The sequence below is a fragment of the Lissotriton vulgaris genome, chromosome 12, assembly GCF_964263255.1.
Source record: "Lissotriton vulgaris chromosome 12, aLisVul1.2, whole genome shotgun sequence".
Classification (NCBI taxonomy): Eukaryota; Metazoa; Chordata; class Amphibia; order Caudata; family Salamandridae; genus Lissotriton; species Lissotriton vulgaris.
Window position 1 is genome coordinate 690,164,640 of NC_141700.1, and position 72,089 is coordinate 690,236,728.

Genomic DNA, 72,089 nt, shown 5'->3' on the forward strand with positions numbered 1-72,089 from the left:
TAATTATTAACTATTAATGAATTGTCTGTTCATTATTAATTCATTGATTGGTAATTATGGTAATTGTGTCATTTTGTTAGGAGTGTGTTGTGGCTTTATAGGGGAATAGGGTGGGAAGTAATTTAATTATATTTTATATATTAATTGTTTTTATTTATTCATATTTATTTAATTTATATCTTGTAGCATTAATTGTGGGCGTTATTTTATTATTACCTAATTCTTAATTGGTTGTTAATTATTATTATTGTATTTGTAAATAATTATGTTAATTGTGTCATTTTTTAGGAGTGGGTAGAGGGCTTTATAGGGGAATAGGGTGGTAAGTAATTAATTTATAAATAATTAATAATGGTTTGTTAATTAATGCAAATTAATTAATTAAAATTAGAATATGGCAATTGTGTAATTAACCTTTACCACTATAAACGCCACAACTTACATCAAAAGTTAATTACTTATTTTTAAACTTAATTTTATTATTTAATATATTTAACATACGTTTTTATTTAAATAAAGAAATCGATATTTTGTACATCTATATTTGTTACAGCGATATTTTTGTTTCGATACTTTTGTACTTAACAATTTAAATATAGGATGTTGATATTTTTTACATCGATATTTTTGTATCGATATTTGTGTAAGGGGATATTTTGGGAATCGATATTCTATCAGTGAACCCATCAATTCCCCCAAATATACACTATTCACGCCTAGGTTAATCATACAGTAGTGCCCTTAGTGTACAGTTTACTACCTGATAAACCTCAACATACACTGAATTTTTGTCAGTGATAAAAGATAAAACCATAAACAAAAGTCCTAGAAAAGTGCTAATTGACTTTGAATTGCCTATAATTAACACAATTACCAACATGTACACGGATACCCAAATTCAAGGATTTTTTTTTCACTTTTCACAGGCTTATTGGCAAAAAATTAAAAAAACATCCTTAGTTGAGGATTACATATCAGACATTAAACTGCAATTTGAATTGAAGAAACTAACAGCACTTTGCTTTGTACCTCCTGACAGTGTAGATGAATAGTACACATCTATTACTGAATCTACCTATTTTCCTGCAAATGAGGACAAATTGGCATCCCTTCTAAATTACTTTGAAGACACATGGATTGGCCATCTAAGCAGGTCAGGTTGCAGGAGGAAGCCACTTTTCCATGTGAAGTTGTGGAACTGCTACTCGTCCTGCTTAGAGGGAGTAGCAAAAACAAACAATGCCATGGAGGGATGGCACAACTCCTTCAACAAATCTATTGGTAAACCACATCCTAACTTGTATAATTTCTTGGAAATTTTGAAGAAGGAGCAAAGTTTCCAAGAAATTAGAATTGCGCAATCATTAACTGGTAGTCTGAACCCACAAATTTATAAAAGAACAAAAGAAATGTCCGAGCGACTGTTGTGTGCAAGTCAACAATTATTGGTGGCTTCAGACTACCTAGATAATATTGCACACATACTACCTTACTAATCTACACTATCTCCTAAACCACCTTACTTTCCTGTTTTCACAATAAATTACCGTAATTCAATTGCCATTTTTCTAAAAATAAATCTTTACTAATATAATAAAGAGAGAGCCCAAACCTTTGAGGCGGGTAATCTCAGAAACCACAGCACCAATCACAACACCCAATACAGCGTTGGAAAGGGCAGTTGCAGCAGAAGGACATAGGCTATGCATACGCCCAACATATACATTTAAAAGGTAAAGGAACCGTGCCAGCAAAGTAGTCCCTTGTGGGAGTGTCTGTGTTGTGCTGTGGGCGTGTGCTGGGGGGGTGACAAACACTGGGGTCGTGTGGTACGTTCCGCCTTTCATGCCATGTCTCATATCGTGTGCTGTGGGCGTGTGCTGGGGGCTTGGGCGTGTGCGGGGCGCGGGATTACGGAAAATAAAAGCGAACGTTGTGCCCAATATGTCATTGTTTTTTCTTCGAAGGTTCTGTACATTCCAGCTCCGGGTGTGCTTGCCCTGTGCTCCCAGTGACGTGCACCTGCTTTACTGTATGGAGGTCAAGCATGGCGCTATTCCCAAGGGCCGGAAGGAGCGCAAACAGGGGCCATTGTGCAGGAAATGTATTCTCGCCCTAACTTCTGGTGACGCCTGAAGCGCACACTGGAGATTTTCCACTTCTGTTGCACACAGGCCTCGCGCCACGCACATCCGAACACAAGTCCCGCCTCCACGGAAATAGCAAGAAAGGTACTATCCCTCCCCCGGGAATATGTGATGATATTCTGCAAACAAAAAACCCGCATACCATCACTTTGCAATTTTTATATTACGGGACTATTACTCCGCAAAGACATCATTTTTAAAACTTTTACAACGCATATGACTTTATCACGCATGCCATTATAACGCAAATGCATGTGTGGTAAAGTCATATACATTGTAAAAGTACATTATTAACACATCAAATATATGTTTGTATATATGTGTATATATATATATATATATATATATATATATATATATATATATATATATATATATATATATATATATATATATATATATATATATATATATATATATATATTTATATATATATTCACTGAAAAAACCATAGGTTTCACACCAGTTATAGTTAGCTGGAAATTTTACTGACATAAAACCATTGAAATTCCCACGTTATAGTTAGTTGGACTCACTATAACTTGTGCGCCTGCAATGCACTGCTGATGACGTCACATATTACATCACTCATGACATGGTCAGTGACATCACTCATGACATCACTGATGACACCATCCAGTGAATGTGTGTCTTTCTGAAAAATAAATATGTTTTATATATGTATATGAAAAAGGACGATGGAAGAATAAATGTTTAAATAATTGTCTTAATGGATGTTTTTTAAAAAAAATATTGATTGGTTAACTGGCTTATTGTTAGCGAGTATTGTTTAAATATTTAAATGTTTGTATCAGTGTTTCACTTTGTGTATAACTGGCTGCATGGGTTGGTGAGTAGCTACATGTGTGTGTGTATGGGTTATTAGATGTTTTTTAGTATCAGTATGAGTGTCTGTATGGTTTGGTGGGGGTATTACTTAGCACATAGATGCATCAATGACTGACTCACTGTTTGTATGTGTTTTGAAGACAGCATATGTGCAGGACTGTATGGGTGGATGTGTGTGTATATGTGTGTGTTAGTGAGTGAATGACTGTCTCACTAGTGTCTTAATCAGTAACTACATATGTTTTAATCTAGTATATGTGAGTATTGATGTACATAAGTGAGTATATGTGAGAGTGAGAGATTGTAAGAGTTCCTATTTAAATAAGTATGTGTTTCTATAAGTGATTGTTTAAGAGAGTAAGTATGTGTAAGTTTCCTTAGAAGTAAGGTGGTAGTGTGTGTATAGCTGTATATGCAAATAAATGGATGTTCAATAGTTTATTTGCATGTTTGATTATGTGTGTGAGTAACTTTTGGATGACTGTCAGTGTGTAACAGGATGTATAGGTGTATCATTACATATGATGAGTGAGTATATGTATGAGTGACTATATAGAACTGTTGGAGAATGAGTGGATGTGTATCTAGATGGTAGAATTACTGAATTGGTTGTTGTAACTGGTATGGGTATCTCCATTTTTTTGAAAATGTTAGTTTCTATTTTTGAATATGTGTTTCAAGGGTAACATTACACTGAAAGGAGGTCTCTCACTCTGTCACAAGGATGGTGTCATCAGTGATGTCATGAGTGATGTCACTGACCATGTCATGAGTGATGTAATATGTGATGTCATCAGCAGTGCATTGCAGGCGCGCAAGTTATAGTGAGTCCAACTAACTATAACGTGGGAATTTCAATGGTTTTATGTCAGTAAAATTTCCAGCTAACTATAACTGGTGTGAAACCTATGGTTTTTTCAGCGAATTTAATAGGTTTTTTAAATGCTAATTCCTAACTATAACAGATGTGAAACCTATGGTTTTTTTCAGTGAATTTCATAGGTTTTTAAATGCTAATTCCTAACTATAACTGGTGTGAAACCTATGGTTTTTTCAGTGAATTTCATAGGTTTTTTAAATGCTAATTCCTAACTATATATAAGGCCCCAAACCTATGTTTTTTTCTTTGAATTTCAAAATGTTGTTAATAGCAAATGTCTATAGCTATGAAATGTAATATTTTTGAAAATGAATAAATCCTATATTATATTTGTATTTAAAACAATTTTTTTAATGTATATTTTTTTTTGCCCTGGAGCGCTCCCGGGGCGCGCCCCGGTGAGCGCCCCGGAAAGCATAGTCTTTTGAAGCGCCCCAGGGCGCGCTCCGGAGAGCGTCCCGTAAGTGCTATTGCCGCGAACGAAAACATCATCGTGACGTATCGCGTAGCCGCGTCCACGTGATACGCACGGCGTAAGCGCACCCGGAAGCACTCGAGCGAATACGATTGCGCAATGTAAACATCCAACGCGCTTACGCGACCCGAGGCGCGCCCTCGGGGGCGCGCCCTGGAAGCGCGTCAGGTCATGTGACCTGAAAATAACACTTTTACTTGGTGCAGAACAGTTTTGGTTTCATAATGATGAAATCCCTGGTCTTGTGACCTGAAAAAAACACTTCTCATTGGTTCAGGCCTTTTTTTTCCAAATGATGAAAGACCCCACCTTTTTTCCTTGTTCTGACTTTGTCCTTTGACTTAGGAAGACCTGTTTTGCAATCTTTGAGGTATATTTTGTACTTTGAAATGGCTACAGTAGCAGCAGCAGCTGGAGCATCTGCACCACCACCACCACCACAACCACCAAGAGGACCACCACAAGATTACATTGGTGGTCAACAAGAGGAGGAGGAGGAGGAGGAAGAGGAGGAGGGGAGGAGAAGGTGGCTGCAAGACCACAATACCCCATACCAGCCAAGACCACACATTGCATGGGAGTTTTTTTCAATCCCAGAGGGCAAGCAAAAAGTCAATGTGGCCAAGGTGACTTGCCTAATCTGTGGCATGGAACTTTCAAGGGGGAACCCTAACAAAAAATACTCTTTTGGAAACAACACCATGATTCGCCACATGCAGCGCAGGCATCCGATCAACTATTCTGCTTCAGAGATGAGGGAACTGGCCAGTAACCCTCCCCAATCTTCAAGCACCTCCTCCAAAAGAAAGCAACCCACTCCATCGGGACCAGAGGCAAGAGAGACGATCCCTTGCATTCAGCCACGGTTTGGGGATTTCCGAATAACATGTATTCATTGTGGTAAGACCATCTCCTATGGTGAACTGAGCATAAAGCTCATTGTCCTTGCTGGGGACAACCACAAATGCCCCAAAAAACCCTAATTTTTTCTTATTTTTTTTTATTGCTCCAGTTGAGCCATTTTCAATTCCCTGTTTTTTCGTTTCTCCCCATAAAAATAAAAAAATATATAAAATAGTTCATAAAAGCCAAAAAAAGTACAAAATGTTCCAAAAACACAAAAAAAATATAAAACAACAAAAAGAAGAAAAAACCCAGTTATTTTTAGAACTACCTCCAATTTATAAAAAATGGCTACATTTTTTAAAAACTCTGTCATTCTTCTTTCCCCATGGGCCGCTCCCCGGTCCGCTCCCCGGTGCGCGTACCGGGCGCTCCCCCCGCGCAAATCAAAAAAAAAAACCATTTATTTTGCACCGCGGGGCCCTTTTATAGCCCCGACATCAAACCTAGGGGGTCAGGGGGGTCTACCCTGCCCCCTTATGGTCATTTCCCCCCCTTTTTTTTTCCACCTCTTGTGTCTCTATCCTACCGAGACACAAGATGGCGGCCGGTCCGGACTGTTTTGAATGTTTACAGACACCCGAGAGCCAATCAGCTTTCAGTGCGCACCTCGCGTGTCGCGCCCGCTGCGCTCCCCGTGCGAGTACCGGGGCGCAGCCATAGATATATATATTTTTTTTAACCTAAATTACTCAAAATCCACTGGAGCACATATCTTGAGACATAGCAAAGGCACATCGGGCTACCAGTCCCTACAATTTTGCCAAGTTTGGTGGAAATCCATTCAGCCGTTCGGGCTAAAAGTGAGTTTGATCGCCCTATGGAAATTAACATGGAGAAGACACGTTTTGGGATCCCCCTTTTATCTCAGCCCCTCCTTGACGAATCCCCCCCAAACTTTCAAGGAAGGACCGGAGCTCTGCGAGGCAAATTTGAGGAAATTTTCAGGCAGATTCATCAACCGGCGTCAAAGTTATTCACAATAGAATTTTGAGATTTTGCATTGAAAAAAATCCGAACTATAACTACCTACTGGCGACCGCCAGTAGGAAATATATATATATATATACATTTTTTTAATTTAATTAAAACATTTATTCTTTTGAATTGCATTATTTATATCATTTTTATTTATTTTATTTTATTACCCGTTACAGCCTAAAAACTAATTCCACCCTTCTCCCTTTAAATACCCCTGCACCCCATAATCATAACCCACCCTTACTCCTTAAAATACCCCAACACCCTTAAACACTAAACCATCGTAACCCTATAAATATACCCTGTATCCCAAAACCCAAACCTATCCCTAAACCCTAAAAATACCCCTGTACCCCAAAACCCAAACCTAGCCCTGAACCCTATAAATACCCCTGTACCTCAACACCCAAACCTACCCCTGAACCCTAAAAATACCCCTTTACCCCAAAACCCAAACCTAGCCCTGGACCCTAAAAATACCCCTGTACCCCAAAACCCAAAAAATAACCATGTACCCCAAAATCCAAACCTACCCCTGAACCCTAAAATACCCCTGTACCCCAAAACCCAAACCTAGTCCTGAACCCTAAAAATACCCCTGTACCTCAAAGCCCAAACCTAGCCCTGAACCCTTAAAATACCCCTGTACCCCAAAATCCAAACCTATCACTGAACCCTAAAAATACCCCTGTACCCCAAAACCCATACCTATCCCTAAACCCTAAAACTACCCCTGTACCCCATAACCCAAAACTATATCTGAACCCTTAAAATACCCAAACACCCCAAAATATATACCTCAGTACCCCAAAGCATATACCCCTATACCCATACTTACCTTATCCAAACATTAAAAAAATCATGCTTTTACCATTCATGCATTTACAACAAATTTCGTTGTAAATGTATGCATGGTAAAAGCATATAAAATGTAATGCCATGCATTATAATGGCATTGCGGAGTCATGGTACTTTCATAATGAAAGTATGCGGAGTGATGGTATGCGGAAAGAAAGTTGCAGAATAAAGGGTATTTACCCTCCTCCGGTAAGTACATTGGTGGCACAGCGGCCCACATCTCCAGCAACATACTCATATTTTTTCACCACCCATTTGAAAAATGCACAGGTCTCTCTCATTGATGGCCAGCACCGACATACACTTTTAGACACACCTCCCGCCACAAGTTCTAGAATTGTTAACTTTAGAGTTGGGGAGCTACGTTCAAATCTCAGCATCAGCTCAACATCCTGTAATTCCAGGCAAATCGCTTTGTCTACCCGTGCCTACCACAAATGAATGTGTTCTTCTGTAATGTAAAATGTGCTCATGCCATGTTGTCGATTTTGCGCTATATAATATTGGAAGGAAAAATAAAGTAGGGAAACTTGAGTTCACACACTACTGAACGCGCACTCTTAAGTGCATCAGCAGTGCACTGTGAATCGGAGCATTTCACAGGCCTGTCACAGATAAGAAATGCTATCAAAACGAAATCCTACAAAACAATACACTACTGGCCGGCAGCAGTTCATACCCGGACAACGTCGGGACGGGCTGCTAGTAAATTATGAATTCAAAGTCGTGTTTCTTACCTTCAGTTGTCTTCTTTATTCAACTCTTGGACTTGGATAAATCCCACATTTCACCAGAAGTCTTGAGCAGTTCTTTAATCCAAAGGAAATAATCCATAATCTGTGATCTAAACCATGACCTGAGTTAAACTAACCAAAATGGACACAGTTTGGCAAAGCCATTTTTTTCAGCAAAAATCCTGTTGAAAACAGTACTGTGTTCACCTTCAAAAAACTCATCTCCCCCAAAAGAAAATCTTGGAAAAGAATACTTGATTGGCAAAAAAACGACAAAACAACAAATCTCTCAAACTAATTCAAATTAAAAGAACCTTGAAAAGGTAAAAACTTTTTGAACAAATAGCAAAAAAACTCCATTGTTGAAATTCTCTCTCGTCCAAAATCCAGCATAAGTTCCAAAAACCATATAGCAATGTTTTAAAAATATCCCCAAAAGTATTTCTGCAATCCATGAAGTCTTTCTCCACGTTCCTTTATGTTATCCGGAAAACTGTGACTGCACAATAATTTAGGGGCTCATTACGATGGATTAACGATCACCACCGCCCAGCTGGCTGTGGTGATTATTACGCCATCGTGATGAGAAATACCCCCTGCCATATTATGATGACGGTGGGTATCGCGGCAGACGCAAAGTCCGTCAGCCGCTTTTCTGCCAGTTGGCAACCGTTAGCAGGCCTAGCAGGCACAGCCCGCCATATTAGGATGTGGGTGATTGATGGGCCTTTCCATGGCGGCAATGCCACCATGGAAAGGATGGTGGGGATTTGCTTTGGGGGCTGGTGGGGGTGCACTGGGGGGTACCCTTGGTACCCCCTGCAGTTCCCTGCACCACGTGGCAGGCACCGCATTACCATTGTGGACGGTGCTGCAGCCAGCAGTACCGTTCGCAATGGTAAAAGGCCAGGATGCACCTGCCATGATGCGCCCATCCTAATTGGGTCGGTAGGACCGCCGCACTTCTGGTGGTTGGTACCATCACTGTGATGATGGCGGCCAGACTGATGTTTGCCCGCCATCATAATGAGCCCCCTAATTTTTCAAAAAACGTTCAAAATAATTCTATTAAACAAAACGTGTCATGAAAGCAATAATCCCGACATGGGCCAACAACTGCTACCTGTTTAGGAAAACATTCTCAAGTTAATACATACAAAATATAAAAATGCACCGACCCTAGTACTTACAACCTCCCTCCTTACAATAAACTATGCCACCCTTAATCTATATTTAATCATTTAAATTTGCCTTACCTGGAAGCAGCTCTTCCTTGCTTCTGATCCGGACCGCAGCGATCCTCGCAATGAAGAAACTTACGTACAAGCGGCAATGTCATCCATAAAAAGGAAAAAAAGGTCAATTTATCTCATTCACTTCAATGGGAAACGGTGGGAAAACCTACGAAGAAAATAAAAATTATATGTTACAATACATTTAATAATATTTCAGTTCCCAGAGTGTATCCAACCAATCGCATAGGGACATTGTGTTTTCAAATTGAGGGCGGCAAACAGCGCACTAAGTATGGCATCTGAGGAAGTTTGCAAGAACGAAACGCGTCAAGCTGAGTGTTTTAATAAATGCGCAGTTTCAGCTGGAACCCCTGTGTGTGCTCAACTTCTTGCTAACAGGGAAGGAGTGTGGTGTGTACATTTAAAAATTATGAATGTTTTATAAATAATTTTGGTGGCTAACTTCACAATGGCAACAATATGTTCAAGCTTACTCTATAGACAGATGAAATGTTTCCAAACTAACCCTGTTGGTATTTTCAGATCATTGCCTATTTTACTCAAAAGCTGGCATACAGTATCAATGGGTTACATTGTAAAATTGCCCAAGAGTATAATTTACACTGTTATTTGGGTGGCTGTGGATTATTTACTGAAAATGTGTCACTTCATCTCCTTGCTAGGCTTTCCTATTTGAAAGAGTAAGCCCAAAATATTGAACACATTATCATTTGTCTACATGGTTTACCATATGTTTTATTAACTGATGGAGGGTCTCTATTCACCTTTGGGGACATATTTACAAGGGAAGTGGTGGAGTGAGGCATTAGCCTTCCTGGCTTAACGCCTCACTCTGCCACTTCAGAAACACAGGGCTGCACCATATTTACAAGAATATAGTGCAGCACTGAGTTTCCCCCTGCGCTGGCGCTACACTTAGCAGCACAGCGCCAACGCAGGCACCCTTGCACCATAGTGAAAGGGTGTGTACGTGCAGGGAAGATGGTTTATGTGCAGGAAGGTCTCCCTTCCTGCACATAAACAATCTTTAAATGCCGTTTTGAAACTTCTATGTGTGCTGCATAACGCAGCACACACAAAAGTTGCAAAACAGCATTTACAAAAAATTATTGTTTATGTGCAGGAAGAGGGGCCTTCCTGTACAGAAACAATCATTGGCCTTTTGCTGGTTCCATGTGTGCTACCTAACGCAACACACATGAAAACAGCAAAAACAAGGAGAATTGAAACATTTCTCCTTGTTGCGCTCAAGGTAAGGCCAGGTTTTCCCTGGTCTTAATTCTGGTGCTGCCTTCTATTTACGTCTCTCTTTTAAATAGGGGGCAACGTCAGAATCAATGGGTGTTGCTGTGGAATGCTCACAGCTACACCCTTTGCCCTCCCCTTTCATGCTAAGTATAGATTGAAAGGGGATCTTATTTACAAGGCAGTGTTTACGCTGCTTTGTAAATAAGGTGAAGCCCCTGTCGCCACAGGAACGCTGTGAAAAGGGACGTCCCGGTGGCGATAGGTGCTCATAAATATACCCCTTGGTCTGCTCTTGGAAAATAATTAGATGTTGAATTCTGTCTACTAGTCACCCCACCTCCCCCTGAGATAAAGGTAAACAGAAAGATTAGCCAAGTGTTCACCAATATTTGAGGAGTCAAGCCATGCAACAAGAAGAGGATTGGAGGAAAGCTATGTGGTTACGGGAATACCACATACATAATATGCAACATTCGGTTACAGAAATGTCACATTACTTTGGTATGTATGGCCTCATCTACGAATATTGCCATTAGATATGTCCTTGCCCGCAAATGTTCATTTAATACAAGAGCATTTAATTAGCATGTGTTTTTGGTGAAGCAAAGTTGTGCTAAAACACCTTACGCCAAATACTATGTCAGTTCAGGTGAATACTGCTAAAGAATATGAAGTACATAGGATACTAGATATGAGAATTGTTTAAAACCATTTGCAATGTCTAGTAGGAGGAGGGGTTCAGTCATGAGAAGCAATCATGGGAACCCATCTCCAATCTTTATGTCCCACCGTTGATGTGAGTTCTATTTCGAGATCTAGATAAGCCAAGAGCGCCAGCTCAGAATCGGTGAACTGGGGAGGGGGCGGGGGGGGGGGGGGGGACCATGGTCATGATCTGTGGCTAGCACCGACATCTTCACTTTTGGGAGGTATGTAAATGTTACACTCTAAACTGTCAGATGAAATATGCATTCAGAGAAAGGAAATGTTGGCAATGTGCATAGAGTGTTGCCCCTGTTTGAAAGGAGGCATTGAGTTCAAATAGAATGCACTGCGCAAGATGACTGTGTACAATCAAGGAAACTACATGTCCCACAAAGCCATAGGATCTTTATGAGGAATTTGAGTGCCCTCGACCATTGGAGGTCACTGAATAAAAGTTCCTCGTAGTCCAGAGCATCAGTGCTAGGAAATTAAAATACTGTGTTGTTGCAGCCAGGCAGAATTTTGTAGCCAGAGTTGATGGAAAACCTTGATGACAGTTTGTGATCATCATTTTAGAACGAACATAAGTCAGAATTGAATACTGCAAGGTATTCTTAGGAATCAAATAGTATTTGTGGAGACTAAACTATTCCCTAATCATGGTTTTAGAGCTATCCTCGAAGGATTATAATTTTTTTATTTACTTACACAAATTGCTTTAACTACACAAAAAACAGGAAGGTTTTCATTTATATTTCTGAAGACGGACATATAGGCGAAACATAGTGATATACCTTGGGGAAATGATTGAAGTGAACTTTATAATTCCAATAAATAAGTGTTAAATTGCAGTTTAAGAGAACAACATTGAATATATATGCATATTTCGGAAAGTGTGTTGTCATTAGGCTTGAGTGAAGTTGGAATTATGCCTGGGTTGAGCGTGTTATGCTGAATTCCTTAAAAATATGCCATTACACAACTTTGCATAATTATGTGCCAGTAGTGGCATTTACAGCAAATATATCAGTTACTTTAAAATGTTACCACAAGAGCATGAGAACAACTGTTCATGAACTGCTGTACTTCACTGTACTGTTGTTTAACTGTGTCCTTGCTGAAAATTTGACCTGAGGATGCATTGTGTGCTAAAATATAGTGTGAAATGACAGGTTTGCATTTCACATAATGTATCTGAATTTTGCTGACATTTTGCATAACCATACAAAGCAAATTACACAAATCTTGCACATTCCTAGTACTCATAAGAAAGAAGGTAGTTATTTGAGAGCAGTAAGATAATTCCAAATACTTTTCAAGTTTCAATGACATATTTGTCTCAAGAATTACAGAGTCCCACCATAAGTTTGAGAGCCGAAAACACAGAGATTTACTGAATATATTGTTTATCATGTTATATTTAAAAATAACTTTTTTTAAATTTCTTGGCACAGGGCAGACATACATGTTAATTAAAAGCATTTTGTTGAATAAAGTGGCTGAGCACTTTTGTAATAATAGAAATTACACATCATATGTAAACTCTGGGAGTATTATTTCCTTCACATTAGACTTAAAAGCAATATAGGTTACTGGGTCTCCTCAAAACATTTCAAAATCACTGCTGTACATTAGATCAGTCATTATTTCTGAATTTAAATTATATTAAATTCAAACAAAATTCGTACTGTCCTTCTCGAGGAACCCTGCTTTTAAAATGGTGCTTCATTGAAAAATTGAGTTTATATTGGGTCATTTTTATACCTGGTACTTTGAAATGCAGTGAGTGAGCAACCGTACAATTTGCAACCAATCTAGAAATCACAATGTTAAAAGACTTTTCTGTCTGAGTATGTGAATTACATTTTAGACACTTGAAGAAAGAAGTCAATAGATTACACTTATCTGGTCATTTCAATAGGTGTGTATACCCGACGAGAAGTATATTAAGGTGCATAAACATTTTAATTCCCCTGCCCTTTGTACCTCAAACTTTTCAGATCTATTTTGATTTGGAGTCAGTATGGGGACCTTGCACTGACTCATAGCTATTTTAGCCATTTCACTAGGTGAAATTGCTACACAATATAAAACATTGCATAATTGACTCCCTGCAGGAATGTATCCTAAAATCTGAAATGTATGTGTACCTGCTCTTGCATCTGATCGTCTAAATCACCCCAAAACTTGAATTCCTCCAAGGCCAATGGGTGAATCATCAGGTCTAGATGAGCCCAAGCCTAAATCATGTCCTCTTGTCAAAGTTTCACCAAGACATTAACTCAGATCTATGACTAAACACATCCACTTCCGCGCAGGCTTTTTACTTTGCAAATTCTGATAGTGCTAGTTTTAATTGCTTGCAAACAGGTCACAATTTCATATTATTATTTACTATTTACCTCTTCCTCCCTTATTTCCAACCTCAGTTCTGTTGGTTGTGATGCTGCCTTGTACCTAAATCACTTATTTGTGACAACAATATGCAACTATTCCTGCTGACAAACATGTTAATGGATGATTTATCACACTCATTCTGACCCCTAAGAGGTAAGGGCTCTTCTAGAACTCTGTTCTTCCTCATTGTTTGGACACAGCCAGTAGGGGATCTCTATCTATCATTTATCAGTGACTTTTAACCAATGATCCTTGCCTTTAGAGAGACAATCTGTGGTTTAAAAATATCATACATGATTAAAAAACGCTTTCACACTGAGGGCCATAAGGGTTGATTAGAAACTGACAATTTTTCCACTTTTAGTAGAATCATCTTCTGCTTTCTAAACTTTGCCATTCATCTGTGACCTCATTTAAAGTATAAAAAGTTAGCTTGCTGTAGACTACAAGTATAACGTTTTATCAACTCTCTTCTCTGGGTTCATTAGGTCATTGAGAGGCTTGGTGTGGAGACGAATAGTGGTCTGATAATGGATTGGCTTTGAAATTTGCTATTAAACGGAACATCAATCTGTACAACTCTATGGGACCATGGTCTGGTGAGGCCTGATGCCCACATAAAATAAAATAATATGCCTCTATTTTCCGCAGCCCGTCACCCCCCATGTTGTTACAATGCATACTATTACCCCACAAGTCATAGCATCGCCTTGCGGAGGGGAGCGCTGGATGTTGGAATAGTATAATTCACTATTCCAACTCCAGTCTGTGCGGACAGTAGGGAAGGTGTTCGATTTTACATCCAACACCTTTTCCCTCTCCGAAAGTTGTTGTTACGACTTGCGGCAAATGGTATGCATTGTTACAATGGGGACGTTGTAATGACCGCGTTGTAAGAACATGCAGGGTGATGGTTTTGTGGTCAGGGTTGTTTACCGAAATAAGAATCCCAGACAACCTGGCAAGTGATGCTCGTTCAGCTAAAACACTGGTTGTTTCCCACAAAATTTTACTTACATCACTACACCCTTGTAAGTAGGCGAACTAACGCATCCATGTACCTAAGGGTATTCCACAAGTTCTCTTCTGTAAGGACGAGGGACACAAATGCATCTCTTGCAACAATGCCAACCAGGATAACACAACTGTTCAGGAAAATAATCAGAAGGCCAAAGAAGAGGACATATGTGCTTGATAAAATGCCACAGTTGGTCTATAGCATCACAGAAGGTGCATTTACCACCCAGTAAAAAAAAGCAGGATCATAGTAGTAACTAACAACCACCATTGCATGCAAAGGGGTGGGAAAGTGGCAAGAGCAAGACGTTAAAATGCTAGACTTCACTAAAACAGAGATAATTATCGTAGCACTTGCTCTTCAGATAAAGGTGCAGCAGAATCGCCACACTGCAGACAAACAGTGCCCCAATTAAATATATAAAGTAATCGCAAATGGTACTTTGAGTTAGGAGACACTTCCTAAACATTTAGCCTGCAGAGTTGGAAAGGTTGATTAAAGTTACAAGGTAAGGATAGAAACTCTGGATCACACTTAGGCACAACTATTTTGTAACAAAACGTATAATGAAACTGATGTTATAATTACAATTTCAATGGTTTAGTATAAGTTATTGAGCTTCTGAATATAATGAGCCAGCAAATCTTCATGGGGTTGCAGTCAACATCAGAGTACAAGTCAGGTGTAAACTGCCTCTGATGCAAGACTGTGCTGCAGAATCTCTTGGCGGTGCAACCTGCTGGAAGTTGCATTGTCAATTTGCTTGCAATTTTGGATTATGTACACAAGAGACTGTGGTACACATAGTGCTGTGTAGGCATTACAGGCATGTGTCCAGCTAGTGTACCCCTAGAGCACTAGGGTATTACAGAAGGAGCCACAGACACTTGTGTGGCCCGACTCCAAGAATGACAGTGCTGGTGCACATGTAGTGCCAAAGCTATCTTCAGATGGTGTTCCCTCATTTGCATGGGGGCGTGGCCCATGTAAATACTGGGAATCAAATTTGTCTCTGCACCCACACTGTAATATAATTGCGGGCGCACACGCAAACAATGCCTTTAGGAGGAACACTGAAAGAGTGCCTCAGAAAGATGGCATGTTGTATGTGTGTCCCTAATGGCAGACCTCTGCCATTTGGATCCCCCCAGATAGTTGCATGTGGTTAGGTGTGGTTAATCATTGCACCCACTTGCAGGAGGATCCCTAGCCCCTCTTAGAATTGAAGGTGAGTTGCCACCTGCACAGACAAACACAGAGCAACTTTGAAGCAGTTGCTCCGTAATTCACTGAAAGCACTGCCCGTGGGCTACATGAGTTTTCAGTAGCCCTGAGGGCAGTGCATTTATTGCAGTAGGGTGCACTGCTCCTGTTTGCGCTTTACACACCTGCTTAATGGTGGGCCGGGTCCAAAACAGGGACAGATTGGGCCTAGAACGGATGAAATCATACTTTCTTTAACTTGTAATATCCAATTCCAAGTTGTAAACATGACAACCGTATGCACATTGTGCACAGGCTAATTACTGAGCCTCCCAGCTTTAACTAGTTAGTATGGAATTTGGTCTCAAGTTATGTGTTCCATGTAACTGGTTTTCTCTCACTGTAGCAAATGCTGTGGCCAGTGGTGCTGTATTACGAAGTATTTACACAGATGACAGGAGTGCAACTTCTGTTATACTTCATGGACGTGGTATCTAGCTACACAACTAGGGTGATAATTGCTGCTATGCAAATTAGTAATCATTTAGGGACTGATTAGAAATTTGCTGTTGATGGTACCACCGTCACAGCGGTGTCAGATTTCTCGCCCACCTAACTGGCAGTCTGTCGGACGAATTACGATGTTGGCGGGTTGCTGGAGGGAAGACCACTGGAGTACTGCTGATGCCGCCAGCCATTCACAGACAGTCACTACCACGATAGGGGGAAAGCAGCTGTCAGAGGACAGTACAGACAAGGTTACTGCCATCCGGATTATGAGATGCCTTTCCATTGAACCAACCGTGGCAGTGAGACCTCCTGCTTCAAGTCAGTGGAATCAAAGGAAATGGGGTGCAAACCCACCTGTTTCCTTTTTTCCCCTTCAGTCTTCCACATGGATCCCTTCATCCAGGGCCCTCCTATCCTATCCTACACAGCAGCAACTTGACCCCAGAGAAAATTACACTGTTGGCACCAAAATCCAGGGGAAGCCGTTTCACACTTGTCACCCATTTGACTGGACTGGGCACATATGTTCCGCACCCCACCAATAGCACAGGGCACATACAAGGAATTTTTACACATGTGTCAAAAATATGTGTACAATTAACATTTGTCAAAATGTACACACCTGAATTGACACATATGGAAAAATATTCCCCGCTGTCAGAAACACCACCGCTAGGCTAGTGGAAACATCGTAATCGCCGGATGACTCGGCGGTGCACTTGTAACTGCCGCCGTGGCGGTATGACGTTATACTGCCAAACTCAGAATCAAGCCCTCAGTAATTAGTTAGCCTGAACTGAACTCTTCACTGGAAAAATAATCTAGAAGTAATAGAACTGTACTGACCCATCAAAAATAAGTCCATCCATCGAAGGGCATATTTACTGTTCTTTATCAGGCATTTTTTAAGTTAATTGGCCCCGTTTGGATGTGAAGGGACCCTGTTCATCTTGGATGCCTAATATGGGAAGGACACATCTATTGCTCACAATGTTTGAAGGACTGCAGAAATAAAAATATTCTCTCTCTGCCAGCGGCAGGCAGCTCAGGTAAGCACGTGGGGCGGGGCAGGGTGTGGCAGAAGCAGACAGATGGCAGAATAGGTATTGTTTATTTATTTAATTATACCTATTCCGTCATCTGTCGAGTTTCCTCCCACCCACCTGCTCCAGCCCCCGCACCGCCCCACTAAGTTTACCTGTGCCGGCCGCCGCTGCTCTCTGCCTTTTCCCACTGGCAGACGGGGAACATTAAGGATAAGGGTGTGGACAGAATGTAGTTTGCCAATATCTCCAATGAAAATTGCATTTAACAGCTATTTTTTCCTCGCAAAGAATGTCATGCAAAATAGAGTTGGAGACTGGCCAGAGTAAAAAAGTCTCTCATTCAAGGTTTTACTGTTGCTGTTTGACATTTTCTGTATGAAATTCTCACCCCCGGGTAAATCTTAAATTAATTGTGTCACTCAATCAATCAGGATTTGTAAAGCACGGCTACCCACCCGTGAGGGTCTCAAGGGGCTGGGTAATGCGAAATATCACACACTTTTCACATTCTACAGCCATAAGTAAATATGTAACTTACCCTGCTATTACACCCCCCTGGAATTAGAATAGTAATTTTTACCCGTACACTATCCAGCACTTACCCTACGATTACCCCCCTGGAGTTAGAATAGTAATTTTTACCCCTACACTATCCAACACTTACCCTACTATTACACACCCAAGGAGTTACAATTATACATGTAAATGTATTTTTAAAAAAATTAAAATTAATTAAAACTATTTAGAAATATGTTCTATAAGCCTAGTTTAGAGGTGTTGTTTTACACTCCTGGGTGTAGGGTTTGGTGAGTAAAAGCTATCACATCACTTTTTCCTTAGAGTTACTACTTAAGTAGAACAGAAGACCAGCTTATATTACTTTGCTGTTTTTGTTTTTATCTGGATAGATTTTGGTTTCATGCAGAGCTTTGACTTAAGTTCCTTGCCATTGTTTCAGTTTATAAGGGAAGAATGTTAGATATTGCGGAACAGCATGTTCAATTTTCCATTTAAAGGATAATTATAATGCTTGCACATTTAAAATAATTACACCGTCTACATTAACATAAACTATCGCGAACAGCTTAATTGAAAAATAAAATAATTACCACTGCCTGCCTGAAGGAAAGTCACTACAGAGTGCATGCAATGAGAAAAAAGAGAAAAGTATGGGTTTTATTATTTTGATGCATGAAACATTGAACTTTGAAATACATTTCAGATTTTGGACCTCACAAACCTATCTTGATTATAAGTAAACTTCTGCAGTAGGGATTGAAGGTGTATATATTTGTACAATTGTTTTGAACAGGGTCAATCAAAGCAGAGCAGTGGCAAACCTCAGGATTATGGTTTTCTGAGGTATGTATTGGGGTGGGGTGTTAACATCCTATGCGAAGGATTTCTGATTGAGCCAGTCTTCACCATTTTATTTAACATTTAATAATAACAATGAGCAACAGGTTGCACGCAAGTACAAGTTTATGCCTGTTACTTCACTTGTTTTTCAATTCTCTTTCACTTGTGATGTATCAGTTTTCTCTAAGTCAGGCTGTTCAATTTCTGCTTAGTGCTGAGCTTCTGGAGTTTTTTACTACCGAAATTAGTATGTGACAAAGATAATGGGTAAAACAAAAGCACATTTTTGTACTCTATTTTACCACCGGCCTATGGAATGAGGTAAATCGTAGTGTAAAAACTGTGCATATACTTTTTGCCCTGAATTTTGTGCGATGTACAACATCAAACACAAACATTATTGGCATTCGTTTTTCACCTTGCACTAACGTCCACGGATAGCAGACGTTTAAATCCATTTGGTTGCCTTGCTGCAATATTTGAAATGTTATTATTTTTAATGGTGATTGTGCCATCATGTTGGATTTTTCACTGGACTGTCTGTAGTGATTTCATTTGTGTTGTTTGTGATTGTTGCCAGTAATGAATGAATTAATGCCTTTATTGTATAAAATGTATCACAATATTCATAAAAATAATACATTGAATACATGGAAAATCAAACATATATCCACAAATATTCCATAAGAGCAGCATTTCAATCAAACTTCCTTAAGACAAAGGTAATCGTAATCTATAAATGTAGTTAATTTCCCAATAAATTGACAATATTTTGTGGAAAAACAATAGGCATCAGCCTCTTTGCAGATTTACAATTTATTACATTGAGGGAATTTTTTAGATATTTCTTTCATATACCTAGTAAACTAGGACATACACAAATATGGTGGTCAATCAGCTCCTCTTTATAGTTACAAAAGCAGCAGGCTTCTGAATGTAAACAGCTAGGGGTCAATTACGACCGCCTGCCATCGTATCAGTAAATGGGACTGCCCACTATCCACAGGGATCATCGCTATGCCCAACTCTTTTTAATTTGTATGTAGCGCCTTTGGCAGGAATTATTAGGACTTGCGGTTTCCTTCCAGTATCGTTTGCAGATGACACCCAAATTGTGGTTTCAATCACAAATGACACCTCAGATACAGCAGATAAATTCAATAACTGTATGCTGCAGGTTAGCCAATGGATGCAGAGAAACTGCCTGAAACTAAATGGTGACAAAAGTGAAGTCATGATACTAGGAGCAAGTAATGAAGTCTGGTCTCCAGAATGGTGGCCTGCTAATCTCAGCAATTGCCCATCCCTTGTCAACAAAGTGAAAAATCTGGGTATGACGCTAGACAACAGACTAACGTTTGATTCCCAAACTAACAAACTAGTATCCACCACGTTGTACATCCTGAAAATGATCAGGAAACTACTGCCTTACATCCCCATCGACTCCCGCAAAACTGTGGTCACAACGCTGGCCCTGTCGAGGCTGGATTATGGGAATGGCTTATATGCTGGAATGCAAGCCCAGCACCTAGCCAAACTACAACGCCTGCAAAATTCAGCAGCAAGGCTGTTACTGGACATCCCCAGGTCTGAACACATTTCACATCACCTGGACACCTTACATTGGCTTCCCATGGTAAAACGAATTAAATTCACATCTGTGTGTCTAGCCAACAAAGCCCTTCATGGCTCTGGATCGCTGTTCCTGAGAACACGTCTCAAATTATACAAGCCACCAAGGAACTGCGCTCCAGTCAGGTGAAACTGATCCATATCCCCCGCTTCAGACAGGCTAGGTGGGGAGGAAGAAGCTTCCTGCTACATGCAGCCAAAGATTGGAACCAGCTCCCAATTGCAATCAAAAACAGCACCTCCCTGTTTCCTTTCAGGAAATTGGTAAAAACATGGCTGTTCAGTTCCAGTTAGCCAGTCTTCTCAATGCTGCACCAGTCTTCTGTATCTCCAGCGCCAAGACGCCCACAGTCATATGCGCACTTTACAAAACCATAAATCAAATCAAATCATCTGTGCCACGGTCCCTCAAATCCAATTAGGATGCGCCCACCAAACTGGCGAGCGCATCCTGAATTTTTTACATTGCTGCAGGCCGTGCCTTCAGCAGCACCCGCCACAATGTAAAAAAGGCATTTGTGCATTTGCATGCACAACGTGGTAGGCACTGTGCGGTGCCTACCACGTTGTGCATGCAAATTCAGGGGGTACCATACGTACACCCCATGTGCACCCTCACCCCCAAACACTCTAGGGCCCACAACGGACCCCCAATTCAGGCACCACATGCCTTTCCATGGCTGCAACGCTGCCATGGAAAGGCACTACTCAGCCTGAATTGTAATATGGATGGATGCAAGACACCGCCGCCATATCCAGCCACTTTTCCGACGGACGGTCTTTCCATAGTAATATGGCGGGGGAAATGGGAGGCGGTGGAAAATAATGGCGGGCAGATCGCCACCGCCATATGGGGGGTGGCGATCCACCTGCCATTATAATGGATCGCTAAGTGTTCCAAGACCTCTCAATTTGAGCTATTGGTAACAACAGAAAATGAAGGGGCGATTTACTAAAATGTTACCCCATGTTCAGGTCACAAAAGTGATTTTCCGGTTTACTTTCCAGCCATAAAGTTGTTTAGAGCTTGAAATAACATGAAAGTTGTGCAAAGCTGTGCATAGCTCTGGTTTGCATTACTTATCTCCAAGGGGGCGTGCCTTTGGGTGGAGCATGAGCATTCCCATGCAACCAGCTAAGGTTTCTGATGCGAAATCCACCTATTAAATAAGGTAGACACGGTTAAGTGTCAGAAAACTTTTGAAATAGGTGCAAGGAAGGAGAAATGCTTTCCTTTGTACTCCCTTTTCTGATTTTGTATGTGTGCTGCACTGTACAGCACACATGCAAAGAGGAAAAATAGTTTGTCAGTCTATGCATAGTATTTTGTACTGAAGGGTACCCTTCCATTACAAAACCTATGCTACACTCACAGAGATACCTTTGCATTATGGTGCAAAGGTTTCTCTGTGATGCACGGCAGCTGATTTCAGCGAAAGTGCTAGGGAGAGGGGAGGAGAGAGACACATTTCAGTCAATATGGTGCTCGCCTCCTCTCTCCTTTTCACGCAGTGCTGCATAGTATTAGCGGCTGCTTCACTGAGCTGCGTGAAAAAGTAGAAAATCTGCCCACAATCTCATGTATTTTAGTCTGCATCCTAGATTCAAATTAGAGGCTAAACCTTTTTGTTTTATTCTATAGTACAACTCAATTATATAATGAGCATATCGATATTTCTGTATTGTCAACATGTCTGCAGCTCTTTCTTTCCCCCAGAGAGTTGGTCTAATTAACCTCTTCCCAATCGGGGCAATTCTATGAGATCTGCAGACAGCGGTAATTGCTTTCCATAATTATTTTATTAAGAGATGCCAAGTTCAGCCCAAGACACAAATCTTGATGGTTTGTTAACTCATTGTAAAAAATCTCAATAAACCTTTATTTTCTATCACACAGTTGCAGAAGTAATTGAAAATTGCTTCTGAGCGATAAAGAATTAATGAAATCAAGGATAATTTCAACCACATTTATCGATGGGGAATCAATAAATAAAGATTCAATAAAGATCTGAACTATTTTAAATAAATGGAATCCAGATTGTTAATGGATTTTTCAGGAAGTACTAATGCTGCATACAGTAAGGTAGGTACTAGTTGTGTTTTCAGCACCTTTAGAGATTGACAGGTCGCTTGTCCTCCATCAACTCTGGTGAATTTTTTGACTGAAAGTGACATTGTCTGGCCTTAGTTTTTAATTTGGAAAGTTGACTTATCCTCCTTAATCTGTTATTGACTAATAAGCCCAAATAATGATATGTCCATATTTCTTCCAGAATACCGCCATCGATTTTTAGTTTAATATGGTTCTGGACTTTCCCAAAAATCGTAACCTTTGTTTTACTGGGATTGACTTTTTCTTTTTTAAAACAAATTTTTATTGACAGATTGCACATATAGCGCAGCACCCCGCACTCCGGAGTTAACTGCCAATCAAATACACAGCATCAAAAAATTGGCAATCTATGCATCATTTTGAGTCCAAAAGTAGTATCAAACTTAACAATTCTACACCCCCCCATCCCTCAATCCCCCGTCCCCCAACTCCCCCCACCCTGATTCCACCCATCCCGGTCGCACGATATCGTCTCACATTTCATATAAACCAGTCTCTGTTCTGATAATGTACATACACCTTTCATCTTGGCCCCCTTATGCCACTTCCAGAGCAACCTCCCATTCCACAGAGGCTCCAGCCACAAGCCCCGATAGTCCGCCCATCGCTTCCATATCCTATAATGCTTTCGTGGGCATCCTCGGGTCACAAAGATTGGCTGTTCTTGCCCCATACAAAAGTCAAGCCCCTTCTTCCACACAGGGAGCTCGGGATCCTTCCATGCTTTGGCTACGGCTCTTTTGGCCAAGGTTAGGCCTAGCAACAGTAAATGCCTCTTATACATGTTACCCGCAACCCCTTCCAGCACATGCAGTAGACCTAATTGTGGTGTGCGAGGGAGTTCCCACCCTAGGACCTCGGATATACAATCCCAGACCCCATTCCAGAACCTAGCCAGTGAACTACAAGTCCACACCATGTGGATCAACATCCCCACCTCCCTGCCACAACGGAGGCAGTCTGGGGATGCAATGAGGCCTGCCCGCCACAATCTCTCTCTTGTAAAGAAGACCCTGTGCAGGTATTTGAATTGGATAAGCCGCAAGCGTATCGCTATGGTAGCGCCTCTAGGGGCCGCCAGCGCCTCCCGCCAGTCCTCCTCCTCCAGTGCACCCACATCCCTGTCCCAGGACTCCCGGAGCTTCAGCAACGTCGTGGAGCAGTGTGTGACTAATGTCTGATATATGCGCGATATCTTTTTATCCCCTAGGTCCCCCATAAAGACCTTGGCCTCTAACAGACTAAATTCTGGGAGGGAATCAAGACCTTCCAGACTTGGTGTAATGGCATGGCGGAATTGCAGATATTTAAAGAATCGGGACCGGGGCATATCATACTCTTTGCGCAAATCCTGGAAGGATTTAAGTGTCGTATCTGACATTACATTTCCTAGTGTCGAAATTCCAATATCATCCCAGCCCCTGAAACCTTGGAGAGATGCCAGAGCAGGTAGGTGTCCATTATGCGACAGTGGGGTCTCTTCAGTCAACGTGCCCTACCATCCCATATGACGTAGTGCCTGCCTCCAAATCAGAAACACTACCTGGGTGGCCGGTGGCAACCTCTTCTGCAACTGCGCTGCGTACAAAACCATATGTAGAGTGTTAGAGCCCATAAGATGTCGTTCCGGGGCGTATGCCGGGTCCCTCCTATCCCCATTCATTCAGGACCAGGAGATGGGAGGCTTGGTAGTAGGAAAAGATATCGGAGGTCGCCAAACCACCACAGTATGTTGACAAAAAACAAGCGCGCAGTGCCACCTGCACCTCTCCTCCTGCCCAAAGAAACTGCCCCAACGCCAAATCAACTTGCCGGAACCAATGGGGTGAGATCGGGTATGGGTGGTTCTGTAACTGATAGAGCAATCTAGGAAGGGTCACCATTTTAAAGATGGCCGACCTGCCATAGATAGTAAGGGGCATTAGGGACCATGTCTTCATCTCCGTCGGAACCCGATCCCAACTGGCACCAGGTTGCGCTCCCAGGAGATCGTAGGAACCTCAGAGATAAACACTCCCAGGTACTTAATCCCCCCAACCGCTACCTGTAGCGTGGATGCCCAGTCCCCCACCCCAGAATGCTCCCCCAGCACGCACAGTGTCAACTTACAAGGATTCATGTATAACCCGGAGGTTTCGCCAAATATCTGCATAATCTCAAGTAGAGGCGGCCCGACCTGTTAAGATTTGTGAGAAAAAACAAGACATCATCAGCATAGAGTGCAATTCAATCGATGGGCCCGATCCCATTCGAAACCACTGAGCTGCGCATCTATGCTCACCCAAGCCGCCAACGGTTCCATGGCCAGGGCGAACAGGTACGGCAATAGGGGGCAGCCCTGCCTAGTGCCACGCCTAATAGTAAATTTAGAGGAAATGGCCCCTGCCACCCTTACCGAGGCCGTCAGGTCCGTTTACAAGATTTGCAAGTATGACAGGAAGCGAGGCCCTAAGTTAAGCCGTGGCAGAAGCGTGAACAGGTAGACCCAACTCAATGAATCGAATGCCCTGTCCATATCCGCTAGGAGGAGTGCTGCTCGCTCCCCGTATCTCGAACTGCCGCCACCGCCACATGGGCCCTGCGAATATTGTGTCTAGTCGCCCTATTAGGCATGAACTTTGCCTGATCCGGGTGGACCAGCCCCGCAATGTGGGGTAGGAGACGGTTAGCCAGCGTCTTGGCCAAAATCTTAGCCTCTACGTTCAGGAGAGATATGGACCGGTATAATGCATGTTGATCCGCTGCCTCAGCATGTTTCCAATCCGCGGGGAGGCTTCCTTGTTCCTTAGCTTCTTCTAGCGCCGCTCTATATTGCGCACCTAACTGTAGATGGTATTTCTTGTAGAACTCACTAGGGAACCCATTGGGTCCTGGAGCCTTCCCAGTATTAAGTTCTCACAGGGCCCCTCCCAACTCTTCCTCCGTCAACGGGAGCTCGAGGCGCTCACGCACCTCATTTGTCACCGCACGAGGTGGCAAATCAGTGATAAATTTGTCTACCATGTCTGCCAAGAGGCACTCGTTCGGGGCATACTGATCTGCGTAATATGTCGCAAAGCTTTCAGCCAGCTCCCTCGGGTCTGTGATCAGGTCCCCAGCAGCATCCAGGATCCCTGGTAGGGTCTGCACCTGGAACGTGTCCTGGCAAAGTCGATGTAACATCGTTCCCGACTTATCCCCCCATTGATAAATCATGCTGCGCGTCGCTAGCCAAACCTGACGCGCCTCATCCAAGAGCAGGGATGCATAGGATTGCTGTGCCAAAAGAAGTTGCCCCACCACCTGGCTCTCGCCATCTACACTACAGCGGCGCTCCAGAGCTTCAATGTCTGCTGCGGCCTGGATTAAGTCAGCTCTTCGCTGCAGGCGTGCAGCCGCACACCACGCAATGTCCACTCCCCGTAGAATGGGCTTCAGGGCCTCCCACACCGTCCCGGCATCCGTGACATATCAAACATTCTCCACCAAGAAGTGTGCTATGGCATATGTATTTCTGATAGTCCTCGTTTTGAAGGTGCCATGTAGAGAGGCGCCATTGAAATGGCTGACAACCTCTATCTAAAGTGAATTCAATGGTGACGTGGGATGGGATTGACTTTTAAGTCATTTTTTATTTTATATTTTTTTTTAAGTATGTAATTATGATTGAAGTCTTGATGGGGCGGTCAATGAACATGAAATAATATAATCTGCAAATGCCAAATAACTGATTGGTATAGCTCCTAACTTGGGGGCCAATCCCTTTGGAGAATTTAAATATCCTCAAAGTACAGCAAAAAAAGAAATGGCTATAAAATTTATCCCTGTTTCAGTTCGCTGGTTGTAGATATCTTTAGTGACAAGGCATTTTTGTCAGCTTAAACCGTAGCCAAGTTTTATCATAGGGAGATATTAAAAAACATAAGATGGTGGGACTGATCCCATAATTACACAATTTTTCCCAGAGTTTTTGTCAATTAACTTTATCTAATGCCGATGAACAATCGATATAACATGCATATTTATTAAGGTTTCTTTTTAAGCTTTTGTCAACCAATAATTATACAGCAATGATATTATTAAGGGTCGAGCATCCTTGCCTAAATCCAGATTGCTCCATACGAATTAGGTTAAAATCAGACACCCATTGTAATAGGCTTTCACATAAAAATCTTGCAAACTATTTTCCTTCAGTGTCCAGCAAACCAACAAGACAGTAATTACTTGAGTACTGTTTTGAACCCTTTTAATGCAGTGGGTGTATAATTGACTGTCACCAGGAAGGGGGAAAATTTCACGATTCCAAAATCTTCATAAACAAAACATGAAGTAACTCACCCCCAAGCAGAAGGTTTGCTTTAATCACCTTAATGAGTATCCCATTCGGAACCGCAGCTTTCGATGGATGAGATTTTTTCATTAACACCTTTATTTCTTCGAAAGAAATCCAAAGGTCCGGGTTTTGATACTTTGGGCCTAAAGAAAGATGACCTGCCCACCCATATTGATTATCTATGTCTATTTCTCATAAGGTATATAGAAATAGATTGCCAGTTTTATAGACTTGGTACCCCATCCAACTAAGGTCTAAAATATTCTCAAGTACGGGATCTGAGTGGTGAAATTTTGTCCATGTTAAATCCTGAGATTGCTTACCTATTTCCTAAATTTCCAGTCAAAACTGCCTCTCTTCTTTTTTATCACTAGGTCTCTCAAGATGCTTCTCTGTTGCTTTAATATTTCTCTTAATAATTTCCGATGATTTATTTTTGCTAAAATTGGAGCAATCCATGCTCTCCTGGTTGTATTAGTAGAAATGAAATCAAATATATTGTTCTCCCATTCATTAATCCAGTGAATAGATGGTGTTAAAAAATAAACATTTATAAAGCTTTGTTTATTTAATTATATTAGTCTGTGTTTAAAACAAGCATTCCACTTAATTGATGTTAGGCTGGAGGAATTACTAATACCATCTAAATACCTAACATATACCCTTCTGATAATGATAATTAAACTCCAAAGTTATCTGTTGTAGATTGTGATCCCTTTCTTTTCTTGGGATAATCTGATAGTTTTGACACAGAGAAAAGGAGCTGCAGTCTAGAAGAGTAAAATCAATAATACTTTGTGGGGGATATTCATAAGGATTTATCTCCGATTTATCTCCACCTTAACGCATCAAAAGTGGAGATAGATTTAACACCCCATTCACAAGCTGGTGCAAACTGCAGACATTGCCTATATTCCAGCGATAACTGCCCCAAAATATATCTCCACGGTGGACACCACCAACTAACCCGAATGAGATGCAGAGTAGGCGTTCCAGTGCAAAAATACACGAAAAAAACAAAACACCACTTTCACAACGAACTGCCAGATCAGCGATGCGAACCAAAAACAGGCAATGAGCTGCGGTAGCAGCAGGGAATTAACACCTGCCTTTTGCTGGTGTAAAGCAGGACAACTACCTGCAGCATAAAAGGGAGCCCAGCCTAGAACCACACCTGAAGACCCAGAGATGTCATGGAGACAATGATCATGCAACACTGATACCCCTACACTATAGCTGGATTACCTCACATATCAGGGACAAACAACTGCACACATGTACCCCTGTGCCCACTACACACACTGCACATAACTACCACAACAGAAAGCACATGCCTACCATGAATGTGCTGGCAATAGTGGAATGCCCGGGACTCCTCAACAATGTCATGGCCAACTCTCCAGGCAGAGTGCATGATGCTCACATCTCCCAACAGTCCATCATCACCCAGTGCTCACAAGATGGCACACATGGAAATGCAGTGCCCGTTGGTAAGTCAAAAATAAACACACCACACACCTCCAGCCCACAGTCATGCAACTCACAACACTGCCAATGGGCACACAGCACATGCCAACTGAGTAGATACAACAACAGCAACCCATTGGGAATCTGGCCTTGCCATGCCCACAACTCAGCCACGACATGGCACCACAGACACACAATAGCAGGATATGAAGAGGGGCATGGAGCAGGCATGTGCGAGAGCGGCAAGTGACTAATGAATGTGAACCTACCTAATGCCAGGTTTGGCGTGGAGGTGCCGAACAGACCACAGAGTGCAAACCACGGAAATGGCCAGATCAACTGCTGGTGCATGGAGTGTAGTGGCCAGTGGATGCTACCATGTCTCCACAGGCTGCGGGGCAGAATGCTGAAATGTCCATATTACGTCCCCCCCCCTGCATGCACGCGCATTGTGGGTTGGACCTGCGTGAGCCAGGCCCGCGTAGGGGTGTGAAAAAAAAGCCCTTGCACTGGTGGTGGTTCTCAATCGGAATGGACAATGCGTCTGCCAGGGCGGTGCCTCTCAGCCCGCCAAAAGTCCTGCGCTGAGAGCAGTGGGCATGCATCCCTGTGTGCCTGCTGCACCCCGGGACACTGGTGCCCAGACCCAGCATGCCTGCCCCAGGGCACCAACGAGGCTCTGCTCACCTGCCTACACTGGCGTGTGTCAAAGAGGGCCCACCACTTGCCGGTGAAAGCTGCAAGCATAGTACTGCGACCTCTGCAGCCTCCGCAGACCATAGCTGCCCCCCTCCATGCTGGCCCAAATGACTCCTTTCTCATTTACATACTCCTCCGGCGTTCTCTTTGGCCCAGTAGGTCCCACGTGTGGAACGGTGCTCTGAGTCCTGAATTGCAGTGACCCCAAATCCGTGGCAGCGGCCGCAGTACCAGACTCCCTTTGATCAGTGAGAATAATTCCATATGGCAGGACTGCGACACGTGGTGCCACTAACCCTGCTCAACGCAAGCCGGTGACACGTGATGCCACTAACCCTGTTCAATGCAAGCAGGCGACACGTGGATAAGGGCTCAGGCCTACCCTTCGGATCAGTAGGTCCCAAATCTAGCACTTAGTTTCAAATCATGAATGGCAGAGTCCACACCAGTGAACGCACAGAGAGGAGTAAGAGGAAGATGCAGCTCCGTCTGGACGAAAGCTGGATCAGAGTCACAGAGGTGATTGAACACTATCAACAACTGACCTGGTGCCATCAAACCTGTTCACCGCAAGTCTGCGTCCCATGGTGCCACTGAACCTGAACTACGCAGGCCGGTGGGGCCATCCAACCTAAGCCGGCGACACTCGGTGAATGGCTCGTGCTTACCGCTGCCTCAGGCCTACACTGTGGTCCAGCAGGTCACACATGTGGAACTGTGTCTTGGGTAAGATGTGGAGGAGTCTACATCATTGGACACGCCTCATCGAAGGCAGCATCCCCTAACAGCACTGGTGCCACTAACCTTGGTGGCATCTGAGTCCATGACCTGGTGGGTTCCTGTATCTTCATTTGGCTGTACCTGACTTGGTGTCCGACATGTGTCTGTTCCATTCATCTCCACCATAGTGACTGTTTCAGCGTGGTCCTGCCCTCTGCATCATGCCCTGGGGGTACAGCTTCCACTGTCCTCCGAGACACTCTGCGACAAGCTCCTTTTACATCTACGGAAACCTGCTCTGCACTCTGCCCCAGTAACCTGCAAGTCAGCATCTCTCGGCTGTAGGCCAATGCAGGATGCTGTGCATCCAGGGCCACTAACTCTGAGCAGCACAAGTCATCGGGCCTTTATGGTTGAATGGTTGTGTCCTTTATGATGTACACTGTTGTCGATTTCTGACTGCACCAAGCAACCCTTACAGGCTGGTCTGCACACACCCCACACACATCTAACACAGGTGTCACCCGGTATATGTGCCTGCTAGTAAATGTGGCCATGCGCACATACCCGTAGACCTTCACACTATCTGAGTAAGTGTGTCCATGAGGTCATTGAGTCAGCATGATGGGCACGGGCCCTGCAACATCACAGTGTGCTGTCTTCAGTGGACGTTACTATGTCTCCTCAGCGTTGGCAGTGACCCTGGACATGTAGCTTTGCACGCACCCCTCTGCATGCACAAGCGGCGTGTGGTGGTCCGGCGTACTTCAGGTCAGCACAGGGGTGTGCTGATTCAGCTGGGGGAGCAGGGCGTGGCTCGGACCTGGCCTCGGGCAAGAAGTGCTGTAAGTGTGTCTTTGTGTTGGGGTGTAGGCGCACCAGGGCCACAGTAGTCAATGTTGCAATGTAGCATGCTGTCTAAATCAAAGATGGGAGTGGAGAGAAGAAGTGTCCAGCGGGACACAGGGAGTGGATACAGTCTCCCCTGACTATAATTTATAAACATAAGAAATCCACCTACATAGTATAAAGTGAAATCCAATGGACGATCTCAATGGTGATGTGGTTCCTACTTTGGTGGGAAGCAAATTGTGTTTTTAAAATACCCCTCACACACCAAAAGGGCCCTTGGTGTCATGCTTCATCATAGGAGGTCTTCACACCCCTCTATGGAGAGCGCCGTGCAACTAACCAGCGAATACGCGGGAGCACTTAACGTGACCTCTATGTGTAGTGTGTGAGAGAGGGTGAATGTGAGTGGTAGGGTCAGAGGTAAATAGTGAGTGTTGGTCTCCGGTCTGGTGGCCTTCGGAACTGGGAGCTCCCCCACCACCTGTAGCCAAGGTGAAAAACTTGGGCGTGCTTTTCGATAATAAGCTTACGTTTCTTAGCCATGCTAACGCTGTGGTGTCAGCCTCCTTCTTTACCCTGAGAATGGTGAAGAAACTGCTCCCATTTCTTCCCCCAACTGCAGGTAAAACCTTAATGTCCTCCCTGGTGTTATCCAAGGTGGATTACTGCAATGGTCTATTGCTTAACGCACAAGAGCAAGTTCTGAGCAAATTACAGCTTGTCCAGAACGCTGCTGCAAGGATTCTCATGGGTATACCCAAGCACGCTTCTATCTCTCCCACAATTCGTGAGCTCCACTGGTTACCAATAAGAAGCCGGATAAAGTTTAAGGCCATGTGTATCATTCACAAGGCCTTGAACAACAATGGACCTGATTTTTTCAAAAGAGCATTCAAACTGTACAAACCCAGCCGAACACTACGTTCTTCCTCGGCCCAACAGCTCCAAATCCCATGCACAAAAAAAGTATCATGGGGAGATAGACGTTTTGTAGTGGCAGCATCAAAATTATGGAATCAGATCCCTTCCTCTGTCAAAGATCACTCCTCACTACTTTCATTTCGTAAACATCTCAAGACTTGGCTCTTTAACCAGTAAGACGTCAGTGGAACCCCTGTAATCTGCAAACTCCAGCGCCGAGACACCGAAAGGTATTTGCGCGCTTTAGAAATTTTAAAAATAAATGAATAAAATAAATAAATAAAAATACCTGGCAGGTAAAACTAGAAAGAATTTAATAAACCTTCTGCTGGTATTGTTAAAAGACGTGAGGTGGAGGATTATAATGTATTAACATACAAAAAGCCTCCTATGTGTCTGTGTCAACATGTTTCGAAGTTGGATACTTCTTCATCAGGACGGGTACACAGGTCCATACCCTGCTCACAATCAGACAGTGAAATACTGTCAACACATGGGGAATGCTATGTATGTGTTTACTTGAGGTATGCCTAATCAGCTCAATATGGTATGGGGACAAGATACTGTCTAGATCTCCTTCTGAAAAGATAAGGTAAAAAGAAACATTTAGCAGGATTTGTTGATTCCAGACAAGATTATCATGACCTGTAAAATGTGAAACATACACTGATCATGCAACATAAGGTGGGTTAAAAAGCTGTGTTGATGCAGTTACCTGGAAAAAGCCACAGAAGTAGACATAACACACAAAACAATTCACATAAACCACACACACATTCATGGTACACTCTAGTCCTGCAGAGTGTCTCCGTTGTGGTATAGAACGGAAAAAAGGATGTCGATAGTCATGCAGCAAACTACATAATTCATACTTGCAATCCAGTGGTTTCGGGCCTCATGAGCCTTCATGGAGAAAAACGTAGGGGGCCCTGTGCTTTAATCCAGCACTCTGTATGGAAAAAGATTTGCGGTATTGAGAAAAAAGTTGTGCCACCATTTAGTAAAAGAGGCTCGACTCTTAGCGTGGTCTCGGCTATGCCGTACTAACAAATGTGGGGATACTACCTCAGCCGGCAGTCCCCTCCGCGAGTCAGTGGATTGTGAGAGGAGCGGGAGGGGGACGTTGTTATTTACTGCCCTTAATTGGATAATTGGTTCTTGCAAACGTGAGAGGCTGCATGTCTGTGTGTTCAGGCTGAGTTCGAGAGCCGATATGGATAGTACGATGTAAAAACTAGACCGCTGAGCCTAGCTTCTATTCCCGGTGGAGACAGCCGGGGTTGTGTTGACAGTATTTCACTGTCTGATTGTGAGCAGGGTAGGGATCTATGTACCTGTCCTGATGTAGAAGTATCCAACTTCGAAACATGTTGACACAGACATATAGGAGGCTTTTTGTACATTAATACATTATAATCCTCTGCCTCACGTCTTTTAACAATATCAGCAGGAGGTTTATTAAATTCTTTCTAGTCCTACCTGCCAGGTATTCTTTAAAATCCACTCACTATTCACCTCTGACCCTACCACTCACATCCACCCTCCCTCACACACTACACATAGAGGTCACGTTAAGTGCTCCTGCGAATTTGCTGGTTAGTAGAACCCAGCGCTCTGTAGAGCGGTGCGAAGACCCCAATGATGAAGCATGACACCAAGGGCCCTTTTGGTTTATGAGGGGTATTTTAAAGCGAAACAAAAGGGGATGATGGATGGAGCGTTTGAGCAAATCAAACACTCATCCCCAGTCAACTGATCTGGGTTTAATCCATCACCATTCTTTAGCTCACTCAGCCACCCCAGTTCAGACATGGCCATATGCAAATCAGTCTGCCCCTGGGTATTTTAAAAACACAATTTGCCTCCCACCAAAGTAGGAACCACATCACCATTGAGATCGTCTATTGGGTTTCACTTTATACCTTGTGGGTTTATTCCTTATGTTCATAAAATGTAGCATGCACCAGGAGGGCGGACCCGCACATATGGGGACATGTAGGAGCCCAAGATCGCTCAGGTTTTTGGCACATGCATGCCAAGTGTTATGTGTTTCAGCCATGTGGATGCATGAGTCAGTTGCATGGCCTCATTTGCAGCGTGATCACACCCACCCATGGGCTGCACACCTGTGTCCGCCGTGTCTGGTCCATTGGCCTACACTCATGTGGCCGCACACCTTCAATGGCCAATGTCATGGTGTTCCCAGGGTCGCAGACATCCCACCACATTCACAATCATCTTCTGTACATCTCCTGTATGGATGCAGATGGTGAAGTTACTGTAGGGATGAAAGGTCCTTTGACTGAACTATCAGGCGGTAGCACATCCGCAGCTCCGAGCAGGAACTTGCATGTGGCCAGCACCCCTGACAGATTTGATAGCATTTGCTTGCAACTCCCACACTACACACTGTCCAATGTGAGACCAACATGTACACATCCCACACGCAGAAGTCCTTGGTCGTAGTTGGTGTGTGTGAAATGGCCTTCACATGTACTCCCACCCCATCCTATGCCTGCACCAGTTGCACACAGACACTGCTCATTGTATCGAGCTGTGTCATTTCATCCACAGGACTGGTGCAGGGCAAGCCAGTGCCGCTTCAAGCAGAGTCACTGACATAATGGCAGACCATCCCGGACACATGCTCGAATTCAGTCACATGGACCTGTACCGTGCATGTCTGCTGCATATACTGGGGACACTGCTGTTGGCCTTCTTGCGGATCAGTTACTGGCTGAGCTTCCACCTTGCAGACGTCACCTGCGTTCAGCAGGTTGCATTGTCGCTCGTGCATATTCGAGTGGTCCATGGATCTCTGTCTCTCCAACGTAATGGTAGCTGACCTGGATTACGACGGGTGTGTGCGCCCCCTGTTGGCCCATGACCTAAAGTGTCACCATGATGCCCGTTTATGGCATGCATGGATGTTTGGCATGCAGGCTGAAAACTGGACCTGGGAGATTGCATGAGTCCTCGTTTGCAGAGAGCACATTGAGCCACTACTCTATTCAGCTTTGGTGCACATTGGGTCCAGTGGTTGGAGTCAGCACAACTGTCCGGGTCAGCTGATGGATTACGTCGACGACATGTCAGATGTGGTGGACGACGATCGCTCATTGGAGATTTTGGCCTACGAAGTTGCACTTGCGTTCATGGACGAGTGACAAGGTACCTGCAGCCACAACTGGATGTGACCCATTGCATTTGTCCCCACGCCTGATTGCATGTTGTAAATCTGGTCACATGTCTCAAGACGACAGTGAACATGGCCGTATTGGCCTGGACTCATGTCATGACCTATGTGCGGACAACTGACGCATGTTGGCACTGACTTGTGTTGGTGATGGACTTCCCCGAGGTGGAAATGGGTGCTTATCTATGTTCCTCATTCAGACATGCTGCTGCATTGGTCTGCATATCGTGGCACTTCTCTTGGCCGTACTGGCACGCACTTGTTGATAAAACTTTCCGCACTTTCACTTGTCTCCAACTGTGTTGTGTCTTCATTTGTATGCCAATGTGTGTGTCACGAACTCTCTGGCTCCCTGCCATATGTACATTGCTACCCCATCAGCACTGTGGGTATGTACTTGTGCTTTGTTATGTCCCTGTTTCGTGCTTAGCCAGATGCATATGGCCATTTACGGGCAACAGGCGGGTGCACTTGTGTCCTGTGTTTGGATGTGCAAATGTTGCTGTTTGTACTGCAGGGTGTTCGATGTTGGGGTGCTCTGCTTTCTATGTGTGTGTGCTGCATTGTGTGTGAGATGTCCATTCAGCTCTGATTTGGCTCACCCTTCTCCCTTTCAGGCAGTGTGGTTTTCACTTCTATGTTCAGTGGTGTGATATTGCCGAGTTGTGTGACTTGTGCTCTTGGTTGGTGTTGTTACTCTTGGACACGGTTTGTCTGCAGTTGTGCTGTGTTTAATTATGCATGTGTGCCATTGTGCCCATCTCCACCTGCCCCCCCAGTCCCTGCTGGTTCCTCTCCCTGTTGCTGTGGTGTCTGTTGTTTTGGGCAGTTTCCGGTCCCCGATCCGCCCACCGTCTCCAGACTGATGTGGTGGACACCATTTGCTCCATGTCATCCAACTCCTGGTGTGGCACTGGCCTCCCACCTCCGGTGTGCATTGCTGCCTTCTTGTTGTCAGCGTGTTTCTGATTGTTTGTGCGTTTCGCATCATTCCAGATGTTCTGGTTTTCTTCCATTGTCATCCTCCACTCTCAGGCTGCATTCATCTTGTTCAAGATGGCCTGCCATGTACAATGTTTTGTTCCCAATGGGGCTTGTGGTGTTGTAAACTGGTTCAGGTTGCCTCCATTGTGCTTGGCTGTAGTTTTCTGTTTGGTTTGTCTTTTTTTTCAGGCTTTTGTTGGGCTTATTCCCGCCTACGGTGTGTGTCGTGGGCCTGGCGGTGCATATTCCTGCTTTCTTCACTGCGAATGTGCTCTACGCATGTTTTTTCAAGTTGAGGTTTGTGTTTTTATCTCGGTCGAGGTGGTTGCATCGCGGACATTGGCCGCTGTTCCGGTACCGCCTTGTTGTGAATTCCATGTTAACACAGGGTTATTTTTCCGTGATAGGCTGTGATGTGTAAAGGTGCGTTAGCATTTTTTGGTGATGTTTAGCACATGTTTTAGTGAATATAACCCTGTGACATTATGGAAAGAAAGGTTGGATGTCAAGTGCCTGTCCCAGAACTTCAAGCTTCCGCAGGAGCCGGTGATTATTTTCACAATTCCCAAACTCTGATACCAAGGACGTATAGAACTCTGGCAGCAAAAAGGGGGAAGGGGATTGGGAAGAAAAGAGAAACGCCACATCTTCTTTCTGCTGGACTGGACTGCAACTATTCTTGCGTATTCTTCCTGTGAAAAGTACAACTTTAGCTATTTCTATAATTACACTTCTAGGCCCACATGCATCAACATGGCCATTTGCGATTCCTTATTAGCGAAAAATAAGGAATCGCTAATAAGGAATCGCAAATGGCTATGCATGAAGAAATTGCTAAATAAATTGCAATTTCTTAAAATTCCTTAATTGCGACTCGCAAATTGAGAATCGCATTTAAGGAATAGCTCCCTATTCATTCCTATGGGCCTAAAGGCCCATAGGAATGAATGGGAAGACATTCTCAATTTGCGATTTGCAATTTGCGAATCGCAAATTGAGAATGCGATTTCAAGGGTGCAGGGGTGTCCAAAGGACACCCTGTTGCACCCCTGAAATCAATCTGTGCACATATGTTGTGCAAACACCTGCCCTAAGGGCATGTGTCTGCACAACATGAAACTTTGAAAAATGCACAAAAGTGCATTTTTCGGGGGGCGTGGCTAGCAGCCAACGATGGCGGACGCAGCTTAGGGAGGCTCCCGGGTAAAGGCGGCTTTCCGCAACAATCCGTACACTTATCCTGAAATACTCCGGCTACAAAGGGTAGACCAGACCCGGAGTCCGTGCAGCGAGTGTTTCCAGAAATTTTCGGAGCGGCAACAGACCAAACAAGCGCATTCCCGCTGGCCGGAGACGGAGGAGGAGCTGGGCCTGCACTCGATCACGAAGCCGCGGAGCCACAGTTTGATCAGACCCGGCCGGAAGCGACCTGAAGCCGGGGCCGAGGGACAGGAAGTGTTGGCTCATCGACCACATCGCTCCGTAACCCCGCGGAAACTCCCCACAGCGGCCCGGGCTCAAGACCACACTCTGCAGTCACAGGTTGACCCTCCCTGGGCGCGCAAAATTCTGCCGGGGGTGCGGACAACGTCGCGCACGTTTGACTCAGCGCCGCCATTACCAGGCGAAGACGACCGGGACGGCCGCCAAGCCGCATCAGCAATACCTGCGCCATGTCGCACAAGGGCCCCAAAAGCACAACAACCCAGGCCAAGCTGGACAAATTTGCGTATGAGAGACGCTCACCCCCCCAAGACCAGCGCAAAACCGTTGGGAAAATGGCGGACGCCGAGGTGGTGAGAAAGGCCACGCTGGACGATGTCCTAGCGGCGCTGGCGCAGGTACAAGAGACTGTGGGAGCCACGGCGACTGAAGTCACCTTAATCAGGGCGGACCTTTAAAAAATGAACGAGCGGGTCAAACAGGTCGAGGTGGTCACGAAATCGCTGGTCGAAGATGTGTCCGACCTGCAGATAGCTATGGAACGCCTGCAATCCGACAACAAACTACTCAGGGACAAACTGGACGACCAGGAAGGTCGCTCACGACGCAATAATGTCCGCATTCTAGGTGTACCGGAATCGGAAGACACTGGGGCCCTGGACTTATATGTGGAAGATTTGGTGAAAACTCGACTCCAGCCGAAAGGCCTGTCCAATTTCTTCTCGGTCGAGAGGGCCCACCGTGTTCCGGGAGGGAAACCCAGGACAGGAGGCACGCCACGACCAATACTGGTGAGATTGTTCAATTTCCGGGATCGGGACGCCATTTTACAGGCCGCAAGAGTGGCGCCGGCCATTCAGATTCAGAACTCCAGAATTTCCTTCTTCCCGGACTATACGGCGGAGGTGTCTAGGAAGCGGAGAACGTTCCTGGAAGTCAAGAAAACCCTACGAGAGAAAGAACTGCCATACTCGATGGTGTTCCCGGCCAAACTACGAGTGGTAGCGGATAAAAAAGTATGGTTTTTCGATTCTCCTGACACGGCCCGAGACTGGCTGGAGGGCTGGCACACCGTTGGACGACAGCGCAGGACGAATAGACCGGATCAAGATCGCAGAGGAGGCAGCAGAAATGGCTCGCAAGCGTCTGGTCGTGTGGAGGGTGCAGAACGCTCGCCTTCCCATGGATTTGAAGGGGGAGGCGGAGATGAATGACTCCGGCTACAAACAGTGGACTGAACGAGATCGCCGACCACCGACCTAACTGAGTGTTTCACAGCTGCACGTTGACTCTGGCATGGCAACCCCGAGAGCCTACAGGGGGGCCGCCAACCCGGGGAGACGCTCCCCCCCCTACACGCAAGTACTCTGGTTTTGGGATGGGTAAAGCACTCTGCTCAGTTGGGGTGGCGGGCAGTTGGAGGTCCGTTAAGCAGGGGGGCAGGGAGGGGGGTTTGTTCTGAACTGTTTATGTTGGGAATGCACACAAAGGGTCAAGGACAATGTTTCAGTACTTATGGGAATCAGGACACATTGCTGAGTACGGACAGTGACACTATGCCCCCATGATGCCTCTGAACGCCTTGCTGCGCGGCGACGCAGCCGATAGACCGGTTACATCTCTGGGGCAATACAGTATGTACCTTATACTCCCCGATGGCTAACAATTCCGTACCGACAGGGGGAATGAATCCATCTGACACACAATGCCCACCTATGACCTTGATGTCCTGGAATGTGAGAGGTTTGGGGGACAAGGTTAAGCGGGGATTGGTATTGACTGCTATTAAACGTCTGCGGCCTACTGTGGCCCTGTTGCAGGAGACACACCTGGTGGGGGGAGCTACGAAGGCCTTGGATAGGCGTGGTTACAAAATGTGGGCCCACTCTGCTTTCACGTCCGGCTCCCGGGGGTCCGGCATTTTAATACAGAAGAACTCACGATTCATGCCCCTATCAATTAAAACTGATGACCAGGGCTGCTTCGCGGCCGTGCAGGGACAATGGGAGGGGAAACTCTTCAATTTAGTGTCAGTATATATCCCACCGGCTCTGCATGCGGTACACCTCCCAAGATTAGGGGACTTCCTGTTAACTCTCCCCGAGGGTGAGACCATTCTAGGGGGGGACTTCAACGCTGTCATAGACCCACAACTAGATAAGCGCCCCTCACCACACCAGACAGGGGGGGAAACATATTTTCAACGATTTACCACGGCCATGGGCCTGACAGACATCTGGAGGCACTTACACCCGGGCATGAAACAATACACATTTCACTCCGCGGTACACGGCAGCCTGTCTCGCATCAATTATTTCCTGTCGCTGGGGGATGGCCTTTGTCATGTAGATACCCTGGTGATTCACCCTCGAGGCATCTCAGACCATTCACCACTCACACTAACGCTTTCCCTACAGACGAAGGCACGTAAGCGCATTTACCCCATGCACGCATCATACTTTAAAGTTCCACAGGTTCGCAAAGCACTCAAACACGCCACGAAACAATACTTCCTGGAAAACACACATTCAGTGCGTTCCCCAGCAACGCTTTGGGAGGCCTATAAAACGGTTCTGCGGGGCCAAGCCATCAACACCATAACCGGGCATAAGAGACAGCAGTCGCAAGAACTGGCCGACTTAGAGGTTACTTTGCAGGAACGGACCGCGGCTCATGAGTCTCATCCTTCTCCCTCTGCCCTGCACGCACTTACTCTCCAACAACAGCTATACAATGATCACGTACGTTTGGTAGTTAAGGGTCACACAACTGACAAGCAGAACAGGATTTATGAAGTGGGGGACAAAGCGGGGAAAATGCTGGCGTGGCTCGATAAACGTGAGGGCAGCTCCAGGGGGATCCAGCGTCTAAAAGATGAACAGGGGATGCCACACACTGATCCGAGGCGTATAACAGAACTGCTTGCGACCCATTTTGAGCAAGTGTACACCCCGGCACGTACAATTACACCTGAGAGTGCCAGGGCGCTTTTAGCACCGATTGAGGTCCAGACCCTATAGCCTGAGGCGTCGAACGAGCTGGAGGCGGACATCACGGCCGATGAAATTCAACTGGCCATTAAGGCTCTGAACCCGGGCAAGGCATTGGGACCGAACGGGATACCCATAGAATGGTATCAGGTGATGCCGGACACCCTCAGCACGCATTTGTTGGGGATGTTCAAGGATTGTTTGGAGAGGGGTTCCCTTCCATTAGACCAACGTGTGGCTACTATCGTAACAATCCCCAAGCCGGGTAAACCACCGGAAGATTGATCCTCTTATCGACCCATTTCCTTATTGAACGCGGAAGTGAAAATCTTGGCCAAACTGCTGGCACAAAGGATCCTGCCCCATCTGTCCTCGATTATACACCCGGATCAGTCCGGATTTATGCCACACAGGAACACAGCGCTGAACTTGCGGCGACTGCACGGGATCTTGGCCAGAGCTGACACCATCCACACACCGGCAGTCATCCTAGCACTTGACGCCAAAATGGCATTTGACCTGGTGGAGTGGGAGTACCTTTTCGAAACGTTGACGCGTATGGGGTTTGGGCCTCGCTTTCTAGCGTGGGTCAAACTGCTGTACACAGCACCAGTGGCTCACGTAGTGGCTAATGGCCACATTTCACGCACTTTCCCACTGGGAAGGGGCACGCGACAGGGATGCCCTCTGTCACCCCTGCTGTTTGCCATCTCGCTGGAGCCCCTTGCGACTCTCATACGAGCCTCTCCACTCCTCAAAGGTATACCAGGGACCGGGGGCTGGGAAGACCATCTGTCCCTATATGCAGACGACATGCTGCTATATCTAACAGACCCCGAGGAGAGTATCCCGGCCTTATTACGCATTTGCGACACATACGGCAGGATCTCCGGCTACACACTAAACTGGTCCAAGTCGGAGTTATATGTCTTGCGAGGCCCGGCTCCGGATCTCGACAGTGATTGCCCGCTGCGTCTGGCGGGATCATCCTTTAAATACCTAGGCATACATGTCACTAAGGACCCGACAGAATTCATAGATAAGAATCTGAAGCCGCCCTTGGAAAGGCTCAAACGGGATGTTGAGTTCTGGTCCGGCCTGCCGTTGACACTCCTAGGCAGGGCGGCGCTTTACAAGATGATGGCGTTACCACGTTTCTTGTACGTCCTTGATAATTCACCTTATCCTGTGCCGCCCAAGTTTTTCCAGAAGGTAGCAGCATTGGTCTCCAATCTCCTATGGGGCAACCTCCCGGCGCGAGTGGCACAATCCAAGTTACACAGAGACTGGTATAGTGGGGGCATCGCGCTGCCGAATCTAAAACTGTACTATTGGGCTGCACACCTCAAACCCATTAATCAATGGATCCACGCTCCACATACCGAGCCAGAATTTCATTCGGACAGGGTGCAATTAGGCGCTGATAGTCTGTTGGGTCCACTGTATGATCACCGACGGATGCGGACTCTAGTCGGCCCCACCAAATTAACTTTGCAGATATGGTACGCAGCTACGGCAGCTCTGGGCTGGAAAGGGAGGATCACTAGGATGACACCGCTGTGGGACTCTCGCGCACTGGGCAACCTGAGAAACACCAAGGGGTTCGCACAATGGGACACAATAGGTATCTCCACGGTGGGCGACCTGTGGGAGAGGAATGAGGTGCTCCCTTTTGCCCGACTAAAAGAACTCTATGAGCTCAGTGACAGGGAGCTCTACAGATACATCCAAGTCCGACATGCACTGCTTGCAGTCATCCCAGCCGACACACCACTGCCGGAGTCTTCGCCATTAGAAGATCGCCTGCTCACTGATTATATGCTAGAACGGGCGACATCCCTCACTTATCGCAAGTTACTCAATAACACCCCTGAGCCTACATCGCACTTGAAAGAGAAATGGGAAGGGGAGATTAACGACATGGATGAACATGAGTGGAACGAGGCACTTGGGTCCCCTAAGGAAGTAGGCATCTCGGCTCGCATGCGACTGGTGCAATTTAAGATCCTGCACAGGGTTTACTATACCAGGACAATGCTACATCGTATACACAGGGCGCCCCATCCTTACTGTCTGCGTGGGTGCGGGGAGGAGGGCACGTTCTTCCACACCATATGGGACTGCCCCAAGATCCAGGAATACTGGAAACAGATACTCCGCACACTTTCACAAGCATTGGGCCACTCCATACTGCCTAACCCGAGAAGGTGCTTGCTAAATATATGGGAACCTACCGACTTGTCCCGCCACGAGCAACTTTGGGTCACGGCAGGACTAATGGTAGCGAAACGGGACATAGCTCAGCGCTGGGGGGCAGCAGAACTCCCAACCAAGTCCCAATGGTGCTTAAACATGGATCGAGTAATGTTGACAGAGCGTGCAGTGTACTCCAACCGAGCCTGCCCGGGGAAATGGAACAAAATATGGCTGAAATGGAATGAATACAGGGGGGACATATGCGAACCCTTGCTGGAGGATGATCAAGATGACTCCGGCGATGAGGGCGAGGAGGGCTAAACCTAGGCGGGTTGGAGGGGAGGGGTGGAGGCCTGGGCTGCTGCAGGAGGCCTCTTCTTAGGGCCTAATCTGGTGTGTCCGAGGGGGTGGGGGCATGTGTAGTACGTAGTTACATGCATGTACTGTGCGAGGATGTCGGATTTCCACAATCCCAAGAGACACTTATGACTTGAAATGCACTGATTCGTACCTGACCGTAATGTCATTCCTAACTGTTTGTTGTTCTGAGTTTGTTATTTTTCAAAAAATGAAAAAACTCCATCAAAACCTCATTTCCTGCATTGAACAGTTGCTCAACTGGCACTTTTATTTTTCAGCATGCTCCGTCTCGCATTTAATGTAACTGTAGCTTTAATATCATTTTTGCTGAATATCATTGTGAACAACGATCCTCTGATAGCGGCCGGCCCACAGGGTTGTAGGCATTCCGCTGTGTACTATACAAAGTGCAATAAAGGTTTTGGAACAAAAAAAAAAAAAAGTGCTTTTTTCAAAGTTTTCGCAAATTACCATGAGGTTCAACCTCATGGTAATTTGCTCCCCCTAAGTGCGAATTCGCTATTTTTTAAAGTTTCATGCATTGCATTTAAGGAATCTCAATTTGAGATTCCTTAAATGCAATCGCAATTTAAGAAATCACAATTTTGCGATTTCTTAAATTGCAAACAACACAAAAGTTGTGATGCATCCCAAATAATGAAATTGCATTCGCAAACAGCCGAATTTTGCGATTCGCACCCTTTGCGAATGCAGTTTTCATTGATGCATGTGCCCCCTAGTCTAATCACAAACCCAAAAAGGATAATTACCTGCCCTAGCTTGGTGGCTAACAGTTCTGTTGTGGTTATGTTTTCTAACAAGATCTCTGCTACAATGATGTTCTCCTTGTGGTGTAGAAACTACAGTAGAGATGCAGATAACACTATTTAGGATTATGTAATTGGTCTCCCTCTGTTCTATCTCTCTCAGCTATCTAAGACTTCCTGTTACCTTGCAGGAACCGTGTGTATTTGTTGTCTTTAGTCTTTTAAGGTTTCGAAGATATTTGCTAAGATCACTTAGGCGAAGCTCCAAGAAAATCCACTCAATTTAGGGAGAACTTCGGTAATGTTGGTAAGTATCTTTATATATTATATATATATACACATAACTACACCTACTTGTTGATTCATTTGTCTGATTCTTCTCTTTCACCAAGTCTCAATGTAATTCTTGTCAAAGTTCCCAAACAAATATAATTCTGCAAGCACTGTCCTACGATATTCTTCTCATATCGTTTGCAGCAGGTAAGTACAGTTTCTTAATGGTGAGTCTCTAAGCAAACTGAAGTCTAGAAAGGTCACTAGGGAGAGGGCTCAGGAGTACTCTGTCTCTATACTCGAAAGGAAGAAATTTGAAGCGTTGTAACAGCCAATGCGTTTGGAGTGGGATGCTACAAAATTGGAATATCTTCCTGAAAACTCCTTGTAAATATAATAAGGACAAGACCGACTTACCGCAGCCGTGAAAGCAGTCTAACTGCCGTGAGAACTCCTCAATACTCACGAACCAAGAATTTCTCAAAGCGAAACGCCGCAAGGAAAGATGCAACTGTTTCTCGTTGTTCTTCAATTGAAGTGCGCAGTTTGCCGCGAGCACAGCTGCGCTTATCGAGGTGTCTAAACACTAAACCAGCAACATCAGTAGTTACCGCCGGCGGCCATCTTGGAATTCCACTGTGAGAGAATCATTTGTTTATCATACAAGACGGAAGACCAGCTATTTGGTAGGAATCTACATGGTTTGCAATAGCGGCTCTGATGCATTGTGCTACCAACAGGGAGGACCTTAAGACTTATTGGTGGCTTTGTCTGACCAGTCCTGATATCGGGTTTGCCGATTTGTCTGACACAAATCTTCCATTAAAGCTAAAAATCCTAAATCAAAAATAAGTCCACACATTGCATAACCTTTTGGTCTTTTCCCAACAGTTTCCCACAATTGGTTCTGTAATATTCCAGACAGAAACTAGGGAGTCATCATACAGGGAAGATGGCAGTTAGTAGAAAAACAAATTGTTATTGTTAAATCACCGGTTATTGTTACCATATTTGAGGCATTCTGATCAAGAATTAATTCCAATTCATCTAGCACTGCTTGGGCGCCATTTGTGTTCTTCACTCTTGGAGGTGAAAAAGATGCATTTACTAATAGAATTTGTTTTTATCTGAGACCCCTTATAACCGTTATTACTATCACTACAATTTAACATCTTCTCAGTAAAATGTTATTCTGAATCTCCAAAGGAGTGATCTGAAATATTCCCTTTTGAGGGAGGTGATGTCTTTTCAGGTTGGCATTCGTCGCAAGCAGAATGCACAGTCACTGTGCATTCTGCTTTTGGGATTTTGACAATATTCATTCCCAAATATAAATCCTCCACAGGGCATGAAGGACCTTGAAAGTAATAGGTATATGATATGCAAGTCTCTCTTGTAATATTGACAAATATTTTGATTTTACTGGATTTTATAATATAATACAACATGATGCTAACACAGCCTCTTTTGCCAGTGCCTTTTTCATAATTAGTTCAGTAGCCCAATTTTTTCTTGTGAGCTCATTTTGAGTGCTAACATTTTGGAAAAATCAAACTGCTGAAGAGATATATGTTATTTCTGGAAAAAATGTTTTGTCGATTCAAAATGTCATGTGGATCTTGTGAAACATATTCTGGAATAAAATCCAGGGTTGAAGCACCATTAGACAAAGTTGTGGGGGAGGATGGTACAGTACTTTAAATACACAGTGGTGACAAATAATTGCTAGCCTAGACTATAGTTTATCAAGTCTTCATGCGGCTATATTATTTGTTTCTTTGCTTTCACCCACTATTTGAATCTGTTGAGGGTAGCACTGAGGGCTCGATGCTGACTGATTAGTGTTTGTACCTGTATTACGACTACACCAGATAGGATGTTTGCTAAAAATGAAAAATTATATTTTTGGAACTTATTCTGGATACATCATCCCAATGTTCTTTATTATTAGGATGATCCGAGGTGGAAATCCCCAGGCATGCTATGCTTCCAGCAACTTCACTAATACTAATAGTGGGTCTTGCAATTGCTGATTTCTCAGTTTCAATTCCAGTAGAGCCACCAATCCCACCAGCATTATCATCAATGTTGTTTACAGGCTTCACAACTATATTAGATGCCGGATCCTTATTAGCTGCAGCCTTTTCTCTGTGGTTAAATATTGGAAACAAAGTTAATTTAGGGTTATTGTTAAAATGAGGTGCCTGAGTGTTAATAGAATTCCTAAGGATTTTTTTAAATGTCCTAATTTTTTTAGGCGATGTGTACCAATGTATGGTCAAAGCTCCTCTTTAGTTGGAGATGCTGAATTGATAGTTCAAACTTCTCTACAATCTGAATTAGTGGTTAGTGACTCAGGCGTATCATCCTTCTCATTTTGATGATAATTGGTAACCGGTTGATCATTACATTAAGAAAAGTTTGAATAATTAGATTGACATTGAGCCCTGTAGTTCATCACATCACCAAAAATATTTTGCTTGACTTCTGCGATTGACTCAGGTTGTAATTTGGATACTTCAAATCCTGAAATATCAAGTTTTGTAGTTGTTCTGGTAACAATCATAATGGGCTGACTATATCATAGAGACTCATCAAGTTCAAAAGGTACATTTTCTACTTTTGAAGGCATTTTTGATTTTGCAGGAGGTTCTCCTGAAGATTACCCACTGTTTTGAGCTCATTTGTATGTCCTTCAAAAGAGTTATATGTTCAGTACAGAGATATATGTTCAATACACCTGACTGATTGACTATCCACTGTGTCAGCCATTTTAGACAAGGTTAATGCAATAACCCCCACTGCCTGTAAAACTGAATAAGCCAGGGAGTGACTATCTCAAGTGGATCCTCATGCAGAACTGAATCAATTACTTGATTATTTATTTCCATCCAAGATGTAATAGTAATATTTGATTTGTTAGATGCTGTTTCTTTAGGTGGGTCCTCCTCCAAATGTGGCAGCTCATGTAGCAAGCTTGAATCTTTCAATGAATTTGAAAATGAGTTATCAGCTCCCAATTATTCCTTGATTCAGAAAAAATCTCGATTCTGAGGATGAGATTGTGCATCATTTTCCTGGTTCTCTGTTAGATTTAAAATTCCCTTCTCCCATAATGCACTAGTTATGTTATATTAGGTTAGCATTGTGTGGCTAAAATACATGCATTTATACTTGCGTTATGTAACCCACTGAGTTATCCCTGCAGCATGTAGACCTTTTATTAGCCAGTGTGACTCCATTTTGTATTCCGTAATACTTATTAGACTGCCTGAGCTGTACTTGTATTAGGCCTTATGCATTCAGAATCCCTTGTCTCAGCAGAACACTCTACTTCATAATAATTTTCTTTTCTATTCAAGGCTGCAACTCGACTTACGAACAGACAAATATTCTGCTTTTGCATTCCATTGTATACATGTAGCTCCGCTCCCACATTAGGAGACACTGAGACTCGGAACAGTGGCCTTGAGATACTGATAGTGCACCCCTCTGGCAGGTGCTAGCTCATCTATGTGTGCCTCCTTTGTTCATGCCCGGCTCAAGCTGGTAGTTTTCCACCAGAGGTGTGATCGAAGTGTCCAGAGAGGTTCATTATGTATTAGCGTACCCTGGGGAGTCAGTCGCCTCGAAAGACATCTTAGGGTGAAGGTCTGACTGGGCTCCTCTGCAGAGTACATACCTGAAAAAAATGTAAGTTTTAATTCTCTACTGTCTGTCCGCCTCTTCATTTGGGAAGGCATAGCAGGTGGTCGTGAGAACCCTCGTGGTCCTTGAGGGCCCGTCATTCACCTCAGATGCTTTTGATTATTCCAAATGTGGATCAACTCCATCAATGTAATCAAAGTCTGAAGCCCCATCTAGATCACAGATAAACAGATGCAGATTTTCTGGTATAGTACTAATTATAGCTTTGGTATCAATTTTGAATTGTGAAGAAGAGACAGCAGGAGATCCTTCGTTAGGTCCTGCATCAGATCCTGCATCAGAGATCCCAGCGGCGGATTTTAAAATGTCCACAGTTATAGATGAGTCAATCAGGATTGCTTCTGCTGAACGTATTGAGCAAGTTGATTCAACGGTCAAGAGGGGAGGAGCCCCATTCCAAAAACAGTTGGTAATCATAGCTTGTTTCTTCGCATTACCACCCTGATTTTCAGAACTTGTCTGTGAGAATAGAAGGGGGGGGGGAGTGGGACAACTAGGAAGTGTTGAAAGACCTGAAAGTGCAGAAGTTATAGTTTCTTGTTCCGTGGGATTCTTTGCTGACATAAGTGCCAGTCTTGGTGGCTTAGCTGATAATGGCAAAGCAGGTGATGCTTTTCCCTGTTTTCTCCCTGTTCTCTTTTGTGATCTAGTTTTCATAATTAATCGGAGTGACTGGAATAGATCCAGGACTCGAGGTAACCGCTCAGATCCTCTCACCAACATGACGGCAAACCGACTTACCAAAAAACTGTGAAATCTGAAGAAAATTAAGTCCATGAGGACAGGAGAAGGTAATGGAGCTGAAGGAGCTGTGGTCAAAAGGCCCTTAGCCTGCTAACAGCAAGCTTGGGCAACAGTAGTTACTAGGGCTTATGGTATCCTCCTCAGGCAACCTTTATCGCAGGCTGCACTGACGGTGTTGTCATTATGATAGGTATAATGAGGGCCATATGAGGAAGAGGGGCTTTTGGAGGTTCAGGGGGCAGGGACGCTTGCAAAGTGAGGCAGGCTGCACCGGGACCTAGCCTGGCCACCTCCGCACGACTCTGGCTCAATACTAGGGTAATGGCGCCATGCCCACACTCGTCTCACACTCACCTCTGGCCAGAAACTTCTCTCTACTGTTGACTACTCAATAAGGCCTTCCACTCCGCAGGAAGCCCTAAGAATCCCTTTCGAGTCAGGCTGTACAGGAGTTCAGGAGGTCTCTTTTGGTCAATTTAGGGCCAGGCCGGGTGCAACAGCATCTGACGCCAAAACGCTGAACACCACCACCACGCTCCCCAATACTGGCTCTGGGCTCTGGGCACTGCTGGTTGATTCACTGGTCCCCTCCCAGCTCTGATTGCTGCTGGTTAGTTTGCTGGTCACTAAAATTGTTCAACAGTGTATCTGTACAAAACTCTCAGAAGTAGGATATCTTGATATCATGATTAGACCCAGATTTATAAAAATGTCACTCAGCTCAGAAGCCAAAATTGGTGTGCTGGGTTGCATGACAGGGAGGGAGCAGGAGAGTGTCACATCTACAGAGCTATGGCACTCTCTTCCCCTCTCCCTAGCGCGTGAGCAGAATTTTTCTGCCAAGCGCCAGCGCCCACATCTTTGCCCCATAGTGCAAGGGTGTGTATGTGAGTCTAGCATGGGTTTTGTACTGAAAGGGTTCTCTTCCAGTGCAAAATACTATGCCTAGACATCTTTTAAAACTTTTCCTACTTTCTATGTGTGCTGTACAGTGCAGCACATGTGCAAATTCAGAAAAGGAAAGAGAAATTAAAGCAATCCTAATTTGAATGCCTTCTTTAAAGTGGCATTCATTTTTGGTGCAAACCCGTGTCTACTATTGTTAGCAGATACGGTTTTGCAGCAAAAAACATGGATGGTTGCATGGGAATGTCCATGTACCACCCATGGAACAGCCCCTTGACACAGAGTAACACAAAGCACTGTTTAGGGTTGGTTTGTGTTACTTACACACTGCTTTCCAGCAAAAAAACTGTTTTTCACTGGAAAGTAAATTACTAAAAACTTTTTGTGCTGATTTGCGTACTTTGTGATGCAAACCCAGGGCAAAATATTTCAAAATCTACCCCAATGTGTCTACAGGGAAGAGCCATGGAAGAGAATGGGTTTAGCTCCTTTGAGCATTTATTTGGAAAACTTGTGAGAGTTCCATTAAGTCTAGTCTGAGGAGAATTGGTGAATGCTTCGAAAAGACCCACAGAGAATGCCATGGACCATGTACAGGGGCTTAAATAATGAAAAAGACACTGAGAATCCAGAGGCTTGGGAAACTTGTTTGCTTGATAAAAAGATCAGTATCATGCAGTATCAACCTGGCCTAAATAGTAGTGTGGCAGAGCTTATGTAGGTCCGTACCTATCAAGATATGGTGACTGGACAGAGATAAATACATTATCTTAGAGGCAATGTGTGAAGTAGTTGTGCAACACTGCAAACAGTCATAAAGTGAAAAAAACACACAATTTAATAATGTTTCATAGGGAAAACACAATCAAAAGAACAAAAAGGCAATTAGTAGAACCAGAGATATTCAATATTTAATATTTTAGTAAGGATAACCCAAAAATGCACAAAGCCTCATCTGTGGCTGTGTGGTCACACAGGAACAAGACAAAGTAACAAGTTCAGGCTGACCACGATGGAGTGTGGGCTGGCTACAAGTTCCCAGTTGGGACAGCTGAACCATGTACCTAAAATCTTGGTTTGCAGAGCATTGTGGGGTTCCTTATGAAAGATGAGTTATGTAACCAAAGTCTTGCCTTGTTACTGATGGAGTGGCAAGACTGCAATGTGAGGTCCTGCGTCATGGTCAAGGATCCCTTCAACAAGGGCGTGCAATGCAAAGTCCGGTGTTGTTGATGAATCATGCAGTCGAAGCGATGCTCAGTTCGAGGAGCTGAGAGACTGCTATGTGGAGTCCGTTGTCAAGGATGACATCAGTGAGGGTGCATCACACAATGGCTGTTCTGAGGCTGCTGCAGAGATGATGTGGGTGTTTACAATGGGTTCATCGACACAACAACAGCAATGCGTCGGGTCTGATTGGGGTTGTGCAGCAGCGGAGATGCAATGGTTCCACTGGGTTTACAGAGGCTGACAGAGGACCTTAGACTCACTTCCATGGGTCCATGAATGGGTTGGCACCACTTTGCAGGGTAGACTCAAAGATGGCAGAGACTAGATGCTAGGATTTGGGTTGTTGGAGCCTTCTTCCCCGGCTCAAGTTAGTATGGCAGCCAAGAAGCCTTTGTAATCACTTTGGGTTCCTGGGTTCCACTGAAACAGGTCCAGTCCTTTTCAAACAGGAAAGAGAGCAGCAGGTCAGCACAGCAGGGTAAAAGTCCTTCAGAGCAGCTGTCTAGTAAAATGGCATTACTTTCAGCAGCACAGCAGTCCTTCTTCCTGGCAGAGTATCCACAGGTCCAGGAGTGTACTTAATAGTTGGTGTCTGAGGTACAGTATTATTATACTGTTGTGCCTTTGAAGTGGAGAATAGCTTCTATAAGCATGCCTTTGAAGTGCACAGATGCCATGCCTTCATGGTCCTGACTCCGGACTAAAATCAGGGGGTATGCGGCCTTTTGTGTGGAGAGAGGACACAGCCTATTCAAGTTTAAGTAGGGTTGGGCCCAGCTTCTGCATCTATATCCTGCCAGTGGTGCCCCATCGAGTCACACCTGAGCTACAGTGTAGTTTTCTAGGAGGAATACACAAAGCCCAACTGTCAGCTTCACCCATTCATGTGACCCAGAGACAAGATGCAGGTACCGAATGGCAAGGCAAGAAAATGCTATTGATCTAAAGTGGCATTTTCAGAATTGCAATTTAAAAAACAATTTCACCATCAGTTAGGATTTTATATTGTGATTCCAGAGACACAAAACATGAATTGGTTACCTAGTTTCATTTGGAAATCACACCTATAAAATTTAGTAAGGTAACTCTAGTGTTATTCTAGGGGAGAGGTAGGCCTGGAAGTTGTGAAAAAGGAATTTAAGAGTTTTTCACGAGCAGTAGAAAACTTAAAAGCACATGTCCTACTTGTTGAGGACATTGCACCCTGCCTTCTGGGCTGTCCCTGGCCTATACTAGGGGTGACTTATAGGTATTTCTTTCAGTTCAAATAAAGTTTATTGAGCAAAAAGAGGTGTCAATACAATAAACATAAATGGTACAGAAAAGAAGCAAAATAAGCCAGAAAAAACATTGCATAAATATCAGAAAAAGAAAAAAAAGTACACTGGTTATGGGAATAAGTGATGTTATACAAAACAGTAGTAAAATCTGTAATACAGGAAAATATTTAGGAACTATAAGGTCAATCAAGGAGGTTTGGGGACTTCTTGCTGAACAGGTGACAGATGAGATGATTTTTTAGCAGAGGCATCAAGATATAATGTTATAGGGAGCCATAAATTAGTGCGTTTTATTGCCTTATGAGGAAGAAAAACAAAGGCAGTATCCAACCTATGATTATGACAAACATTATACCACCATGCTTTAATCGATATGTTCGTAAAATCCTTCCAGTTAGCAGTAATTTGTTGGAATGCAACCGCTATCCATAAATCAATAATTTGTATATCAAAAGTAACATTGTCCCAACAAAGGGAAAGACTACCTAGAAAAATGTGAAGAAAAGTAAAAGGGATGTGGGTGTGGAAAATGTCATTCATTTGGGTCCAAATTCGCTTCCAGAAGTCATGAACAATTGTGCAGGAGAAAAGCATGTGAAATAAAGAAGCAGTAGGTGTAGAGCAAGACCAACAGAGGTCAGGAACAGAGGAAAATCTTTTATGAAGCAAATGTGGTGTAAAAAGGAGTCTATTATAAATGAAAAAGAGAGTCTGAGTTAAGGTGGCAGATCTGGAGGATTTGCACATTTTGACCCATATCTTATCCCATAGTGAAGTAGGCCAAGAAGTAGCAAATTCACATTCCCATTGCTCCTCTACCTTAAACTTTGAACGAGGAAAAGGCGTGGAGCGATGAAATGCGTAGATAAGAGAACCCTTGGAATGAACAGCCAAAAAAGAGTGAAGGTGTGAGGCGGGATTAGGAGACGAAGAGAGATTGTGAGAATGCAGAATTTGGCTGTAGCTAGACATTACCGCTTCCTTAAGTATAAGATAGTTACGAGCAAAGGAAGCAGGTAAACCAAAAGAGTGGCGCAACATGGAAAAAGATAAAAAGGTGGAATGAGAGAAAAGTTGAGAGACCCAAATTAAACCCTTTTGCCTCCAAGATTTCCAAAATAAAAAGGTTTGTTGTTAATGAGGATATTGTTATTGTGCCAGATGGTAGAGGATAGAAAATCAGCAACAGAGGAAGGGGATGTCAGGGAAGAGGCTAAGAGCAGCTTGACTGTAAATTTATGTATGGGGATGGAAGGTAACTGTGGTTTACGAGTAAAAGATTGAAACTCGGCAAAAGTAAAGGGAGAAAGAGAGAGACGTTCTACAGTGACCCACAAAGGACAAGTATCATCAGGGTCTCGTAGCCAGAAGGATGCCTGGCGTAAAAGAAAAGCCTTGTGGTAAGTTGGAAAGTCAGGAAAATTGACACCTCCTTCAGATTTAGGACGAGTCAATCTAAGTAGAGACATACAGGGTTTTTTGCCTGACCAGAGAAAAGAAGAAAGAATAGCGTTAATCTTCCTAAAGAACTTCATGGGAATGGAGACAGGAATATTAGAGATGGTGTACAAAACAATGGGAGATAACACCATTTTAATAGTGTCAAGGTGTCCCCACCAAGAAAGATAAAGTGGGTGCCATTTGGTAGTGAGATCAGCCAATTTCTGGATACATTTGCTGAGACAAAGTGAGACCGTATCTGTGATGGAGGGAGTGACATGTAAACCTAAATATTTGATATGAGAAAAGTTCCAAGTGAAATTAGAGTTAACAAAATCAGGTTTAAAGGTATATTTTGTGAGGGGCAAAATTTCGCATTTGTCATTGTTCAGCTTATACCCAGAAATCTGCGAATACTCATGAACTTCAGAAAGAAAAGTGGGAATAGAGACAGTGAGATTGGAGATAAATAGCAAAATGTCATCAGCGTAAGCAGCAAGCTTAATATGAGAATGTGAAGTCTGAAAGCCGTGTATATCAGCATTTTGTCTGAGTTTGGAAAGGAAGGGCTCCAAAGCTAAATTGAAGAGAAAAGGGGATAGAGGGCAACCTTGTCGAACGCATCTACCTAAATCAAAAAAGGAGGAAACCAGACCATTTGCGCAAACCGCTGCCCTAGGATTGGAGTAAAGAAAGGAAATTAAGGAGACAAATTTGGGACCGAAACCAAACCATTTGAGGGCAGAGAAAAGGTAGGTCCATTCTACCCTGTCGAACGCTTTCTCTGCGTCCAGGGCAATAGCCGCTAGGGAGTCTGGAAAACGTGGGGACTTAGACAAAACATTAAAAAGAAGTCTAGTGTTATCAGTAATAAAACGGCCCTTAACAAAGCCAGATCGCTCGGCCTGAGTAATTCAGGCAAAAAGGGGTCTAGTCGAGCTGCAAGAGATTTGGCATAAATCTTATAATCAATGTTAACAAGGGAAATTGGTCTATAATTTTTGCAATATCGAGAATCTTTGCCTTCCTTAGGAATAATACAAATATGAGCATCAGCAAAGGTACCTGAAGAGCCGCCCAGAGTAACAAAGGAGTCAATAAGAGAATGTAATTTGGGCATTAGCAATTTGGAGAAATGAAGATAAAACTCAACAGTAAAGCCATCAGGCCCCGGAGCTTTATCATTTTTGAGAGAATTGAGAGCGGAGAGTAATTCCTGCTGGGAGACATCCAATTCCAAAGAGGTTAGGTCAATGGGGAAATGGTCAGGTTGACGAATGGTAGAGAAAAAATGGGTTTTAGAGGAATAGAGGGTTGAGTAGAAACAAGAGAATTCATCAAGGATATCAGTGTCTTTATGTCGAGGGACATCATTCTCAGCAAATACAGATTCAATATTTAATTTGTTATGTTTGATTTTTAAATAATTAGCTAGAATTGTCCCTGATTTATTTTTCCCACCATAAAATTTGGAACTAGATTTCAATAAGTAAAGAGAAGCATCCTCTGTAGATTTCTTGTTAAATTTCAACTTGGCATCAATAAGCGCTGCCAAGCTTTTCTTCGAGTGAGAGGTATAGTAGGAGTGCTCCATACTCTTGATTTTACGAAGAAGGTCACTAGTATATTTACGAGCAACCTTCCATTTCGCAGAAACATAACGGATGATGAAATCCCTAGCTGTGGCCTTAAAAGCATCCCAAATAGTGTGAGTAGGAATACACGGGGTATCATTGAAAATAAAATATTCTGTAAAAGAGGTGCTAAATTTGGGATCTAAGAGTAGGGAATTATTGAAACGCCATCTCTTTGGTCCAGTAACTTTTGGTATAATATCAATATCAATATGGACAGGAGCATGGTCAGATAATAGAATAGGACCAATTTCTGCATGAGTAAGGGATTGTGCAAGATGGTGGGATACAAAAATATAGTCAATGCGCGATTGGGAATGGTGGGAGGGAGAGTAAAAAGTAAACTCTTTAGTGGTTGGGTTACATAAACGCCAAGCATCAATAAGTTTATGCTGTGAAATAGCGTGGGTAAAAAGTTTATGGGGCTTGTTTGGGATGAAGGAGGCTTTGGAGTTTCAGTCTAAAAAAGGGTCAAGAGGCTGATTACAATCCCCCGCTAAAACAAAATGATCATCAACGAGACTAGTGATGCGAGTAGCCATCTCGTGCCAAAAATTCGGATGACCACCTGTGGGGGCATAAATATTAAAAAGTGAGAGTGGAACACCACTCAAGGAAAGCTTGACAAATGACCATCTACCATCAGAGTCTGAAGCAGTGTCTAAAATGGAGTAAGTAAGAGACTTACGAATAAGAATAGCAACACCATTCCGCTTACCATCTCTGGGAGCAAAAAGTACCTCTCCCACCCAACCTCTTTTAAGCTTAACAGATTCTGCTTCAGATAAATGAGTCTCTTGTAAAAAGGCGAAATCCACATTCAATTTAGCAAGGTGTGAAAGGATTCGTTGTCTCTTAATGGGAGAGTTAAGACCTTTAACGTTCCATGAAACAATATGTACTGACATTTAAGAAAAAGGAAAAATAGAAAAAAGGAAAACAACTGCAATAGAAGCAAACCTCAAAAAGATGAAAAGTACAGGAAAATAAAAGAAGTGACTTATAGGTATTAAAAAGACAGGGTTGGGCCTGGCAAAACATTAACTTTGCCAGGTTGAAATGACATCTTAAAACTGCACACACAGACTCCTCAATGGCAGGCCTGAGACATGTTTAGAGTGCTACTTAAGTGGGTGGCAGAATCAGTGCTGCAGGCCTTACAGTAGCATTTAATTTTCAGGCCCTGGGCACTGGTAGTGCCTCTTTACAAGTAAATTAAAGATGCCAATTGGATATAAGCCAATGGTACCATGTTTTATGGACAAGCACTTTGGCACTAAAGTCAGAAAAAACAACGCAGGCAAAAACAGAAGATCTGAAGGCAAAAAACTAGGGAAAACCACCTCAAGGATGCCAGGTCCAACAAAACATAACATAATGTACCATAAATAGCACAACATGAAATATTAAAATAACACTAATCCCTTGCATGTGCAGAACGGAATGGTTCAGTCCTGCGCCACAGTGCTTGTGTGCCTTTCTCTGCACATTACCACCAAACCCCTCTGCTGTGAACAGCAGATAGAGTTCATTTTTGGTTTTTGATCTTCGGGAGCTGGGGAAGAGCTCCCCTTTCCACTGGTTCTCTTCCCTAGTGGATCCCTGCTTGGGGATCTCTGCAGGAGGGTGATCCCCAAGAAGGGATCCACTACTAGGCACCAGGGAAGGGGGAGTGGGCACTTGGGCAAGGGCCTTTGCTCCCCCAAAATGTATTTTGGCATATTCAGTCTTTCTGCCCCCCCCCCCCCCGGAGGCAGATGGGGCAATAGCCCCCAATCTGCCCCCTCAGGGGAGCAGAATATCCCCTAGGCACCAGGGATTCTTTTTTTAAATATAGCAGTGGGGGCTGCCCAACCCCCCTCAAAAATAAAAGGAACAGTCTTTCTGCCCCCCTGGGGGCTATTGGGGATTATCACTCCAGATCTTCCCCGGGGGCAGAAAGCCCACTAGGAACCAGGGATCCAGGGAGTATTTGATTTTTTAAGACACACATCCTTGGACTTCCTTGGGTGTCTATTTTTTTAGAAATGTCTGGGTTTGGTAGGTTTCCCTATATGGCCGCCGAGCGTCGGACCAAAAATGCAGGTGCCCCCTTGCAAAACCAGCCTGTTTTCTAATAGATCATTTTGATGTCTCCACAACACATGTTGCACCCTTCCTTGTCACCGGCACTTATCTCAACCACACAAGATAGGTACATTTTTTATCAAGATACCTGGGGATATGCTGTGTGGTAGGAGATTTGTCTCAGTCTGGTGATCCCACAACTTTCCCGCATAGAAATAAGAGGAAAATGTGATTGTTTTTAGCAAAATTTGAGGTTTGCAGGGTACTCTGGATAAGAAAATGTTGGGTGATCCACGCAAACCACACCTTCCTGGACTCCCCCGGGTGCCTGGTTTTCAGAAATGTCTGGGTTGGTACATTCCCCTAATTGCCCGCTGAGCCTGGGAACAAAAAGGCAGGTGACTCCATAGCAAAAACCACGTCATTTTGTAGGGGCACTTTGCCTACCCACACAAGTGAGGTACCATTTTTATCAAGAGACTACGGGGAATTCTGGATGGGTGGGGGTTTGTGGCTCCCTGCAGATTCTAGAACTTTCCATCATAGAAATGTTAGGAAAATGTGATTTTTTTATACAAAGTTTGAGGTTTGCAAGGGATTCTGAGTAATAGAACCTTCTGAGAGCCCTGCAAGCCACTCTATCCTGGATTCCCCTGGATGTCTACTTCTCAAAATGTCACAATTTTGCTCGGTTTCCCTAGGTGCCAAACAAAATATGGGTGTTATAAAAAAAGAAAAAAGTGCTCCTAAACAAAACCATCCTAAAACACACATTATTGGTGTTCGTCAGATTTATGCATACCAGCTCACCTATGAATGATTTTGTCACATCACAATTCGCGTATCCAATTTAATTCAAAGGAACGCCCTCATTCATCTGCATATTGGAACAAAGGTAAAGTCAAAATGCGTGTTGTGGAATTAATTATATACTTTTTGAAAGTTTTATTAAGAATGCTCAGCAAATGTTTCTAGGATATTGGCCTGCAAGAATATCCTACTGTTCCAAATTCCACACACGAGCCGAGTAGCACCCTGTGACTGGGAATAGCGAAATTCGTTATCCTGGTATATCTGAATACTTTGCGCTAATTCTTAAACACAGAAAAATGTATCCTAAACTAAATTATGCACATGTACCAAAGATTAATATACGGAAATCAGTTGGCTAACAGTATTTATAGAAATCTTCCCTCTGTTCTGTCATCAACCTTATTTTCATAATCCTGGTGCTTCGGATAAAATTCAAGTACGACTGATCCAAATTTCTAATGTGGGCAAAGTCACATTCCACGGTTAAAGGTAGATAGATGCATTTAACCTAGTATATCCAAATCTAAATATTGCATGCTAACTCCGAAAAATAAAAATCCCCTGTCATAAGCTGGGAAGATGGTGATTTTTGTACCACAAACTCTTTGTTGAAACCATTTGCAGGGAAAAAACAGACGTGTTCTTCCAGATCACTTATTTTGACATTTTCACTAAATAAAGAAATAAAATTGCTATATTTTGACTAATTTCTTGGTCCCCTTCCAGAGGAATCCACAAACCCTGGATACCATTACAATCCATAGGATATTGAAAAAAACTGGGCGGAAATATGGTGTGGATACCTTATGTGGGCAAAACGTTACAAGGACCTAAGCACAAACTTCCCCAAATAGCCAAAAAAGGCTTAGCGGGGGGGGGGGTCTAGCAGCAAATGGGTTAAAAAGACAGGGGCCCTCATTTATGAAAAGTGACGCATCGCTGCGTGAAAACAGTGATGCGTCACTTTTCATTGCGGCCTCCTTGCAACACCAATGATGCGTCATATTTACATTATGACGCATCATTGCGCAAGGAGCTACAGATACGTAAGAATTTCTGACGTATCTGTAAGCGCAAAAGTGACGCATTGCTGGAGTGTGTCACAAAAGTGACGCAACTCCAGCAATGTGTCCTTTCACATGGGGCAAGCCCCATGTGAAAGGGCCTGCGTCAGTCTTACGCTTGCTGTGAGGCAGGTGCAAGATTTTGATGCAACGGCGTCCTAGAAGTGACGCAGTGAAATCTCATAGATTTCACTGCATCACTTCTACGACCCTTTCTTGCGTCAATACGCCCCCCTGCATACATTATACCTGGCGCAGGTATAATGTGGCACAGGGGTTTACAAAGTGACGCATCTATCTATATGCGTCACTTTGTAAATATGGTGCAACAAGGCACATTTTGTACGCTGCTGATGCGTCACAAAAAGTGACGCACCGGCGGCGTAAAAATGACGCACGCCCTCATAAATGAGGCCCAGGGTGTTTTGGGGAAAGTGAATTGCAGTGCTGCTCACCTTGAAGTCTGGTTCAAGTATAGGGAAGCCACATCTTGAGGTCATCCGTGCTAAGTTCAAGTGATAGAAAATTGGCAATCAGTTCAGAGTGTGGGCTTTGATTGGATACAGGCTGCACGATCTTTCAGAACACACTGCACAGTAGAGTCCTGGCAGCGAACTATATTTGTCACTGGGCCATGGACTGTCTCATATGTAGGTAAACGCTAGTGATCTTAGATTTTCATGTTTGTCTTCCCTTGTGGTGTTTGGCATCCTTGGTAAGCAATTTGGCCACATTGTTGCTAAAACGGATTTCACTACACTACATTTCACTTTTACTTAAAGATTAGATTATGGGCATTTTGATTTACAAAAATGTGTCCTGAGGTTGTGTGTGATTTCAGAACAAGAACTGACATTTGTTTTCCTCTTGGATGACCTCTAAAGAGTAGGGTTGCATGTACTGCTAAGAATTCCTGTGAAGCAGCAGGACAATTTCAAAATGTTAATTAATGTATTGTCTAGGATATTAGATGTCCAGTCTGTGTACATAATGCTAAGTGTAGGGAATCACAAGATATTAATGATGCCCCTAATCTTCATTCAATAGAATTTATTTAGAAAGCATGCTGATATTCAACAAAAGGGCATCTATGCCCACATGCATCAAGCACTTTTGCATTCGCAAACGGTGCGATTCCTTAAAATCGGCCGTTTGCGAATGCAAAAGTGCTTTTTCAGATGCATCATTATTTTTGAATGAAATTCGCTGATTTTGCGACTTTCCAGAATGCGATTGCATTTAAGGAATCGCAAATTTGCGATTCCTTAAATGCAATGCATCATTCTGAAATCAAATTGCGAGAACAAGGTTTGGAAGTGCAAATTACCACGAGGTTGAACCTCGTGGTAAATTGCGAAAAATGTTTAAAATGTACTAATTTACATTTTAAACAATGTCATGTTACAGACACACATGTCCTTAGGACATGTGTGTGTGAAACATCCATTTAAAAATACATTTCAGGGGTGCAGGGGGGGGGTCCTTTGGACCCCCCCCTGCACCCATGAAATTTTCTAAGTGCCACTCGCAATTTCCATTGATTCCTATGGGCCTTTTGGCCCATAGGAATCAATGGGAATAGCGAATTCGCAATTTTGAAGTCACATAATATTTGCGATTCGGTAAAAATTGCGATTTTTACCGAATCGGAAATATTTTGCACTTTCTATGATGCATCCCGTTTTGCGAATCCATATTTGCGATTCGGTAAAATTCGCAAATTTGGAAACGCAAAACGGGAGTTTGATGCATGAGCCCCCTAGTGATGTAGATTGAGGTACTCACTCATAACATGAGTAAAGGTTTAAAAAAGTGAGGAAAGTGTAAGTGTAGATGTATTTAGCAAGATGCTCAGCTTTGTTTATCTTTCATGAATTTTCAGCCACCTGTCAAAGCAGAGAGATGGTTATATAGCGATATTGCTAAAAGATATCACTTCACAATTACAAGTTATGTTCAGTGTTCCAGTGCAAGTTTCCAAAGGCATCTCTTTGACTTATAGATATTTACTTCAAACTGCAGACACCCTTGCCCCTAGAAGTGAAGAGGCATAGTATGGAGTCCTGTGTCTCTGTTTTCTCTCCTATTCTGCTCCACTTTCCCTGCTTTTACTACTGGCTGCATGTCTTAGTTTACCTGGCCATTGGTAGGAAGGGAGAGAAGCAGAACAGAGCATTGCTTCCATTGGATCTTCCACACAGGCACACAAGGGTAGTGCAAACACAACAGGAGACGGGGGTGAAATCTGGTGCATCCTGTCATTCCATAGTGACCAAGAAACCTTTGAGACTGATTTTTCAGGGAGGAGAACCATTGTTTGAGATTACCTGTCCAAACCCCATTGACTTCCCTGGCGAGTTGAATGTAAAACATCATTCTAGCTGCATTCAGTGTGACGATTCGACTAATCTATTGTGCTTATGTACCGGGGGCCTCATTTATGAGCTGTGCGTCACTTTTACTCCGCCGATCTGTCACTTTTTGTGACGCACCAGTGGTGTAAAAAATGCGCCTTGTTGCGCCATATTTACAAAGTGACGCATCTAGGTAGATGCGTCACTTTGTAAACCCCTGCGCCACATTATACCTGCGCCAGGTATAATATATGCAAGGGGGGCGTTTTGACGCAAGAAAGGGTCATGGAAGTGACGCAGTGAAATCTCTAAGATTTCACTGCGCCATTTCTTGGCCGCTAATGCGTCAAAATCGTACGCCTGCTTCATGGCAGGCGTTAGACTGACGCAGGTACTAACAAAATGGGACTTACCCATGCGAAAGTACACATTGCTGGAGTTGCGTCACTTTTGTGACACACTCCAGCAATGCGTCACTTTTGCGCCTACAGATACGTCAGAAATACTGACGTATCTGTAACTCCTTACGACATGATGCGTCATATTATAAATATGACGCATCAATCATAACGCAAGGATTGCGCAATGAAAATTGACGAATCGCTGTTTTCACGCAGTGATGCGTCATTTTTCGTAAATGAGGTCCCAGGCATAAAACAGTGTGCGCTCATGCAAATGTACATGCGGTGAATGTACCCCAGTTTCATAGTTGTTTGTCAACGAAGCCCACGCTTGAACCTGATCTTGTGCTAATTTTAAGAACTAGGTCGTGTAATCAGTTTCCAGTTCAGTTTTCACTGTTGCACGTTATTGCTTTCTTGAATGCTCTACAATTTGGTTATTAGAGACCACTCGTTTCTGCAGGGAAATTAGCCTTCTGGATGCTACTTCGGGGTTTATTTTCAGAAGGCCTGCACAAGGTCATTTTTAGCATACATTCTTGAACACTGTGCAGATAACTAATCATTTGGGCTTTTTCAAGCCAGTATTTAGAATATTTAATGAGGAGGAAGGGGCATACTCGCTCCCTAAAATGCTCCTCTTTAGAAGTTAGTACTCTATTTCTGGTGGAACAAGGAATAACATGCGGCTATTAGCATTAATTATTTAATGCGATTTTATATAGCGCGAACATTACCAGAAGGTGTCAGAGCGCTTTACAAAAGAACCAGTTGTGTTACATAAGGACTTTGGATTAAAGGAGTTACAGAAGAGATACAAACAGAAAGAAATATAGATATCTGATCCATTTCCACATATAATTCATATTATCCGGGCCATTTTCTGGCCACATATCCACCTGCTAGAAGATAACCGGTCAGAACTAAAATAAGTGGGTAATTCCTACTTCAGAGAAAAAAAACAGGAGTTCTGGCCACATCGTAGAGATAAGCAGTGCGAGGGCGAGATTGTAGAGCTCTATCTTATCACTCTAGATCTAAACCCCGTTCTGGTCAACTGAACCTTTATTGCCTGTCTTTGAGGAAAGAAAGTGCATCCAATACCAGGTTAACTCAATCAATACTGGACTCGCTCGGAAAAACCACAAACTACTTCTAGCTTTTAAAGATTTATTACAAGGTTAAGGTTAACTGCAAGTACAGGCATCTCAGAATGAGATTCAAAAGATATACAGGCACCACTACATACATGTGCTCTCGAAAGGCCCTTAAGCGAGCAAAGAACAATACGAGTACCAGTTCTAAAATCAAAAGGGCTGCAAGCATAGACACGTATTGTGATCTCTCCGTCATTTACAGCAGGAGTGAAAGGTTCAGGTTAGGCTGTCCCTACCCTGCTCTGGATGGTATCCCTACTTAACAGAACCCCAACCTACCAAAGGTGTCAGCTGTGAATGGCTCCCCAAGGAGATCACCCACTCTTAGTTTCTAGATGAAAACCTATGATCGCCAGTCATGACCCCTCTCTGCCTACCCATCCACTCTCTAAAGGGTCCTCAGGCATCTGCTCTCTCTCCACCCCGGGGTGCTGACCCTAATACAAAACACAACAACATTTGAGACGCCCCTTGCGAGACGCCCCTCACGTGATGTCTCTTCTGGCTTTTTCCATGCTGTTCTTCTCTTGGGCCTCGTGCGTTAGCGTTGACCTTGCTTCTCAGACTCTTCTCCGGCCCGCCGATACCCCCTAAAACATTCCTGAACCCTCCTCCATGTCTGCATCAATCTCTTGAACAACGTTCTATTCATCCAATTATTAATTGGATCCCCCTCACATTTGCAGACAGACATCCGTAGCTGAATCTTCATTTCTCATAGACTTCTAACAGAAGCTTGCAACATTTTCCCCTGACACAGTTCGGCCTGTACCAGTACGTGCAAATCAAAAGCCTTTCATCATTTCAGGCCTACAACCCTTTCGTAAGTTAACTAAAATAACATGTTAGCTTCTTTCTCTTAGCATAATAAGAAAACACATCTATGGAATATAAATTCAATGAATAAACAAATCAGTGTAACATTAGTGCAATCCATGTATATGAAAAGCAATCTTCGTTTCTGAAACCTTCTGGCCTAGCCATGAGGCCCGTTCCCTTCTATGCCTTACAGCGTAATTTCTTCCATTAGCAGCTACATAACATGGATCCTGATTAATCACGTCTAATAAGGTTATACATTTTCACACATTTCTACATTAGTTCTACTTTTATATAAAATCTCTAGACTAGCTACACATTTCAAGGTATAGATGAATATATTTTCAGCACTCATAGCATTTCTCTTTATGAATTGTGCATACTACTTGCAATTCGGGTGCACTCATACATTTTGTTCAGTTTGCGCTTTCTCAGTTCCCCCCTTTGATGACCTCTAGGGGTCATCACCAATATTTAAACTGAACTAATGGCTAATGCTCCTCGTTTCTGCGTTTCTAGAGCCCTCAGACTCCGATACTGATTATCTTGTATTGCAGCCAATCTCTGTAACTGCTCTCTCCTGGATCTCTCCAATCTCTTCGATCTATACCATTGGTATGACCTTCCCAATCCCCACAACAGGATCATACAGATCACTATTATGATGATAGATTTCAGCACATACCATACAAAGCTCTTCCCTAGATTGGCGAACCAACCTCCAACTTCGCCCATTCCATGACCCACCTTTTCCCAAACATTTACTTTGGTTAGGTCTTCGATCTCCTTATGAATATTAGTTATATTCATAATGACCTTCTCAAGAGGCTTTGAATTGTCTGGAATGTAAGTGCAACATTCCTGGACCTTCAAAGCCTTACAGACTCCGCCCTCTTTTGCTAGCAGGACATCTAATGCAAGACGGTTTTGAAGCACCATGGCCCTTATCGATTGCATCTCTCCTTCCACCAGCATTAAGGATCTAGCAGTGCTGGCAGACAACCTGTCTACGACTGTTGCCAGTCGCCTAATTTTGACATCATTGAGGATCAGTCCTAAGATAGGAAATGCAGCTCCAAATACATCTCCAACTATTTCTGCATCTCCCACTCCTCTTCTCCCTCTCTTCGAGGCCTTGCCCTCGATGATCTCTAAGTCTTGAGCATGGTATATTTTGGGGAAAACAATTGCCAAGTAACATGATCCATACCAATTATCAGGTAGTCTCACGTAGGCATTTCTTCCACATACAAAATATACATTTGGAATCACTTGCATTCCTTTCAAGAAATCCTTTGTGTAATATTCTAAATTGAAAGCATGTTCACAACTGACTTCTCCTACGAATACATTTTCGTAATACGTTTTGCTTCTGTGAAGACATAACTTCCCTCTCTGTGTCTTATCCAAAGCTATTGGACCACTACTACCCTTTCTCTTGTGTGCCTTCTCTTCCTCGGTCCAATCTGTTTTCCATTGTCCTGATTTCTTCAAAATCTTTTGCCTTCTATACCGATCATCCACCTGCCCTATAAACTTCTTTTCGACTTCTGACACCTTGCATGTCAGATTATTTCTGCGGGCATGTGAAGTATCTAAGGTAACCCAAGGAATGAAGAACTTGGCCAATCTGTCTTCACTCTTCCAGTAGTCCCATTTATTCATTTGCTTGTAATTTGGGACTTCTGGTAACACTGAGTCATAATTAGAGAAATAGTATTCAAAACTATCTCTCCCATAAAATATGCTAAGCAATAAGCTACAGGTAATGCCATATGTCAACGGGAGGTGATGATATCTAATGCCTTCGTCTACTGATGCAGGCAGTTGCATGCAGACGTAGCAATCCTTGACCTCCATGGCATCCACGTATTCATACAAAAGTTTAGCATAAGCATTTGACTTAAAGCCGCCTTGGGACTCATCCATGTGTAACCTACGGGCTTCTGCTGCTAATAACGCTTTCTCATGTATGCTTTCTCCTGCCTTACCAGCAACAGTGGGTCTTGGTGTCACTACAGACTTCTCGTCTGATGCCCTTGCCTCTCTCTCACGTCCCACTACATATGATACAATAACTACCAAAGCTATTAGAAGTATCACTCCTACTATTAGTGTGCCTATTATACATTTGGCCCTACGGTTCGGACTACCGGCCTCCATTTCTTCAGACAGTATGATTCTCTCTCTCTCCTTTCAACCCAAAAGTTCCTTTCTTCTTTATTCCTTTACAGTCTCTTTGGATCAACCAGTCTTTAGAATCACACAATTGGAAGCGGGCAGTCCCTTTTTGCAAAAGTCCTTTTGAAGCTTTAACACAGACAGCCCTAGCCCTTCTCCGTCAACTAATAGGAAGTCCCTAAGATTCTCTGCTTCCTAGGCGCTAGGTAATCTTCTTTTTCTGGCTTATTTACAAAAGTCTTTAAGCATCTACTACGAGTTTTGAGCCCGCGGCTTGAATAGCATAGTTCAATATTTCCAGGCGAAGAGTGTGCTCTTCATGGCTTGTTATCTTGGTTCCAAAGTCGGGGAATTGCAATTCGGTGAAAAACATGTGCTTTAACTTGCTCAGGCAGGGAGGGTTGGGGAGTGTGAACGTTAGTGACCCTTCTGCTTCGACTCCGGGCACTAACAGCTGTACTTCCACAGTGACGATGGGCTCAGAGCTGGACACCACCACCGCTCGTATCCTCCCTGTCTCCCGTTCCAAAGACATTTGTCACCAGATATGTCCACTCAGGAGTGGCGTATCTTCTACTGGGCACACGTACTCTTCTTGACCTTCTTAGATCCGGTGCTTCAGCGCCCTGCGCACCTTCCTCCGGGTCTGAATCCTCCGATATTGGAGCAAGGGTTCTCTCTGGAGTTGACCTCAGGCTAGAACTCCTTCTTTGTGGCCAACTGGCTTCTCCACGTACCCTTCTGCTCCTTCTCCTTCTGGTCTGTTCACGCTCTCTTTCAGACTGGTCGGTGTCTGATTCGTACTCCCAGCTACTTCCTCCTTCTGTAGCGTCGTCCGTTTCGCTGTTGTACTGACCGTCCTCAGCTTGGTCAGACTCGTTCCCTGCTTCTTCTTGCACCTCTACAGCTTGGCTAGCCCCCTCTATGGCTTCTCGGTCCACAACTGGACTTCCATCCGAGAGAGGAGCTGTTTCTTCCAGAGGTGCTGGAACCCTCCGCGTATGAGACGCGTGGATCCAATTGGGCAGGCCTCCCACCTTCACTGCGGTGTTCGTGATCAGGATGATCTGGTAGGGTCCACGCCAACGAACGTCTAGGCAGCTTCTCCTTACGTGTTTCTTCACAAGCACCCAATCTCCAGGGTACAGGTCATGGCACAGGTCTTGGCACGATGGAACCTCGGCAGCCTGCACCTGAAGGGACACAGAATGAATGGCGTCAGACAGCCCCTTACAATAGTCCAGGATCATATCATCTGTAATATTTAACAGTGCAGCAGTTGGTACTGATGGCAATCTCATTGCCCTCCCCATTAACACCTCGTGCGGTGACAGTCCCGTTCTTCTGTCTGGGGTACTACGGATACTCATAAGGACCAATGGCAGAACATCAGGCCAACTCAGGGACGTTGATGAACACATTTTGGCAATTCGATTTTTGATGGTGCTGTTTATCTGCTCCACAATTCCTGAAGCTTCTGGTCGGTAACTGCAATGCAATTTCTGATCTATGTTCAGGGCCGCACAAATCATCTTCACAAGCTCACTGTTGAAATGAGTTCCCCTATCTGATTCCAAAGAGGCCGGTACCCCGAAGCGTGGAATGAGTTCCCTAAGTAATAACTTGGCTACTGTGAGGGTGTCACACCTGCGTGTAGGGTATGCCTCGACCCATCTGGAAAATATGCAAACAACCACCAGGACATAACGAAGGCGGTTGCACCTTGGCATTTCAATAAAATCTATCTGCATCCTATTGAATGGACCTCCAGACCTCCCTATATGACTCAATGTGACTGGTGTTCTTTTTCCGACATTCAACTGCTGACAGGTCACACAACGCTGGCACACGGCTTCTGCTGCTACTCTGAACTTAGGATTGTACCAGGTTTGTCTGAATACTCTCAACATAGCGTCTCTCCCTAAATGTACTGGACCATGTATCTGCCTGGCCATTGGGCTCACCATCTCATTGGGCAACACTGCTCTTCCATCTGCTGAAACCCAGAAATGGGCTTCACCTATCACACATCCTGCTGTCCTCCAGGTTTGTTTTTCAAAATCGGGTGCATTTTCTTGCATGCATTTCAACTCATCCCAAGTGTCTACAGTCTCCAATATCATAGCTAATTCAGTTCTTACATTTATTCCGCCCACCTCCACCTCCGTGAAAGAGTACCCTTGTTCCGCGCAATATCTCGCGACTTCGTCGGCATATCTATTGCCTTGTGACACGAAGTCCATATTTCTGGTGTGGGCGGTACATTTTACAACTGCAATACCTGCTGGACATTGCAAAGCTTCTAACAGTAAACGTACAAACTCTCCATTACGAATGGGAGAGCCTGAAGAAGTCATGTAACCTCTTTGAGACCACAATTGCCCGTAATCATGAACTACCCCGAAACCATATTGGTTGTCGGTGTATATGGTGACTCGAATTTGGTTGCTTGCCAAACAGGCACGCGTCAAGGCAATAATTTCAGCTACCTGAGCGGAGTGTACTCCTTCCAGGCATCCGGCTTCCACAACTCCAGTAATTGTACAAACAGCATAAGCTGCTCTCAACTGCCCAACTTCGTCTCTTACACATGAGCCATCGACAAAGAATATTTCATCAGGGTCAGTCAGTGGCTCATCCACGATGTCGGGTCTCGGTTTGGTGCATAGTTCAGTCACATCAAGGCAATCATGGTCTGTACATACATCATCATCAATGTCACCTGGAAGTGGCATCAAGGTGGCAGGGTTCAAAACAGAGCACCTCTTGAGGGTCACGTTCTCTGCAGCAAGAATGACTTGCTCATATCGCGTGAGCCTGCTATTGGTCAGATGCTGTGTTTTGGTCCTGGTCATTAACAATTCAACAGAATGCGGCACGTACACCTCCAACGGGTGTCCCATGACGATGTTCTCACAACGCTCGATACTGACACCTGTTGCAGCAACGGATTTGAGACATCCGGGCAACGCTGTGGCTACTGGGTCTAATGTAGCCGAAAAGTAAGCAACTGGTCTACGGGCATTCCCATGGATTTGGACCAAGACAGACAAAGCACAACCCTCTCTTTCACAGCAGTAGAGCAAGAATATTTTATCGTAATCAGGCATTCCCAGAGCAGGAGCACGACACAGGTCCTCTCTCAGCTGCAGGAACGCCATCAAACAGTCTTTGTCCCATGGTACCGGATCACTCACCTCCTTGTGCGTCAGTTTTTGCAAGGGTTTTGCTTTCAGTGAAAAGTTCGCTATCCACTGTCGGCAATACCCCACCATCCCTAGGAACATCCTGACCTCTCTCTGAGTTTTGGGCGCATTCATCTTCATGATCGCCTCTATTCTGTCTGGGGAGACCTTCCGTTTCCCCTTCTCTATTCTGTGGCCCAAGTACTGCACCTCTGTCAGGCAGTACTGCAATTTTCCCGGGGACACCTTGTGCCCATTCGCAGCTAAGTGATTTAGCAAAGCGATGGAGTCTTCCCTGCAAGCCTCTTCCGTTTCTGACGCTACAAGCAGGTCGTCTGTGTACTGGACCAGAACTGACTTCTGGGGCAGCACTAGACTTTCAAGATTTTTCTTCAACAGCTGGTTAAAGATCGATGGGCTTTCTGTATACCCCTGAGGAATACGACACCATGTTAGGACGCGACCTTCCAGCTTAAATGCGAAAAGAAAATGGCTCTCCTCGTCCAGAGGGATCGAAAAGAAAGCCTGGCAAAGATCTATCACAGTGAACCATTCGGCTTGGAACGGTATCTGAAACAATATTACTGATGGATTCGGTATCACTGGACAACATGAGACAACTATGTTTTTAATCTTTCGAAGATCCTGCACTATCCTGAATTTTCCGTTGGGTTTCTGCAAACCCATGATCGGGGAGTTACACGGACTACCCACGATCTCTTTCAGTATTCCCTGCTTAATCATGGACTCGATCACGGGTTTTATACCTGCAATCGTTTCCGGAGTCAATTTATATTGGGGTGTTCTTGGAAACTCAGCATGTGGTTTTACTATTATTTTCACTGGGTCTACTCCCTTGACTAGTCCTATCTCTTCCCCAGTGAAATCCCACACTTCTGGTGCCACTGTCTCCCTTAGATCCCAGGGGAGCTCATCCACTGTCAAAGTGGGATACAGCTCCACACATATTCTTGAATTTGCGACTTTGAAGTCAGCGTCATCATCATTGGTTAATACCTCCACTCCCTGCGGGGTGCAATATATGGTACAATTTAACTTACACAATAGGTCTCTTCCCAATAAACATACAGGACTAGAATCGCAAACCACAAACTGATGCTCATCGCTGTACTTCCCTATTTTCACCTGTACCGGTTCCATCAATGAGCTCGTTATTCTCCTGTTTGCGACCCCCACCACTTGAATAGTCTCTCCAGACATAGGCAAGCCTGGAACTGCAGCTGATCTTATCGTGGATCTGGTGGCTCCTGTGTCCACTAAAAATGTCGTGGGGCACCCTGCCACTTCTGCCTCAACATAGGGTCCCCTTTGATCGACTTCTAAGGCTGCCCCAAGGGTACAGTCTTCTCTCTCTACTCTCTGTCCGGTTAAGGGATCAACGTAATAGCACTCCTCTCCTCCTACAAAAAGAGGCATTTGTCTATAGGTCTTTCCAGTTGTTCCTATTCTGGGTGGTTGAGGGAACTGGGCTCGCGGAGCTGGGGTCCCCCCTTTGACCACCTTCCCTTGGTACGGCGTTACCCCTTTTCCTGGAGTGCTTTGAATCTCTTCCTCCTCTACCTCTTGTTCTCCAATTTCAATGTTGTAGGGACACTCGCGTTTCCAATGCCCCACCTCGTTACACTGATGGCACCGGGTCGTCTTTTTCAATGCCGCAATGTCCACCCTAGGTCTGAAGGTGGAGTTCTCCTCATTGCCCTTGTTCTGACTATACTGCTTCTTACCCCCAGTCCCTGTCCCCTGCTGCTGTTGCTGTTGTCCCCCCTTGCCAGCTGACTGCATCTGCACCACCATCAGTTTTTCCTTTAGCTTCTTTGCCTTTGAGTCTATCTCATCACAACAGTACCTAGCATATCTCAGAATTTCATCCAAAGGTTTATTTTGCCAACAAATCAAGTGTTGCTGAATCATTAAACTAATATCCGGTCTCAACCCTAAGACAAACTTAGACACAAACTGCCCTATGTCTTTCGGGTCCATTACATCCAACCCGCTATATTGTTTAAACGCCTTCAGCAATCTCTCATAATATTCGTGAACTGTCTCTTTGGGTTCTTGCCTAGTTCGATCTATTTTGACCCAGTCTATGTCTTGCATAGGCACCTTGTCTTTCAGCCAAGTTATCACTCTCTCATATTTTACCATTACTGTCTCGGACGGCCCATTGGTCCGTGCATCTCTCTCTGGCTCTGATGTGGGCCACTCAGCACTAACCTTACATGCTGTCCACAAGTCTCCTGGTACCACTATATCAAACAGTGTATTCAGATCTATCCACAGTACCTTGGAGATTTTCACGAACCTCTCCACCTGTTTATACCACTCGACTGGGTTCTCCCTCAATTTAGGGAAGGAGTTGGTAAAAGCTGCTAAGTCTCCTCTACTCCATGGCACATGCACATAATTCCCGTTTGCAACCTCACGCAAAGGGTATGCCTCTATTCTCTGTAGTCCTCCCTCCGGGGTCATCCCAAGCGTGCTTCTCCTGACGGTCCCTTTCTTGGACCACCTTTCTTCCCATTTATCAAGCGATCTCCATGTCCTTATTCCAGTGATCAATTCCCTTATGTGTGTTTTTAATCCTATTGTTCTTCGCTCATCTAGGTCCTGATCGGAATAATGGAGCCTATGGTTACCCTGTAATGCTTTGGTCCTTGACAGGTCTACCATATATTTTCCCGCTAGTTCGACTAATTTCTCATGTGCCGCTCTCGCTTTCCGAGTGATGTCCTTTGCCATGAACAGTATCTCATCCTGTTCATACATCTCCATTCTCTCTAGAGGCAAGGTACCATCCACCATGTCATCCAGATCTGATTTTAGGCTGGCGACATCGAGTCTCTTAGCTTTTATCTCGGCTCGCAATATCTCTTTCTTAGGGGGTTCACTGGTCTCTCTACCATCCCAACTCCGAGTCCTACGCTTGGGCTCAGGGGAGTTAAGGAGTGTCCTCCCTTGTTCCCATCTCTCTAGGTCCCATGCTCTGCCATCCGGCCTTGGAAGGTGGTGAAACACGGGCCTGTTTCCCCCAATCTCATTCTCTCTGCCCTCTCTTGCTCCCTGATAGGATTCCCTGCTGTTCTCCCTTCTGTCGCTATCTTCCCGTTGCCTAGTGTCACTCAAGATACGGTAGGTTCCTTCTCGGCTCCCCATCTCCCCAGGACTGCGTTCCTGTCCGTAGTCACAGGGGTTATGGCGAGATCTCTCGCAACTCTCGTTCTGCCCACTATTGTCAGACGCATAGTGGGTGCACTTAAAACTGTTCCTGTACTCCTGCGTTCTCCTATCCCCTTCGCTGTGAATTGGGCGAGACACCCCCCCACACTCGGGGCTCCTGTCTGCAGGTCTGGTCTCCCTCTTCTCCTGGTAGGACAAGTGTCTCCTCTACTGTCCTGACCCCTCCCGTCCCACTCTGGACTGCTTTCGTCAGCCCCACAGTGAGTCCGGGTCCTGCTATCCTGGCTTTCCCTTCCAGCTTCCGCTGCTATGATGCTCTTGTGAGCCTCCACTGCCTCATCCCATTTCCTCATGTACTCACTTAGCTCCTGGAAGGATTTCCGTCCTGATCCCCTCAGATCCTCCGGCCATCTC